Source organism: Fundulus heteroclitus, chromosome 3 (genome assembly GCF_011125445.2).
Source record: "Fundulus heteroclitus isolate FHET01 chromosome 3, MU-UCD_Fhet_4.1, whole genome shotgun sequence".
Taxonomy (NCBI): Eukaryota; Metazoa; Chordata; class Actinopteri; order Cyprinodontiformes; family Fundulidae; genus Fundulus; species Fundulus heteroclitus.
Window position 1 is genome coordinate 43,743,385 of NC_046363.1, and position 65,365 is coordinate 43,808,749.

At 41.0% G+C, this 65,365-nt stretch overlaps 1 protein-coding gene across 1 annotated transcript; it reads left to right on the forward strand.

The window, feature by feature from the left end:
• The first annotated feature begins 2,796 nt into the window (after positions 1 to 2,796).
• Positions 2,797 to 29,962, forward strand: nr2f5 (nuclear receptor subfamily 2, group F, member 5). The gene is made up of 4 exons (XM_012876705.3): positions 2,797 to 3,627; positions 15,228 to 15,508; positions 18,411 to 18,657; positions 25,834 to 29,962. The coding sequence occupies exons 1-4, from the start codon at positions 3,261 to 3,263 to the stop codon at positions 26,151 to 26,153; spliced, it is 1,215 nt and encodes a 404-aa protein (XP_012732159.1). The 5' UTR covers positions 2,797 to 3,260; the 3' UTR covers positions 26,154 to 29,962.
• The last annotated feature ends 35,403 nt before the right edge of the window (positions 29,963 to 65,365 follow it).

The following is a 65,365-nucleotide window of genomic DNA, read 5'->3' on the forward strand; positions in this document are numbered from 1 at the left end:
TGAACCTTTGTATTGGAGCCCTGGATGCTTAGGGTCACATACCTGCTGAAAGGTGAACCCCTGTTCCAGTCTCACATCTTTTGCAGCTTCTATCAGGCTTTCTTCCTGAGTTTTTCTATATTTAGTATCAAATTTAGCACCAAAATGCAAATTTTGGTCCTTTTCTGACCAGAATCCCTATTTTTCCCATTTGATGTGTCTCCACTTGGCTTGTGACCAAAGGGACTTCTCATGGTTTTCTTGTAACAGAGCATTCTTCTTGCCACGTATGACCTGATTTACGGATCTCTGGAGCTCCTCCAGAGCCACCATGGTCCTCCTGCTCCTGCTCTCCTGGTCCAGCCTGCCAGTCCAGGTGGACGTCCATGTCCTGGTAGGTCTGCAGGAGGTCCATCCTCTCTCCAGGTCCAGATGATGGACTGATCAGAGTTCTGGATGTTGTTATAGAACCTGACCCTGCTTCAAACTGGACCAGAACTTCCTCCCTGGCTCATCTGCTGGTGCTTTTGGTCTCCATGATGCTGGATGTTCTCTAATTTTCTCTAACAAACCTTTGATGACTGCATAGAACACCTGCATTAATGCTGAGATTAAAGTACACATAGCTGGACAGTATCTTATCATTAATGTGAGCTGAAAGGCAGTTCTTGCATTGGAATTTATTAGGGTATCAGAGTAAAGTTCAATTAACCAAATTTCATGAAACATTGGTATGAGTTTGGTATGTAAAAACCAAATAAAACAATGTATCTTTCTCTTTCCACCTCACAATCATGTACTGATCTAGTTTGTGTTGATTTATCACATAAAATCCTTCAAATTGTGCATTTCCTGACCTAAAAGACACATGCTGAAGACAAACATCTTCATTTGGAGATTAATGGGTGAACATTGCTGATCCTCTTTTAATTAGCCTCTTCTGGGTGAACTCCTGGTCAAATTGATCATAAGCCTCGGCTGGATTGAATTACACTCTAATTATAAGCGCCCCCCCCCCCCCCACCCCCACCCCCCCAAACCCTGAGGTGCCCTTGGTCACTGGGCCCATGCAGCTCACAGGGATCTCCTAAGAGCGAGGAGTGGGCTAATTGAGGAACAGGTAAGGTTACATGTGACAGCAATTAAGCCGAGCGCGGGGCCAACTTTATGGCCCCGGGCGAGAAAGGCGCTCCGCTCAGGTCCCCTGTGCGAGGTTTGGTGCTTTCAGCGCTTTGGAGAAGCAAAACTGAATATATTGTCGCCTAAAGTGCTAATCGTAATATTATTACTGTATTGCGATGGATGGATGGATGGATGGATGGATGGATGGAGGTCTTTCAGAGCCCGGGTCTCACGCGGTTCTGGGACGGGGGTGAGGGAGCGGGAGGGGGTGAGGGGTGTCCGCCTCCTCACATGACAAATCAGGAGCATATCTGGGAAAATAATCAGCCCCCGCTGCGCTCAGCGTTAAACCCCCGTTAGAACACAACAGTGTCGCCGTTAATTACCGCAGAGAGCCGTTTTCTGTAGAACCGTAAACTCACAGCATCAGACCTGCGAAGCGCCTTTTCCCCACCGCTCAACGCTTTGTGACGCACTTTTCACCGTAATCTTATCGCCCGGTGTCATTTATTCATGTAGGTTTTTATTTTTAATCACACAACAGGTTCCGTGGGCTTTAATTGTGGTTACGTGGGCAGAAGATTAAACATATAAATAAATGAATAGGCGATATAAATAAATTAACAATGAAGTATTAAAATAAATTCAAATGAGGAGAATAACTTTCATACCGTCGGAAACAAACATAATTTCTTCAATTTTCCACAAAGATCAGATGTGACTGAAAGAAATCAGACTCTCGGAGCAGTTCTCTCTGAAACTGTTTTTTTTTTATCTACTCCTCCTAAACATAGAAGTTTAAATATGAGATAAAGTCCATCTTCAGGGTGTTTCGTCTATTTAGTGTCAGATCCGCACTGAGCCGATGTTTCATTTAATAAAAACATTAAAAACCCTGAGCCGAATCCATCCATCCTTCCATCTTTGTTTTAATTCAGCCTCCTTTAATCTGATCCCTCTAAATAAATCAAACATTAAAAACAATCCTAGCATCATTCAACTTTTATCAAGCCCGCGTCTGAAGACAGGAGCAGGGCCGCATCGATGATCTCAGAGAGTTTTAACATTTATTAAAATAAACCCAGAAAAACTATTTTCTTTCCACCCCGCCATTCCCGGGGTATCCCACTAAAACACGCTTGTCGGTCAGATCCGACCCAGGCGCCCATCTCCCAATCAGAGAGCTTCGTACCCGTTTTACGAGACTTTTGTTGGCCAATCACGGCCGGCCTCTCACGCCCCTCTCCTCGAGCAGAGGGGAGGAGAAGCAGCCTTATTTGGCGTTTATTACCTTATATGGCGCACCGGCAGGGAGGGCATCCGTACGACGTCTCCTGCCGCTGACACTTTCCCCGAACTGGAGCTTTGACTCCGAAAGACAGGACACCCAGTCTGAGGGCCAACCGGCGCAGAGTGCTGGTGTTTGGATCTGTTATTTGACTTCGTGGACCACCTTCCTGGCCGCGCAGAGGAAACCCCGTCTGTCTCAAACACTTGCGCGCAAACTGAAACCATTTTTCCAATTCGCTCCGCTGCGCGCAGAACGAGGAGGAACCACGGATCCCCCCTCTGGACTTGCGCTCTGCGCTGCTGGGACCAAACAAATCCTTCGCTGAGAAATCCGGAACACGTGGTTAGAATTAGTTTATATTTGAGGTTAAAGAATCGATTGAACCCAAACAGGACCGAACCGAGGGCTGTGAGCTGTGGGATACTTGCCCCCCTGCGCTGTTTGTGCGGTTTGTTCCCAGTTCGGGGTAACACGGCTCTGCAGGATTCCTGACAGTATTCTCACTCTGACAGCCAACCTGCTCACTTGTTGGACTGACTTTCCCGAGAGGTTCCACTCTGAAGAACAACGTGTTTATGGATCGCTGCGCAGGGCAGACCTCCGGGAGTTGTCGGCTCTGCAGTTCTTCAACGATCATGTTGATTCCCCGCTGTTGCTTTGTGCTTTAATAGATGCTTTGACAAAGTACTGAGTAACATTTTGAAATCAACTTTGTTCAGCTCAGACCAGCTCACAGCTCTGAGGAAAGTGGGAAGCGCCTTTTCGCCCGTCCTCCTTTCTGCTTTCCTCCAAGACGTCAGGACGGATCTCTACCGCGCCCTCCGATTTCTTCTGTGATTTAAACAGAGGTAAAGTGTTTGGGGATAGCATGGCAATGGTAGTAAACCAGTGGTCAGAGAACATTTCCGCAGATCCGGGCTCCCAGTTGCAGATGTGCGGCCAGGAGCCCGGCGGAGGACCGGGGACTCCTAATGGTTCCACCCCGGGGAACGATGCGCTCTCCGGGGACAAGCTCCCCAACGTGGACTGCATGGTGTGCGGGGACAAGTCCAGCGGGAAGCACTACGGCCAGTTCACCTGCGAGGGATGCAAAAGCTTCTTTAAGCGCTCGGTGAGGCGGAACCTGACGTACACCTGCCGGGGTAACCGAGACTGCCCCATCGACCAGCACCACCGAAACCAGTGCCAGTACTGCCGGCTCAAGAAGTGTCTCAAAGTCGGCATGAGGAGAGAAGGTAAGCCGGTTATTCTCTTTATTTATTTTCTAGGATGAATTTTGGCACAGTGGGGGCATTTTTCTGTGCGTAAAATTGTGCGTAGTGCTTATTAGTCACAAGGGTCTGGAACATTCAAAGGTTTGACTTAAAAAAGAGAAACAAGTGGCGCATTCTTTGGTGTCGTTTTACGCATTTCCAGCAACGCTGGAAGACAGGTCTGACCTTTTCACATCTTTATTGCTGAAATCAGACATTTCTGGAGCGGCTGCCAAACCTCACTGATTCAGCTGCTCCTGTTGCAACATATCCTAACAGTTTTTTAGGAAGACACACGTCATGTTGGGAAAGCGCCAGTCACAACTCCAGCGTGTAAAAGGTGCGCAGCGCCTTCTAGGTCCTGTGCGTCCAAACGCCTCTTCTTTGCGACTACTGATGTGGCTAAATAATCAGTCCCCACCTGCGGCACCACACCGCTTCTTCCTCATACATTCATCAAATCCGAGGCATTCATGGGCGCTCAGAAAAATCCCCTCTTTGTTTCTGTGCGTTAATTATGCTGTTTGCTAAGCGACCCCGGGAGCCACTATAAGTGGATGCCGCTACATTTGTTGCATTGTGCTGGATTAACAACGGGTCAGTTGATGCCAAAGAGGTTCAGTGGAAACGTGTTGGTGAAGAGGAGCGCTTCGCCTTATTAATTATCATCAAGCAGCGACACCCAGTCCGCTAGGCGCGCGCGGGCGCGCATTTAACCAAAACGAGACACAACTGATCGCTGCTAATTGCTGTGGGGCGTTCGGTTGAATTTTTGGCGCATGTTGTGGACAGATTCTCATAATTCTAGTCTTTGAATTGACATTTTTTAGCTTAATGTGAGGGGGGGGGGGGGTTATGTTAAGGTAAACTCTACAATCTGAAGTAGAACTAATTGCGCGCACACAGTTGCGCACAGATCTAAGCAAAAACATAGGAACTGTGCGTAATGTGTCTGCACAGCACTGATTTTAAGTCTCAATTTACCAAATATCTCTGTGTTTAATGAAGATTTCACACTTCATTCTAACTCATGTCCCTGTCAGAAAACGGATTAAGGTCAACAGCAGCCAACCTTGAAGGGCACCTATAGGCTGAACGCTGTAGGGCAGATCCAGTGTCCCCTTCGCTCTTTGTTCTTTACTAAAGCAAAAAAAAAATAAAAAAAAAAATCTAATTACGTCCAGGTTGGGAACACCCGCTCTGCTCAGATCTGAGATGATGCCACAAGGCTTCCTGCGGGTGAACCGCTGCGCCTCTGTGCGTGTGTGTGGACTGCAGGCCGCACTCTTGCATGGAAAGAAACCCGCAAGCCACGCCGAGTCGGTCATGCTCCTTTCCGACTGGATGAACCCGAGGAAATCTCCTGATGCACTGCAGCGTGTTTACAGCTGAAAAAGCTGCCTATCCTCCTGATCTAGTTCAAAAAACGCGGGCGTGAAATCCAACGTTTTAGATCAGAAGAAGGAGTTCTATCAGAAGATGAGCTGTTTGTTCAGATCTTCCTTCTAAAATAAGCTGTGCTCATAGTTTTAGCTTTTCATGGTTATTTTCTGGGTCCTAAAAGGATCCGCTTTCTAAAATTCCTAGTAAGCCGATGACTTACTTATTTGATTTAAGCATGGGCTGTTGTGTGTGTGTGTGTGTGTGTTATGCTGTCCCAAAGTTTAAAAAAAATATGGTTTAAAGTGTCCTGTAATTGATTTGTACAGTTTGAAGTATCACAAGTAGTAAAAAGTGAGTGTCTGGAGTTTTCTCAAGCTGTTGGGAGTTTGGAGGAGGACGGTGCAGCCTCTCCCCAACCTGTTGCTGCAGGTTGGCTGAAAGAAGGTAACTTTGTTTTCCCCTTTCATGAAAGTATAGAATGCACAATAAACTTATGAAAATTACTTAATAAGCAGGAGTTCATTCAATATTATGTATTAGGTCTGTATTAGGTCAAAATCAAAATGCTAAATGTTGTGGATAATATATTTACCATAATCAACTAGCAGCGATAGGGACAGTTGTAGCGCTTCTGTTGTGAATAAAAATCCTCTCTATCCTGTTTAGACAGGATATCCAGCATCAACAGGTTTAACACGGCTGCTGCAAAGGACTGCTTGGACTAAATATTTTTAAGTTGTTATATTTCCAGTGCCACGCATTAACATTTGCATGTTTAGCCTGCTGGGTGGATTCTGGCTGCAGCTGACGCTCACACCTGAAACAGATTTCAGTGAATCCGAAATGCTGAATTTAACTAAAAGTTGTGGATTGTGATGATGGGAAGGAAACAGAAAAGTGTAGAAAATTTCCTCATCGATAATTTCTGATCTTACTTGTTCTGTGCAGCCCTGATCATGTTGTCCATGTTTTTGTAAATGTGAGACGGAGAGTCCTACCCATGCAACATCTGATCGTTGGAGACCTTTGAAAAGATGCAAACATGGTCAGGTTTCCTTCATGACTGAAGCACTTTTACACAACTGCATCTTAGCTGGTCGCTTCTCATGATACCCTCTGGTGTTATAAACAAATTGGTTTTCAGAGCCAAAAAAAAAAGATATGAATAAATAAGAAATGCTTCCAAAAAGCTGAGGTGAATATTTAATTACGGAATCTATTTCCTGGGATTTAAAGCTGAAATGTTTCAAAAGGTCTCAGGACCAACTTCGCCGGGGTCACCCATAGGTCCCATTCCTGCATTATTCACCAAGGTCACCCGGACATATCAACGGGGTATTCTATATGCGACAGATGTATGAATGTAGAAGTTTTAACATCCGAAACTTACGAGAATTTGCTGTGGTGTTGATGTCCGGCTTTAAACACACCTTCAGTCGTTCAGTTTAATTCAACATCTCCCGATTCAAAGGTTCTCCCAAGCAGAAAATCATGGAGTGAAATTTGTCTTTCTCTCTCTCCCTCCTCTGCACGACTCTGGTTCAGAGTAAATTAATATTTAGCTGCCCGAGAAAAGATTTTAAAGGTTTCACGAGTGGCAGATTTAAAAGTCGCTCTCTCCAGAGGGGACATCTGACCTCTTTTCTGCGTTGAACATAATATCATTTGTTGAAGACTTCGATGACGGCGAAACGTTTCAGCGCCGGCTTCAGTTGGAATCAGGCGTCTGAAGCGCTGGCAGCGATAGAGTCATTGTTTCGACAGGCAGCTACATGGAAGCTGCAGTTGTTCCTCTGTCGCTGCAGTTAGCGGGCCGACTGGGAAGCAAGGAGGCAAAGAGAATCAACATGACAGTTCCTTTGAACTGCAGCGAGGGGGGGGATGTTTTAATTCTGAAAGGACGAGTCACCGAAGACAGAACGACACGGACCGGAGCTCACTGAATGCGTTTATACACCATGATAAGGTCATATTGTCTGCTGTGTGTGCTGAATTAGCCGTGAGCCCCCACAGACGCTGCGTTTGTGGAATTAGTGGCGTGTTCTGATGATAAACAGACCCAACATCTGTTTATAGCTCAGAAATCTGTAATTCCTGCACCGAACACAATCTCCTGACCCACATTGCACCCTGACAGAACGTTGCAGCCACGGTAAATGTAGGTCAACCTAAACTACAACATTAGCAGCAGACGGGCTGAAGTCAAAGTCCAAATGTGTGACCCCTTTTGGGGGGGGGGGCGGGTGGAAATACCCCACCGGAGCGCTCAGATCCAACAGGGTGCACTGACTAGCCAGAAAAATAGGCAACTTCCCATCAAGCACTGCTGATTGGTCTGCTTTGGTCCGGAAACCGGCGCTTGTCCCAGCCCAGAAATTTGCTTTCTGTTATTTTCTAATGGTTAAACCTTGTGCACATTGTTGCAGAGTTAATGATTAAATTCCTCTCACCTGAAAACGCTTCTCGTTACAGAGAGGAAGCAACATGTGGGCAAAAAGATCTCTTGCTAATGGAAGAAACTGCATGCTGCAAAGTTCTGACCTTTTTATTTGGGTAGAAGCTGCTAATGTGACAAAAGTAAACTCTACGTGATGCCAAACTTCCCTCTGAACCCCTTCTGGACTGTTTTAGTTGCTCGGCCTGTTTTCATGCATCAGCTCGGTCACCGTTGAAAACACTCAGCCGAGGAAGAAGCACAGAACACGTGTGTTGTGACATTAGGGAATATTTTACATGGGGAAAAACAGGGTTGGGGTAAGTTTGGTGTAAATTAAAGGTGTCTAGCTGAGATTTGGTTGTGTAGAGGTGCAGGTTTTCTTTGCAGCTCTAATAAGGATCAGAAAGCGTCAACAAGCAGGTGTTAACAAGCTTGAGGGTGAGACTGTTTGCAGGTTATTTCAGAAGTCTCCCAAACGTCCTGATGTGAAGCCCCCCTCTGTCTCTGTCAGTCCGTGTCACTGCGTTTGGCTCTGCACCGCCTCAGGATCGCCTCCTCTCACGCTCTGCCGCGTCTCTGCCGGCCACCGCTCCATATTTTCCGCTCCTTCTTGTCTGACAGATAACTCGGGACGGTCCCTCTTTTATTGAGCAGGTGCTTTGTTTTAAAAAAAATGTCTTCAAATGACACAGAAGTGGACAGGGAGGTTGAACAAAAAAAAAACTGTCTGTAACTAAATATCGGTTTAGTCTCTGAAATATTAATCAGATAAGTTCACATCCTGCTGGTCAGCACAGCACCTGATTTTTATTCAAGCAGCCACAACATTCAGCCCTCTTTAAACCTCCTGGTAGGATTTGGACCATTTATTGGCTGTAAACGGAAAAGTCTTACACATTTGCAACAGTTTACTAATCCAGAAAGTGCTGAGCAACATTTGCATGTTTGGCTACTTTAAAGTTCAACGCTAATAGACCTTCAAACTTCTAAGGAATTAATCCAGTTCAGCCAGTATCAGATTTTCATAGCACGATATAACAGAAAATCTGAAACGGTTTTACAGGAGGGTTCAAAGTTTAAAGCTTAAAGTTTTTCGGGTCCCCCAAAAATGTCTCATTGGCACTACAGCATTAGCCTCTTCCTAAAGCTGCTTTTCAGGTTTTTGCATATTTCCTCTGGTTTAATAAAGATCTAATTTTGCCGATGCAGCTCCACGTCTATGAGGTTGCAAGGCTTCGTTTCCGTCACCCATCGTCAGAGTGATAGAAAAGGAGGCCTCTAAGGATTCTCTGTCAGATTTGGATCAGGACTCTAGTTTAGTCACTCAGAAATGTTTAAATTAAAACTGCGTTACACTACGAAGAGCAGTGGGTTGTGCTTTTTCCGTTTCTACACGATGACTTTCCACGGTTTTCTGATTTAGAAATAAAGGTGAAGTTGCCTTCTTTCAGCCAGCTGACTGGCAACGTGTAGCAAGAGGTGGGGGAGGGGCCGCACCGCGTAACTGTAAGCTGTATGTGGCGGATGAAGCCTCCACCCATTCTGCCATTTCTCTAGCAGTTACAAAAAACTGTGAAAACAGCTTTAAAGGCACAACTTTGTAGCTTTTCAGTTGTACTCTGGAGCTCCTGAAGGGGTCGTTTCCTGTTACAAGGCAGGTTAGAATTGAGTTTTTAAAGGACCAGCAACTCTTTTTAGTGTGTAAGGTGGTGGGAAATGTTTGTATAAAATAAACAGAAGAACCACACGAGAGGATGTTCCTGCACGTTGAAACTAGGGGTGGGTATTGCCAAAGAAGTCACGATTTGATTCGAATCACGATTCACATGCCACGATCCGATTCTATCACGATGCATCACGATACTTGAATTATTGCAATGTATCGCGATGCATTGCAATATTTTCACTGAACACTGTTAGGAAAAAAATACAGCCGTTACCAGTGGCTGACTGGCTGTGTATGGATAGTGTCTTCAATTGATACATAACTGAAAGCAACTGAATTCATACATAGCTGTATTTATTGAAATGACTTTTGGAGGTATTGCCATGAAAACAAATATTACTATTACTGGAGTGGATACACTGACAAAAAGTGCCTAGGATATATAAAACTTAAAATAACAAAATAAGGATAATCAGTGACGTTTACATGGCCTCAGTGGTCCTTTAAACCAATGAAGTTGTATTCCACTTGACTTTGGCTGATGTTCACCAACCATTCATGACATTTTATTTATTATTATTTTTAAATTAATAATCGATACTTGGCGTCAAGAATCGATGCAGTAGATCGCGAAAATTAGAATCGCGATGCATCGTCATGACGATTATTTTGCACACCCTTAGTTGAAAGGCTCGGTTTAATAGAGGTGAGTTTGCGCTGGGTTGCAGGTTAAACCCCCACCCCCACCCCCCCTGTCTCACAGTGACGTTCATCCTTTGGTAAAATTAGCGGCAATCCCAAAGGCAGAGGTTAATAACAACAGCTCACACACACACGTTTGCCAGAAAAATCCTCAAACTCACTGCAGAAAATGTCTCCATGAAAAGCCAAAGTGGGGTTATTTCTCCAGGCCTTTGGTGTTATGTGTCTGCGTCAGCCCTTTTGACACACTGGCTCCTTTCTGCTGCGCTCTGCCTCTCGTTGCCCCGCTGCTCTGACCCGCAGGTCAAAGTTCAGGGCCAAAATAAAACTATGGGAGCCGTGGGGATATCACCTCGGTGTCACATCACAGGCTGCCCTCTCAGCTGGATCACACATGTGCGTTCACACGCACTCCTAGCAGATGGAGTTACATTTCAGCCTTTTCCTACGGAAGCATTACTTTTTTAGGTCAGCGTGTTAAACGTATCCCGTATTCTTTCTCTTTGGATCCCGCAGTTACTGTATCTGATCCTCTAGCTTTAGTTTTGCTTCCAAACGGAGAGCTTAGAGCGGGGGGAAAAAAAGCCACTTTATTAAACCAAACTCTTAGAATAATCCAAATCCATAATGCGGCTGCTTTCCTCCCTCGGCGCTGACCTTTTGGACCAAATGTTGATAGGCCTTAATTGTATTTAGCTGCTGTAATTCCGCTGACTGACTGACCCAGAGGCTAACCCGGCAGCGCTCTGCCAGCTGCCGCTTGCTGTAGCGACGTTTTGAAAGTCACGGCTCATATCTGCATTTCCATGAACGTTCCCTCCTCTTCCCTCGCTCAGTCCACGTCCCAGCAACCGTCGCCGGATCAGACTAGCCATGCAAGTTTTGTCTAAATGGACAGAATTCAGCTGCAGTTCAGGTTTTTAGAAGCAGAATAATAGATTATGGCTCCCCGGTCTTTCTTCTACTCAGACATCTGCTTCCAATCCCGTTTCTGTCTCTATCTGCCCCCCCCTCCCTGTCATGTCAGGATACCACATCTTTCTCCCCTTTCTTTTAGAGCAGCTCTCCATCACCCCGTTTTCCTGCTTTCCTCCCCTCTTCCTGCCTTTTGGTCTATCTCCGTAGGCGAGGACTAACAGAGAGCGATGTGTTTCAGTCAGACGTACTCGAGTGCTCTGCCTCTCAGGCACGAGTGACCCCCACAATGAGGCTTTTGAAGAGTCAAGTGGCTCGGGCAGAAACACAGCCGTCCGCTGAATTCACCGCTTATTGATACCAGCACAGATAATTAGCTGTGAATGTTCGAACGAGGCAGACGAGGAGCATGAAGGCCTGGATGTGTTGTGCCAGGACTGCTTTAGTGTTAGGGGTTTAGGGGACGGCGCGATCAGACTTCTGGTGGAGTGGTCAGGAAAGAGTCCTTTCAGACTGTTTACGTTCCTTTAACAGCGCCCTCTAGCGGCGTGAGGACGTACGGTGACTGTGGGACACGACGTCCACCGGGTTTGTCCTTCTGGGGCTCGTCTCTCCCATGGCGACGTGATGGAGATGCATTCAAGGTGTCCTCCAGAATCAGTGCAGTGATGCTTGAGTCTCAGGCTCTTCGTCACGCTGCAGCAGAACAGGGGACGGACAGTCAGAGCGGACCTTCTTTAAAACGCAACACTAGATCATACTAATCCAAAGAGGCACAGAGACTGTGGAAAAGTTGTGGTTTTTATATGACAAAATGAAATATAGCACTCCAAAGGTATGTTTAATTTTTATTTTAGCTTTTTATCAGTATTTCAGAGTGGAAATCTTGAAATTTTAACAGCAAAACAACTTTCAAATAGATCAAAAATAAATACACCTACAGAGCAATCTTATTTAAATTTGAAGCTTATTTTCTTAATTATTTTGTTTTTGAGTATATTATGTTTTATGACTGAGACTTTATTCACAACAAAGGTATATTTTTAATCAATTTATATTTGAGTTATCAAATGGAGAGGCAGTCAATTAACAGCTCATAAGCAAGATAGCATGTATTTAATACTTCTGGTTCCAGTGAATATACATGTAAGACCTACTAGCTCGGATCAGTCAGAATCATATACTGTACACCTAATGAGGCGTAAGAGCATAAAAATGAGTTTTATGGCTGCAGAGGACTCTCTCTATCCGGAGAGAGACGTCTGCTGGGCTCGCCTTGGCAGCCGGATCAGGAACAACAGGCACCGCCATCTCTGCTTTCATGAACTCCTTCATGTTACAAAGAGACAAAAGGGAGCAATCAATGTTTTATTAAGGCATAAATTGCTATGTTTTTCCATGCGATCCCTGTTCTGACGGCCACAGCTGAGATTTACCATTTATCTGCAAAGGCTGCCTCTGGGTGAATATTCCCAACTCCACAATAAAGAAAGTTGCTATTGGGTGTCCTAAAAACTACTGAATAACATCATCACAGAATTTACGTGACTGACTTGTGTTGTGACAGTAATACAAAGAGAGTAAAGAATAACTTGAATATATTGCTCGAGGGGTCTGAATACTTCCTGCCTATAATGACAGAGTTAAATTGGTGACATTTGCTTCACGCTGAAGCAGCCCAACCTTAGTGTTTGGGTTGTAGCAAAACTAGCTAAAGCTGGACACACATTGTATTCAAATTTAAACCAATTTAATCTACTACACTTCTTATCACAGTTCCTATATAAGACAACCCTTAAAAACACGAGTCCAGCCGTTCAATTCTCGCTGCTGCACATTGAAAATATCCTGACTGAAACAACATTGCTTGTTAAATCCGTTAAACGAAACTTTTTTTTCCCTTATTACAGACCAAAAAGTAATCCTTTTACATTTTTGTAAAACTCCAGTTTTAATTACAACTATTAGAAGGCAACAAGTGTGTTTGTACACATGAGGCTTTCTGTCACCCAGCGGACTTTTAAACCAGCATCTGTCATTTGAACCGGAACTATAACATTTCTATTTAATTAGCATTCTTCTCCACATCTCAGCTGATCATTTCCTCACCACATCCGTGTTTGAGATTTTCTGGATACAGTTCATTTAACAGAAGCTTTATTGTTATTGTGGTTTACAAACAAAGTAGTAAATCAAGTTGGCACATATGAAATTAAATGACCTTAAAGTTAAACATGTGTTGCTTGACTCGTCTTAATCACTTCAAGACATTTAAATACTGAGACCACTTACAATAAAATATGCCACTTGTCTGAAAAATATCGATTTTTATTAAACATGGCACTGTGGTAGTTGTAGGGCGCCCCCTGCTGGTGTGAACCAGCCTGACGTAGGCTGGCCCAGCCTACAGATTGATATAGGTAACGGAAAACTTTTATCGACTAAAATTAAACGTATTTAGGCTGAAGTTGCTTTTTTCTGGCTAACAGGTGAACATAATGTCTGAAGAACGCAGCACAAGAAATCTGTCTCTAAAATATTTATTTCACTAAATGATATTCCTGCTATATCAACATTTTCAAATTTGTCCTTTAAACTGCCAAGTTTTGCAAACATTCACAGTTCAATTGCTTGCAACCAAGTTTTACCATTATCTTAAACAACCAGCATAAAAATTGCTCCTTTTTTTCATCTTGTCACTTAAATATTAATTTGCTGCGTTAGACATCTCCCAGCTTCAACAGGCACAATTAGTTCTGCAAAAACCTTCAGTAAACCACACGTCCCATAAGGTTCTGGAGATGTTGGCGTTAGATTTTACGCATTCAGTTCAATTCAGTTTATTTTCTTGGTTCACCAATTCACAAAATTTTTTATTTTAAGGTGTTTTCTGAGACAAACAGGTCCAATTCATGTCCAGCTGTGTAGATGTCCAGGACTTCCTACATAACTGTAGCTTTCAGTCAGCCTGAAGTTACTGAAAAGATCTGATCAGAGAACCGTTCCACACCTAAATTCAACCCTGTAACACGGATCCTTTAAACCCCTGGAGATCAGAGTTTTTTCCCCTAAAAGTCAGAAATCCAAAGGGCTGATCTGATAGCTGTGCTCTGTTGCTGTAAGGACAAACTGTGATAAATCTTTTTGTGACAACCAACAGCTTCTCATAGCTTACTTTGCAGAAGAAGAGTGCATTCTTCCCTGGGATCCCAGACTAAGCAGTTCACAGAGGAAAAGGTCAACACCTTTAGTGCAGAGGTATTTTCTGGCATTTTTAGCGCGCTCCACGGTGAGTTGACCTCACTGCGTCACGGTGCGTGTGATTGCCACAGCAGCTGTGGGTGCAGGTGATATTTATTTATTTTGGGCATTTAAATCTCATTCACTCAGGCCTGGAATCATTCACTCTCACATTTTCACATCCAGGACCTCTGGGTCAGTTGATAGGAAGATTAGCAGCTTAGGCATTGTACAAGTTGAGAAATGCCTTGTAAAGTATGAGCATGCATTTTTTGGAAAATACACCCTCAGGGCTTAAGAGGTTAAAAAGCATTTTCCAACCCCTCCTCCTGCCTGGTCTTTCACCCCCACCTCTCACCCTCCTGCCTCCACCTGTCTCCCTCTGTCCTCTCTCTATTCAGCGCCCCGTCTCAGCCACATTTCACCTTTTCTCTCTTTTTCCTCCAGCCCCCAAATCTGCCCTCAATCTCCTTTTTTTTTTCTTCGACTCATCACCTTTCCCTCTCCCTCTCTCTACTTTATCTCCCTCTTTCAGCCTTTTTACTTCATTTTTTTACCTCCCTGACACATGGCCCCTCTTTGCATTTTCATTGCCTTTCTGCCCTCGCACACTTGCTCTGTGTAACAGTAGATGGAGTTATTAGTCAGACAGTGGGGACGGCTGAACAGGTGTTTTCCAAATGGGCCTTTGAGCGCCCACCGCATCATCATCACTCCTCACCCGCGGGGGGTTGGGACGTGTGTGTTTGTTGGAGGGCTTGGCCTCTGTGTGCCCTTTTCGCTTCAGGCTCAGCCATTTGTCGGTACGGCGGGACTCTCTGTGTGTGTGTGTGTGTGTGTTACATGTATTCGTGTGCGAGTGCGTAACATATGTAGGTGTGAAGAAGTGTTATATCTTTAACAGCTGCTGCTCGTCATTACTCATTGATGCACAACAGCAGTGGGGAGCGGCCTTGGCCTGGCCGCTGAAAAGACGAGCGCTGACACTTTTAAATGTTGGAGAAATGTTTTTCGCCCCCTCGACCTCCCTCTGCAGCCCGACAAATATCGCATTCCCAATTTGATCCTTTTTTTTCCCCCTCTCTACCTTTAGTTGGGCTTTTCAGATACACTTTGCTTGGTCCCTTTCACACGTATTGCTCTTAAAAGTTTGATAAAGCCACTGAAGGGCACATTAAACAGTGGGAATCTGTTTTTAAAACTCACGCAGCGGCCTTTGTCTGTGTGTTTCTCTGACAGCTGTACAGAGAGGACGCACGTCTAACTCGCAGAGCAGCCCGGGACAGTACCTGACCAACGGCACCGACCCGTACAACAGCCAGCCTTACCTGTCGGGCTTCATCTCCCTGCTGCTGCGCGCCGAGCCCTACCCCACGTCCCGCTATGGGGCCCAATGCATGCAGGGAAACAACCTGATGGGCATCGAGAACATCTGCGAGCTGGCGGCTCGCCTGCTCTTCAGCGCCGTGGAGTGGGCCAAGAACATCCCCTTCTTCCCTGACCTGCAGCTCATGGACCAGGTGAGTTTGATGACTGACAGGAAGAAAAATGATCCGACCCAAACTGTTCTCGCTGCTGACCCGTTAACGCAGGAAACGGCACCTGAAGTGATTAGAGCTCCCCTTTCACATGAGTCAAAACCAAGAAGAACGCTAATATTTTCCTCTGTGTCTGTGTCGAGTGTCACTTAGCAGCGTGTAGAAAGGATTGTGTTTGGCAGGAACTCAGAGCAGCAGCGTTCAGCGTGGACCGACCTGAAATCGATCCTCCTCATGCAGATTTATGCTGCTGGCTCAGAGTTACTGTTGTACCTATAAATATTCACACGGACATTTGGCAGCCATGTTCATGACACATTCATCTTGCTGCAGCAGCATCCAAACATTAATGAAACCATTAAATATCATGTCAGTAACAGCGTTTTTTAAACTACTGACTCTGCTCTGCTCCTCAATCAATTAAATTCTCTTTATTTTCTCTTCACCAAAGACCTGATACCAGTTTAATTTGTAGTGCTGTGCTGCATAAATGCCACCTACATTATCCCTGGAACTTTTTATATTTCTCTTAGACATTGAGGAACATGCATCTCTGCCCTTTTCTGTAGGAAACTTTATTTTGCTGCTTAGATTATTTACATTTTAGCACATATTTAGCGCTTTATGAATTAACTCTTTTACATGTGTCAAATTATGCTGTTGTACAGTATTGTCAGCAACTTTTAAAGGTCAGTTATAATGGAAAGCCAAAGTTATACTTAGCACAATGTATAGCAAATATGTTGTCATTGCAATTTTCAAATCAATGAAATTTTATTTATATAGCGTTAATTGCCAACATGTCATCTCAAGGCTCTTTCCAAAGTCAGACTCCATCAGATCCTCCAGGTTGGTGAGAAAGTTTCCTCTCTAAGGAAACCCAGCAGGTTGCATCAAGTCTCTCCAAGCAGCATTCACTCCTCCTGAAAGAGCGTAGAGCCACAGTGGACAGTCGTCTGCATTGTTGATGGCTTTGCAGCAATCCCTCATACTGAGCATGCATGAAGCGACAGTGGAGAGGAAAACTTCCCTTTAACAGGGAGGAGAACCTCCATGAGGTTCCATGAACCTTAAATGAGCAAAAAGACCTGGAAGTATCTCAGTCAAAGGTATATAGCCGCGTAATATGCTTATAAAGGATATTAAAACCGTTTGATTATGATAAAATAAGGTTATATACACCAAGCCTACATCCTGATAACGTTTTATGGTCCTTTTTGTGGATATAAATATAGCCTCAGCACCAGGCGCAATGAACAAATATAAACAGAGGTGGCGCCATCTAGTGACAGTATCGCAGAACTATCATAATGCCAGTTTGCTTAATTAAAAAATCTAAATTAAATAATGCCGGACCGAGCCTGACCCTCTACAATGCCTTGCAGTAAAGCAGCAGCTCGGCGTGATCGAAGACCAAACGTCATTAATTAAATTAAATGATCTACAGCAACTTTAAGAGCCTCATATCAGAACATTTACTCACGTCAGTCAACTTTGCGTCACATCTGAGCCTCGGCAGGTTTAGCGTCTGATTCAGTGAACACCAATGTTCAGACTGGATTCCCAGAGACATTCCAGGCTTTTGCTTCTTGGAATCATATTTTTTGCACTTTTTTTCACTGGATCTTGGACCTTTCTTCACTGTTTCGCTGGGAGATGCTAATAGCCGTTAGCCGCTTCCTTGTTTTAACCCCTGCTGTGCATATGCAGTACGTACTTCTGTTAAAATCGAAAATAAACATGAAATGGCTTTATTTATTAACAAACTAAGCAAAAACAAAGCAGAAAACACCAAAATAACAACTAATATGCCAGCAGGATGTGATGATCTTTCATAAAAACATTGTATTTGACCAGAGTGAGCTACTAATTATGTGGCTATGCACCTTTAAAGCCATGATTAGAGCTGATTAAACTCCCAAATGCTACAGAAAGACGGTTCAGTTCGTTCTTCATTTTGCATCATTAAGAAACATGAGAACCTCCTTCATGAAAGGAACAAGCATCTTTCAGAGTAACTTTCATTGAGTATTGATCACGGTTCATGGAAATAAATAAAGATTAAGTCAGGATTGTGAACGGTGTATTAGAGTAACCTGTTAAACATGTCTTAGTGTTGTGCCTTTAATTTTGACTTTCATTTAGATTAGCAGTCTTTCTATTCCCTTTTTGGGTTGACAACGCATCTGAAATAGATACACATGGTGACTAAAATGTAGTTGAATTTTTTTTAAGCAAGAAAAAGAAAAAATAACTACATTTCTTCTGCTTAGTTTGAGTCAGTGTTGAGGCCTTTGCGTGTCGAGCCCTTTTCACATGCTCCTGATGTTATTTTGAGTTCAGATACCAGCACCACAGTCACGGGTCAGAACGCAGTTATTAATTGACGCTAAAGCGATTTTTAACCAATTTAGATTAAACTCCAGTTTAGTGTTTCTCTGCCACATGGAATGAGCTTAATGCAGTGTTTCTATCTCTACTCATCCATACTGTATCCTTTTAAACATGCAGCTGAACAACGTGAATTATTTTTGGCTTACTGAGGTTCTCAGTGGGTTTAAAATGTTTGCTCTCTTATATTTTACCACAAGTTACAGATTTAGATTTAAATTATGTCCATTTTATAATAATAAAGGAATAAGGTCTGCCCAGGTTGGACTCAATGTGACTAGATTTTACATCCCACCTTGGAGCCAGTGAGATCGGATGTTTTTTGGAGCATTTTCCCACCTTCCCAGTTTCATATTTTCTGGGTAACTGGCTAGGAGTTCGCTCCTTTTGTGCAGATATTCTGACATTTTCAAAAAACAGAAATGTAGCAGGTCTGTTTCCCTCCTCTTACCCCCTCTCATTTAAATTTCTAACATGTCTACCTGTGTTCCAGGTGGCGCTGCTGCGCATGTCGTGGAGTGAGCTCTTCGTCCTGAACGCGGCCCAGTGCTCCATGCCGCTCCATGTGGCACCTCTGCTGGCAGCAGCCGGCCTGCACGCTTCGCCCATGTCCGCCGAGCGCGTCGTGGCCTTCATGGACCACATCCGGGTCTTCCAGGAGCAGGTGGAGAAGCTGAAGGCCCTGCAGGTCGACACGGCTGAATATTCCTGCCTCAAATCCATCGTGCTCTTCACGTCAGGTGAGCCTTATAGAAGTTCCAAAGTCTAAAAAAAAAAAAAACCCACAGTGGTCTTAAAAACCTAATCCTCTTCAAAAACATGAAACGTCTTGTTTTGGAGTGAAAGAAACTAAGCGTTGTCTGCTTTGGTCACATTTAATGATCAACAGTAATCAACAGTTACAAAGGTTTTACATCCAGAATCTTTATTTTCGTTAATGTAACCAATCATAATGACATTTTGGTGAGACACCGGCTCAGAAAGCTCACATAACACGCAGACACAGATCAAGACGCATCGCCCAAGTTGAACGCAGCGATAATCCTTCCTGAGAAGCTAAAGGGTATGCAAACAGTCCATAACGTCTGAGAAGATTTAAATGTTCACGTCAAAAAAGACATCTAGGAGTTACTTTACAGTATGATATGAATTAATGTGAATTACTGTGTAATTGCCTGAATATAAGGAATTTACTCCAGCATCCTTGAGTTGCTTAAACATGTAAGTTTGAAGTCCTGCTTCATCCTCCTTAAGGACAGAGAGAAAAACGGGCGTCTGTAGACCTGATAGAAAGACAGGTTCAGCAGAAACAGGTTGATTTCTGTCATTAATGACTATAATATTTGTCTCTTAGCTTTCTATGTATGGGTCGGTATTTTCATGATTTTTACAGACTAGATGTAGATAAAGGAATTGTTACTTTCTACTCCTGGGTCTCCTTACCGTCCAATTCAACACAACTCAGCACAGTTTATTAAAATAAAATGCAGACAAATTAGCACTAAGGTGAAAATGAATCCACTCAATGCTAATTTGATAATTTTTTTTCAACCTAAAAATAAATCGATTGGATCTGTTTATCAACTAAGCAGCTGTGCAAGTAACAATAACACACATGCTTAAAAGAAAACACAATCAAGGGAGAGGGTGGAAGTCTAAAATTATAGACTCAAACAGACTTTATTGTCATTCAACTGCATGTTTACGCTGTACATTTGAGCAAATTTATTATATTAACCCCGCCTCTTCCTGCCTCATCTACACCCTACCTTTTTGTTTACTGTGTTAATTATAATCATAATTTCATAAATTAGACTCAGATTTAGACTCAGCCATACTTTAATGACCCCTGCAAATTATGTAGGCGTCCATTATATAATTTGAATATTAAACTTATAATATATAAATATTATTATATATTTAACATTACCTAATAAACTTGTAGATGCATGGAGATGCTCCAACATACATATGAAGATTTAATGACTCAAAAAATTTGTTTTCATTTGAGAAAGAAATAATTTCAGTACGTATTTATAAAAAAATGGAATACATAATTACATGTAACATGTGATTAGATGGTGTTTCAACACTTGGATAAAGTTTATCTGGTTTTAACAACAATGATTCTACACGCAGTAAATCATTGCATATTTAAATGTTCTGCTGAGCTGAGAGTTAAAAGTTCACCACCGTGACATTTGGTTGTGATTAAACGTCCAAATGGTGTCCGCTGAAAAGCAAAGATGACCGTCCATCGTCTAAATAAAATGCCAAGTGTCGTCTTTACATGCAACCCGTTATTTTAATATTACATCACTGACATTTCTCAACCCAAATGTTTAATTTACACAGAGCTTAACTACTAGGTTTGATAAATGCAGGCGGCATCCCGTTCACAAAAGCAGTCCCCAGGCCAGAAGAAGGTGATCCATGCTTTAATTTAATCCTTTACAGATGGCTGACCCCACGCCACGTACCGTGCATCTTTCATGGTTGTGAACATATGGCTCGGATTTGTATGTGGCTCACAAACTCATGGAGGGTTATAGGTTGATTCCGATGTCAACAAAAACACAACCTTTCTGCTGTGAGCAAGTTTAAGGTGGCTCTGACGGAAAACAGGGAATTAGCGGGCGGCTAATTGGAATTGTTCGTTCTGTTGATTGGTTTATTCGTGTCTTAATCACAGCAACGTGACCTTTTGGGAAACGGCCAATCTGGAGCCTTTCTCGCGTGAATAAATGTAGCAAAGGGAGGTGTTCTATTTTAAACCTACAGTTTGTTATAACCTTATTATGATTTTAAAGGCTCAAAAATCCTTCTACGAATCCTTCCATGTTTTTGTCACCTAACTACTGCAAACCTCACTGAGTTTTACTGGGATTTTATGAGTTAGACCAACATGAGGCGCAGCGCGAGAGCAAGAATACATTACTCCAAATATATTTTTACAAAGAATAATCTGTATGGTGTGGAATACAGTTGCAGGTCAGTCCTTTTCACTCCGATGATAAATAAAATCCACTGAAACAATTTGCCTTGACAGCTCATTTTAGTATAAATGCAGGTGTTCTATGAAGTCCTCAAAGGTTTGTTAGAGAATATTAGAGAATAAACAACATCTTGAAGACCAAGGAACCCAGCAGGCAGGTCAGGGAGAAAGTTCTGGTCCAGTTTAAAGCAGGGTCTGGTTCTACAACAACATCCCAGGTTTGAGCATCTCTGATCAACCCACCATCATGACCTGGAGAGAGGATGGACCACCTGCAGACCTACCAGGACATGGATGTCCACCTAGAATTACTGTTTGGGAAATGAGACCATTAATCAGAAAAGCAGCCAGTTGGGCCATTAGCTCAAAGTTTCACTCCATAGTTATTCAAATACATTGAAGTTTCCAATTCTAACATGCAAAAGTTCAAGTTGCACGTATCCATTTGCAGGACCTCATAAAAGTAGATACATTTATTAAATTACAAGCTGATCATTTTAGTGCTATGATGTATTCAATATGCAGCACATTATTGACAATGACATTATTAACTGCAACTTGGATCTAGAAATAACATTAAACTGAGAAACCACTGGGATTTACTAATTAATGTTGGTTCTAAATGCTTTGACAGTGCCTGTAGGGTTCCCTAGCTAGTGGTGCTCTAAATAAATTATAAACAACCTTGCTGTTAAGCGCTTAATAACTACTAGAGAAGCCATGGTGTGTCATAAATGTGACGATGTCAACATGTCCTCCATGTATTAGCTACTGCTATTAGCTAGTAGCTACAGTCATCGTGTTGCCAATTCCGCTTATTATAACCACCCTTTTTACTAAAATTGCTTTTAAATTCCATGATACAAATTTTCTTTGGCTCATTCCGAACTTGAAGTCACTTAGTTGGGCTGTAAAGTAAGCGAATTTAAACATGAGTAAAGAGAGCGGCTGGCGCTGCAACGCTACAGCCGTGAAGCCTCCATCCCTCCACGTACGCACATACTCCCTGAGTGGGAGACAATATGAACAAACTATCCGTCTCTGCCGGGAGGACAGAGTAGCTGCTGGACTACACTCTCCTGTTTATGACATAACGGCAAAAATAAACTTCACTGTTATATTGAATTAACTTACCTGACCAACAGAAAGCTGCAACTTTTGCATTTGTTTTAAATCTCCGCTCCCTCATGAATTATCTCCACCTGGTAATAATAGCTGCGCCAATATAGACTCTAGTTTTCTCCTGGTTATTCTTTTTCTTCCTAGTGAAAAAGAATACATGTATTTATATGTATTTATAAAATGCACATTTATGCATATGGATATATGTATTTATAAAAGCAATACTTGATTTTTGCTAATTAGAAGCCAAATTTGTTACACGCTGCTCCTTTAAATTCATCCATGAAATAAAAAATAAAAAATTCTCAGACACTATTTCAGAGAAACCAATTTAAATGATTCCCAAAATGTGGCATCTTTGTGAAAATGTAAAGAATGAGCTTTCCAAGCTAGGCCTTCAAACATTTCTGCAACATTACATAATGCACCACAGCATATTTGTTGACTGTGAATGTGTTTACATGTCGTTTTCCCTGTATCCCTGAAAGTTATTCCTTAACTTATGCACAGATATGCGTTGGAGAGTCACAACAAAACAAACCATCAAATCTTATTATGAACTACAGTGGACAGTGGAAACTGTTGTAACAAAAAGAGGGAAATGCGGTCAGAAACACAATTAGAAAATGGACAGCGGTGTTTGAATGGTGGGGGGGAAAAAGCTCCTCTTAATCCACAACCTTTTCACCTCCATGTTAGCTGGCCGAGAGGTGACCTCCAATGCTGCAGCACATATCGTCTTATTGGCTCCATATGTAAATGCAGCTGGTACAGTCGTGTAATTTGATCGCGATGTTAAACATTAAAGCTGCATCTGTGGAGTACGTTCAGCCCCGTTTTACTTGCTGCCATAAAAGTGCAACATAAAAGTAATGTAAAATTCCTATTTAAATTGAACTAAAAGGGCCATGTTTAACATATTTTTTATTTAATTGTAAGATTGGAAACAGGATTTATTTCCCAGATTGCCCCAATTTCTTTTCTGACTTCTCCCCTGGGCTACTGACGAAATACAACAGCTTTGTGTCTTGACAAAGATGTTCATTGTTTTGATGGTGCTTATATACAAAGCCTGTTGAGGTTTATCCCTGCAGTCACAGGGATCCAGTGCAAGCCAAAATACTGTCACATCTGGGATTCTTCACCAGGGGATCACACTTTTTGACCCAGGAGGAAGCGGATGGTGAAGGAGCCAACGCTGAGATGTTTCTCTTTTCCGATTTTTAATTGCGTTTTCCCTCCTTTCTCTCTCGCACGGCTTGTCAAATCCACTCCCGATGTGTGCGCCGTCTCCTCCGAACCTTGGAACCGTTGCATGGACGTGGGTGGCTAGAGATCCACCTCTTCGATATCTTCCCTGCTTTCATCAGTTTCTCTCCTTTATGATCCCATTTATTATTGAAAACAGCCATCCCCCCCCCTTCCCTCCCCCTTGTTTCCAAAACTCCAAGCTGAGTCCAAGCCCCAAGACCCCTGCCCCCACCGCAGGACTTGAATTATGCATGGCGTGTTTCAGTTAGAAGGAGGATTCGCCGTGACCTACATAACCCCTATAGCCTTGAGCATCTCATGCGACTTTCCTGCACTGGCAGATGCAAGTGCACACACGTTTTGGTAAAAAAAAACAAAAAAAAAACTGTTAAAATATTCCTGAGACTGATGCATTCGTTGAATGATTTGCAAAACATGAATGTAACTGCAGCATGTATGCCCGTATTAAATACCTACTAATAAACCAGACTCCCAGTGTAGCCTAACAAGACAAAGATAATTTGTCTGTTCGTTCCCATTGAGACGACCCCCTCCACTCCACCCTGTGGAGACCTGGTCCATCAAGTCACATCAGAGAGTGGGCATTTTATTCCTGCCGCTCTGATCCCTCGTCCCCTCGAATCCGCTGCATGGCCAAGGAGGAGACAAAAGAACAAGGTAGTGCTTGGCGTGGAAGGGTGCCCACAGTGCTGTCGGTTTAGCACGCCAAGTGGTCTGAGTCACGCAGACAGCTCTGCTAATCCTGACCAGGCAGTGACCGCTTTGTCACGCAGGACCCCGAATAATAAAAAAAAAAAAACCCTGACTACAACGCTGTCCAGCAGCCTCCCGTGTGGAGGGAAATATAGCCAAAGAGGGAGCAATTATTCTCCCAGAATGATAAGAATAGAGTCAGCTGGGGGTAGGGAGGGATTGACACGCTTGATTAAAACGTGGAGTAAATTAAATACTTTCCAGAGTGGAACTGAGGCCCAGCAGGACAGGGTTTACACGGGGGACAGATCAAAGAGTGTGATGACGGAGCGGACCTGTGATGCAAGGCGACGGGTTAAAGCTTACAGGCCAACGCTTTCACGTAGAAAGCTTGAGAATAAATTGCCCTCATCGAGTACCTGTCTATGGAATGTGGGTTCACGCAGGGGCCAAATGCACCAAATGTAGGCCTACAGTATGCGGCGGAGTACAGTAAAAGGTGTCTTTGTTTAGACTTCACACTTTTCTGACCTCCTTTGCTTTAATCCCCTTGCTCTACTCTCCACGCTGAGAGTGCAAAAAAGAAAAAAAATCACACGGTGTTACGCACTCTCCGTCTGTGTGAGATTCTGGTGAAGGCGGGGCTGAATTAGAGCGAAGGTGTGGTGAGTTTGGAAGCAGAGCATGAGCCCGATCTGAGGGGAACGTGAAGTCTGACCACAGGGTAGGAAGGAAAACAAGTTATGAGAAGGAATAATCTGCTTTCTAACGGCAACTAAGACCAGAAGGGAGTTGAAGAAATCAGAATAGAAAGATCCAACACAAAAAATAGACCTCTATTTTCTATTCTACAACTCGCACTGATGTTGTCTGGTGGGCCAACTCTCCGAGGTGAAGCTTGCAGCATTAAAACTTTTTTTTAACTTGTCCTTTCTGGCAGTGTAGCATTAAGAATGAATGTCTTAATGCCAAAGAGAGCCCAACACATTTACTTTCACAGGTGGAGCATTATTGCTTTCGCCATAGTGCTCTGCTTGATATATATGCAAAAAACTTTATTGGAGGATATTTTGGGATTATTTTAAATTCAGTGGACACACAGAAACAAAAATGTAAAAGAGAAAGAATGGAAGAGAGAAAGGCGATGCAAAATGTTAAAAAGGAAAAAAGGTGACGATATTAAAGGAAAAAGAGTGCAAGATAACATCCTTGGAGTCTGCTCCTACACCTGCAGAAAAAGATGTAAAAAGAACAACAGAAAAAGTATCAGAGGTACAAACAACCATCATCTATGATAACATCGCTGAAATATACCCAGTATCATTTAATACAAGATGTTTTAATGGCTGCAAAAGATAACTGTATGGTTTATCTGTATGAATGTTTAAATCTAACCAGCTGGATCCAAACACCTGTGGCTGTTTGTGAGAATGTGCTTTTATATGTAATGTTTGTGCATCAGAAAAATGCTGAGAAGCAGTGAAACTTCTGATAGAACTGTCCGTATCTCCAGTAATCTCCTTTGTCTCGTTGCACTTTGGTCCAACATGTTTAATATGTGCCAAAAAGACACCAGCTGATGTGAGATAAGTGACCGGTGCTTTCTCCCATGGGTTTCAGTTTTTGTCCTCAAAATGACGAGTGCCTTTAATTGTTCATGTTTTATATTCTGCTCTTTGGTCAAAGCATTTAAGACACTATATTGAACTTTTTTGGTAGGATGTTTGAAATGCTGCACCCTGCACATCACTATCATGTGTCTAACTTCCATGAACATTTGGTTCAGTCTCTCTCTCTAACCAAAACACCCTGAAATGTCGCTTCATTCCTCTAGATGCCATGGGGTTGTCGGATGTCGCCCATGTGGAGAGCATCCAGGAGAAGTCCCAGTGTGCTCTGGAGGAATATGTGAGGAACCAGTATCCGAGCCAGCCGAACCGGTTCGGGCGCCTCCTCCTGCGCCTGCCCTCTCTGCGTATTGTCTCCTCACCGGTCATCGAGCAGCTGTTTTTCGTGCGCCTGGTGGGCAAGACGCCTATTGAGACATTGCTCCGAGACATGCTGCTGTCCGGCTCCAGCTACAACTGGCCCTACATGCCCACAGTGCAACGCGAGCGGCCCCTCTCCCTCCACTACAATGAGAACGGACCCTGAGGCCCAGTTACAAAGGAGACGCTCCAAGAGAAACATCCCACTTTCTTTCTTTCCCTTCATTGTCTGCAGTCCACTTTTCAGCTTTCCCCTCAGGAAGCGTCTTCCTCACCATTCCATCCATGAGACTCTTGAAACGTTGCCATCCCGGTTACACAAGCCAGCCAGTCAGTCAGTCTTCGTTGCCGATTCAAAGACTCAATGGCCTCTCGAAGTCCCTGAACTGATAGCATGCGGTCTTCTTTTTGAGAGGTGGCATGAGCTGGACAGGTTGCTGCACAGTTCACCAGCAGGTCTGTTGGACTCTCTTCAGATGTCGGTCTCTAAACTGTGCAAATTTGCCTAAATCTTGGTGCAATGCCTACACTTACACAGCATGGCTGAATCTGAGCAGGGACTTTGCTATTTGAACTCTACAGCCAAGAGCACGAGGTCTGAGTATATGTATATGTATATATATATACACACTACATTTTGAAAGCAAACCAGAAGCCATTAAGAGAAGACAAATGCCAAAATGTCTTGAATTTTTGCAGATGACATGTTATATTGTGTGTTGTTTTAGCACTGTTTATATGGAGAGATAACTCATGATTGTGTCCATATGTATAGTATATCATTGATTCATTGGCATCTAAGGCATCTTTGGGTTCACTGAATTAAAAAGCTCAGGTTTCTTGGGAGGGGGGAGGTGACAGACTAACAGCCTTGTCAGTATTGGGTGCTGGTTGTGCTGCTCCTTTGTCACTTTGATGGTTTGTAGTTTTGGTCACTTTTTGCACCCAGATCTTAATGGGGAAGAAAGGAAGCCATCTGCCATGGGCCTCGTCATCCATGTCTTTAGGTCTTTTGGTGCCTGCTTTGACATTCACCGATTTAAAATAATCTTCAATATCTTTATATTTACTGGAGTTATGTGACTCCTGTATTAATTGGTTAGACGTCATATCCTTTCACATGTTTTTAGATAAGAACCACAATGGAAATTTTCCCTAAATAATTGAAATTATGAAAATAATAATTTAAACTTAAAACTATTAGATTGTGTCACCAGAAATCTCATCATAAAAAATTTGAACAGGATTATCATTTATTTTCATATTTCCCTCATAAAATGCTATCCAGTTGCAGTCAGGTTTAGTTTATTCAGTGAAATAAACATTCAAGAAGCTCTTACCAATTATTAGTTTTATGTGTGGTAGGATTCTTGGTAACTGGTGGAAACTATAAATGGCAAAAAAAACATGGCTGGTCATAAGTGCTGTAATTAAATATTAAAAAACTGTTGCGTAGTTGGATCCCAGTTAGCTGGAAACTGGTTTGTTCAGTCAAGACAGCCATATTTAAATGAATTAGATTGTATTTGATTATTTGTAGTTAAAAACCTTACATACTTAGACTGGTCAAACATGACCCGGATATTTCTACACTGGACAGAGAGTCTGTAAACCTAAAGTTGTCAGTTTGTAAAACCTTTATTTTGTTTGTGTAAACAAAACAGAACAGCATTTATTGTTTTTTGGCTTTAAAACCACTTGTCAGAGTTGAGCGTGAAATGCGCTTTATAAACTGAATTATTTTACACATCACAGATTTTTTAAATCAGTTTGTCATCTGCAAAACTTTTACTATATTAACATGCAAATAGATCAATTACACAGCTATTTATTGGCATCCTTCAGTAGGTTCCTACTTGAAAACTGCACTCATACGTTCCTGTGATCCAGATTTGGCGTATTTTCTGTCTGTGGTGTCAAACCCAAATCACAGTACTATGTGATGCCGTGGCATGGCATGGTACTTTGAGTTAGATAAATAATATTTCAACATTGCCTTCTTTAGCATATATAGTTTGATCACCACTTAACCTAGACTGCCATAAATTTTTTGGACATGACAAAAAAAAAAGATTATGCACCATGAGGACCATATTTCTGAGCCAGCCACATATATTGCACATATGTACAACCGGTACCAAAAGTATGCTCCTGCTTCTCTAGTTTTGCATCAACGAATGGACAAGATGTACCGGATAACTATTTTTTATCTGATTTTACACTATGCAGGTGCACTGATGATTCACTCACCTGGCATGGTGAACGCTTGAAGTGACTCCAACTGATTGAAGCCTGACCTAGTTTTTGATTTATTTAGCTTATACATTTTTCACAACTTGGGGGCACTCATAAAAGCATGAAATATAATTCTCAGATGGTCAGTTGATCGCTAAATATGGAAAAATATTGAGATTACACGGTATCCGCGCAGAAAAAGTAATATACCCCATCCTGATGCTGGAGAACACCGTGAATCTACACTCTTGGTCCTGATTCTTAAACATTATACAAAGTAAATACCCATTAAAAGCAGCACATAAACTTCAATTATATACATTTTTGCAAATTTAGACGCATGTTTAGTATATGTTTAACACCTACATGGTAAGATAAAATCAGCATGATAGCAAGTTTAAATTTACGTAAGCTTGTTTCATACATACCACATAATTCTTATAAATTCAAAACTACCAAGAGCAACAGGAAGACGGTAGGTAGATAGGAAAAGGAAGTAGACATGGATGCAAAGGGTAACACCGGGAGAGGACTTGGCAGCAGGAAGTGGCAAAGGAGCAAAGTACCCAGAGCCGTCAGTATTAGCTCAGAGCAAAAATACAAACCCAACAAATTTTACACTTATGTGCAACCTGTGCCAAAGCTGACATACATGTACTTTTGAATTTATCCATAGCAGTGTTGGAAAATAAAGTTTTGGTTTGTCTTTAATTTGACTGCATTTGTTTGGACTCTCAGGTTAAGCGAATAAATGTGTAAAATAAAATAAAAAGTAAGTAAAGAACACAAATGAAAGCTTTGGCACTTGCACTGTGATCTCGTTAGACCTGACACTTATTCACGCTTGTAAAATCTCAGCACTGGTGGAATATTTCTACCGTTACCCCCATTTGATGAAAATACATATTTAGGTATTCAGAAGGCTCACTAGAACTCCCTTAATGTTGCTGTCCCAGGAGGCAGCCACATCACTGTTCATCTTTGTTGTATTTTTTTGTAATGATTGTCAGTATTGGACCTTTTAGACTTTAGGTGGGAAGTGTCTTGGGGGGGCAATTTACAGAACTAGCTGTATTTGCCTTAGAATAAAGATTTGTCACTGAGCATTTATCTTATGACTGTGCCATAATCTCTCGTTACCTGTTATAACAGGTATTATCTTCTGTCAGGAGTGGAAAGAAGCTCACATGATGTTGAAATGGAACGTGCGTTTGCAAAGGACATAATTGTGGAGTATCTTTATGCAATAATTAGACATTAGAAGAAAAATAAAAAGGAACTATTCTCTGCTTTAACATCAAGAGCACTTTTAGTTTTTAGACATCATGGAAGTTGTTTTTTCCACTTCTGGGTGATATTGTTGTGTAGGGAAAAACCCCTAAACTCATGTCATTTGAGCTTATCATGTGGAGTAATGTATCACTAACCTCTGAAAACCTCAGTCTGTGTTGCAACACTTTTCCTGTTGGACTTAGGACTGTGTTTTAATGTAGGAATACTTTAAGTTTTTTTTTCCTTTGTTCTCTTGTTGGAAAAAGTTTGTTTATGTCATATTTCCAACATGACACCGTAGGATCAACGTCAAATATCAGTATTGAAAAAGCCATCAGGGACCTGAGAAAGTTGTGTGTCGGTAAATAAATTCACAGAAAGTTTCTAAGAGTTTGTTTTTATCCCTTTTGCTTTTGTTTGGAAATATTGATTATCCATTAATTAAAATAAAGTTTTGTTCACACTGTATGTTTCCATAATCTCTTTTTCTGTCACTTTCCAGCCAGGGAAAGAAAGTACATTCAATTTCAGCTTTGGGGTTTTATCAGGACATAAATTAAATAAACTGATCTTTAAATTGTTTCTTTTCAGCTACAATTTTACAACCTTGGAGTGTTTGTGATGCCCTTTCTAAACAATTTGAAGTTAATCTACTGACCAGAAAGATTATTTGAAGTTAGCTGCCAATCCTCCCAGGGGGCTGGTGCCTATCTCCTTCGTTCATTGGGCAAGAGGTGAGATTCTCCCTGGACAGCTAGTCCATCACATGATTACACAGACACACATGGGACAAGAAAAAACACTTTGAGGACAATCAAGGCGTCTTCTCAAAATCACCAGGTGTACTGCTCTGGTAATTTAGCATGAAATAGCACTCAGAAACACACTAATGATATTCTCACATTCTCTATGTTTTATTCTTGCTCTGAGCACAGAATCTGTTTCCTGTATTTACATTCAGTAGTCCCGCCTGGGCACATCGGACCAATGAACAGACTGAATGTTCTAGCGTGGTTTGTAGTGATTTTGGGTTGTTTTGGGTTGCTTGGAGTTTCTCTGTGTGAAAAGAAACTGAACCACCTAGGTGGTTAACAACAAACTAAAGGTGTGAAAACGCCTTAATAAACCTTTGAGGCCTTCACAGAACATTAAAATGACCCGCAGGTGAACTCAACAAATAATGGCTTTTGGAGGTTTTTGATTGCAATCACTTTTATTTATTAGAGTAAAAGTGTGCCAATGATCGGAACAGGAAGCTGAAAACTAGAATAACTAACAATATTTACTTAGTGACTAATGAAGTAAATTATTCAAAACTTTCCAGAGAAATACAGACACTCAAGAAAACTGAACAAAAACAGAACAAGTTGGCAATTTGTAATTTATCAAAACGGCCATTTTTTCACCTTGTGTAGAAATCATATTCTAGATGAGGGCTTGTTCACATGGCTTCCTTTCAGCGCTGTATAAAGTATTATCCGCCCTTCTACTATAACTCATTGAAAGCTAGTTAAGAAGCATAATCCTGTAAACCAAAAGATACAAACTGTCCAACTAATGTCTTAGCATCTGCTTAAGAAGTACAACATCATATTTCCCCTGAGATATAATCCTTTTCTACAGCGTGTGCGTAAAAACCTGAAAAAGGCTAAAACTCTGCGTGCATCTCTTTTTTTTGTGAATATCTGCAACGTGTCTCAGTGTCTGTATTGGTCTCCAAACATAACTGCTGTCAAAAATTTGCTAGATAATGTTTATATCCTTGGTTAACGGTTAACCTCCGTCACTGGCTGCTCTATGCTCACAGCTGCTTCTCTTACTTGCAGCGCAAAGGAGCGTGTAGTTTCCAACCACTTTGTAAACCTTTCAGAATAAATCATTTTATTGCACCTCGGAGATTGAAAAACTCTTTAATCAAACGGGGAAAGAGAGAAAAAAAATCAATACTGCGGATCGATACGTTTTATTGAATCAAAAATAGGATTACCGGTGCTCTCGTTGTGACGCGGCCTAAATGTTGATTCAGCCGTTGCGGAGAGCAAACAAACACGACGACATGTTGCTGCTTTAAAGCGGAGATGCAGGAGAGAAAGAACACACATGGTCGTTGTCCTCTGGGTCTGAGGGGTGTCAATACATGTGAGCTAGTCCGAGTCAGTCTAGCTGCTGGTAGCTCATGATGCTCATAGTCTGAGAAAAACTAAAGATGACAGAAAAAAAACTGTGAGAGACGTTACTTCGCACATGTAGTGAGCACCAACTAACCAGACTTGATCTTTAACCTTGTTTAACTGATCTTCTCAAGGTCACTTGAAATTGTCCTCGTCAGATCTTTTAGATCTAAGTCACAGTTTTGCGTCTGGGGTCCCCAAATCTCAAGATTAGTATCTCTGGATGTCTGTCAGAAGATCAACATGTGATCCATGCATTATTAACAGTAAATTTTAAATGTTGATTGATGTGTTAAACTCTAAAATGTGAGGCTGTCTTTTAAATAAATAGAACGGGTAGGTGTTAGGTACCTTATGTGTGAAAGCAGCCTCAGTCCTGAGACAGTCTGTTCATATTTCTGGTTTAAAGAAAGAGTTTTAGAATAAAATACTAAAATCCATTTTTCCTCTGGTGTATGATGTGATATAGGCTTCAGTACTGATCAGTCCCTCCTGTAGACTCCATTTCTGTGAGCTTCAGTGGCTGAGGAGGTGTGCAGCGTTCAGACGGACCGAACCAGACAAGCCTGGGAAAAGTCCTGCACAACCGGGTCAAAGAGAGGCCTGATCACCCCTTCGGATTCAGTGCGTCCGTATCACTTAGTAACTTTCTTCAAGAGAAATTCTCAGAGCAGTTAATTCAGCTCCATTAAGACCTCCAACGAACTGAACCAGAACCAAAAACGTTCCGGTCTCACTGACCTTTCGGTCAGAACCCACAGCTGGAGGCGTCAACGTTCCCCCGTCAACGGAGCTGAGAGATAGGACTGTGGGAAGAACACCGAGGGGGATCCAAACGGGTTCCATGATTGAGCAACCAGTCCGATTGGGACCAGAGTTGGTATTTCTTCTCTGTGCTGGCTGATGGATTACAGGTGGTCCCAAGAGTCTGAATTCCTGCCTCTCTTTTCCCCTTTAACTATCTTTCTGCTTTATTTGAAATGTGAACCCTTTAGGATTTATCCTGAATGCTGAGAAATATTCAAAGCTTAAATCTGTGATGAAATCTGCTCACTGAACGATCAAGGAACAGTTTTGATAGATTGTGGGACTGATGGTATTTCTGAACATTAATATAGTCTAACGTTTTATGCCCACGCTGCGCACACATGCAAGAACAAACAAAAGCCACTCTCCCCCTCCCGGTAACCTTGCGCCCTTTAAACTCAGCCTTCCCCACCCCCTATTTGTCCCAGCCACCCACGGCCGTCTCGCCCCCTCCGCGGCACACCACACGTGTGCGTATGAAGAGTAGCCGACTGACTTACACCTTCATTTCAGAGCTGTCACTCCTGGCCAAACACCATGACCTCTCAACCTCCATTTTGGAGTCGCACATTTCTCTTTTTTTCTCTTCCTGGCCCTCACCGCATGAATATAAAAAACACATGTGGCCCAAAGGAGTGTGTGCCTGCCTGTGTGTGTGCGTGTGGATGTTTATATGCACAGGTAAATCAAACTGACACGGCTCCTTTGAATGGCAGCAGCTGAATTACTTTTGCACTTCAATTTTGCACACCTGCCATTTACGGCAAACACCGGGCTCAGCACAAACTATAAAAGCAAAATACACCGTGTCAGGGTACAAATGAGAGCCTGTAAATATCCCAACCTACAAAGCCTCGCGAAGCAATTGCAGGTTTTCCCTTTGAAGGTTAATTACTTGCCTTCTCGTTGGCGGTTCATCCACAGTAATCTAACTGATATGTTAGATATTGCGTTGCTTTATTGTGAAGTTTTATCATATGAGAATCCCCTCGTTCAATGAAAACTTAGTAGTTGAACATGCAGGAGCAATTTTTTGATTATTTTATCCAGGAAGACGCATGTCTGTATATTCACACGTGAGCAGCAGAAACAATGCATCTGGACCATTGTGCAGGTAGGCGGTCGTACCAATCAGGTCCGGTCCAAAGGTCGAAATGACAAACACAATGAGGCTGCAGATTCATCAACCCGGGCACTCTGACAGTAATTGTCCTGGGTCCCTGTTACAGTCTCCTCCCGTCCTGTTAAAAATACAAGGGACGGCCCTTTGACAGAGACGACACAGGCGTTAGTCACATGCGTTTAAGCCAGACACCTGCACTATTTGTTATGACACACTTTCAATTTACCCCACCCCCATCGGCACAGTTAGAGGAGGAGGGCTTAGAAAAAGTGGAGCACGGTGTTTGCAATTTTGTCTCGGGAAGGTAAGGCAACGCATGGGAGGGATTTTTGGTTAATAGAAGGCGCTTTTTATCCTGTCGCTAAATGTGAACGGTGGCAGCACAAGGGCATGCCATAGATGTCCGTCTCAGGGGGGAGCGAGATCGATAGGTGGGATGTCAGAATGAATTGAGGTCACTCTTTGTCTCCCCAAAGAGGTCCCACTTACTAGTCGCCATCTAAATAAAGAGTGGTATTAAGTGAAGGGCTGGGGGGGTTACTTGTATCTGTGACCCAGAAGAGCGAGGCTTGTTGCTCTGTAATGTGTTCGTTCTGAGTGACGCTGACAGAGTTGCTTAGATAAAAAAAATAAAAATTTAATGGTTATTTTAACACTTCCTGTAAACCAGGGGTCCCCAACATGGTGGGACCCCATGTGGCGCCATCAAGCCCGTTCTAAAACTAGCTAAACCTTCCAGTGAGCTGCATCTAAAATCTTAGATTCTGAGTCTGTAATCACGTTTGCATTTATATACATTTAAAAATGACAATATCTAAATAATAATAATAGTAATAATAAAAAGTATTGGTAATATGTTTACTGGTGAGTTCTGACTCTTCTAGTTCAATGGTCAGTACTGGTAGTCATTCGTGTGACACAGTACCGCTTTTTTCTCCGACATACTGTACAAAATGGGAAAAACGTGTGAACATGCCTAGCACACAAGGGAGACACATGTTAAACTTCATTAGTCAGGGAAACAGTGAAGAATAAAAAGCATCTGGTCTAAACTTGTCCTTATCTGCAGTAGGTGCAATAATTTCAAACATTTCAAACAGTAAACTACCTGCATTATTAAGAAGCACCAGGAGATTTAAAACAGTGCTGTAACAAACAGGGCTGGATGAAGACCCACGTTTATCCCTTCAACAATGATCCGGATTGATAGGGACTTAAAAAGATCTCTGAGGCTCACAGTTGGAGAACTGAAGCAAAGAGATGCATCTTGGGGTCTCCATTTCAACAATTAGACTTTTATTCTGAAGTATTCTGGAGGATCTGTGATGCTGCACTGCAAAAACGGATCTAAAAATAAGTAAAACATTCCTAAAGTGGTTTTGTCCTAGATTTGAGCAGGTAAATAAGATTATCTGCCAATGGAATGAGTATTTTGACCCCTAAAATAAGATAACTAGATATACTGCACTTGAAATAAGATGATGGAGATGAATTGTTCCTATTTTAACTGCAAAAATCTTATTCTATTGGCACATGATCTTATTTACCTGCTCAAATCAAGGAAAAATACACACATTTTAAGAACATTTTACTCATTTTTAGTTCCATTTTTGCAGTGTGTGGTCCTTGTTCTCCTTCAAAGGCCACGGGAACCTTGTTAGAGTTTCATGGCATTTTTTAAATACCAGAGTATCTGCTGGACTGGAGCTAGGTCCGTATTGGGTCTGTATGCACAATACTGATCCAAACATTTGATCGAATCAACGCAGAAAGAAACAGTTCTGTGGGCATCCTGGTCCACAATCCAATATCAAAGTAAAGATCTCACCTGCGGGATGAGCAGACATGAAGAGAGCATCAGAGGAGATCCGGGGTTCTTCACAATCTGTGAACAACACATCAGCAGCAGAGGCGCCAAAAGGTGCCGTATGTGCGTATTACGCTGGTCCTCCACATCAAAATTAGCCGGCATGGTTCAGGGATCTGATCAGGATACCTCCTGGGAACCTCCTTTAAGAGGCTTCCTGGGTGCTTCCAGCTGGGAGCGGAACCAGAACTCCCCGCAGGGACCACGTTTATATTCTTTGTGTCGAGGGAACGCTGTGGGATCCCCACAGAGGGGTTTATAGCCAGTTGGAGGGACGTCTGAGTTTCTCTTCTGGAATTTATATCCCCATGACCCAATAACAGATATGTGAGGTTCTGGCCCGGCTGGCTGTGTGGCCTGCATCAGTAATCAGACTCATTAGCTGCACCTGTGCTCCCCTGCCATAGCTAATCTGTCTCCGTTCCTTTTCTTTTACTACACACTGGCCTTCTACACTCTACTGGTGCCAAATTATTGAAAGCTTAGCTGAGGAGATGTCCAGCCCTGCTTTGCCTGATCCAGTTCCAGTTTCTGGGTTTCCTCGTCTCGCCTTGTTCGGACACCTCATCGGCTTCCGTTTTTTCTGGACATTGACCTGGACAGTTTCCTGGCCGTGAACTTTGCCAAGCCCATCGGATCAGTCAGCCTGTCTGCTATCAAGCCTGCCTCAGGAACTGCTCTCAACTCTCAGCTCCTGTAAGAGGTTTTGCCTGCCTGCTTGATTTATTAGTTTTAATAAACCTTTTTAAAGCCCAACAGTACGTCTGGCTCCAATATCGGGTTCCCTGATTATCGCCGCCTTACAGGATAAGTAGAAGACAATGGGTGAATGAAAAATATGTAACGTTGAACCATGTGAGCCATGTTTGGTACCAATTATAGTAAAAAATAAACATGAAATATTGTAATTACCACCCTGAACTGGCTGTAGGATATAAAGTAAAACTTCATTAATCTCAGGTTTTTGGATTTTGGCTGACGTTGTCTCCCGTGATCCCAGGGTTAACTGCTGGTGATGTATTAAAACCTTCCAGCTGAAATAAATCAGAACGTTTGCAGATAACCTCACCACCCATGGACTTTTTTTTTAGGTTGTTCTTTGGGCTTTTTTTCTTTGTTACAAAATCCTCAGACTCCTCTGCGGGCTTTTTTAACCCGCGCTCTTTAATATAAAATGACAAATGAAGCAGAAAACCCGAACCACCAGTGGCGACTGTGCAAATTGTTTATGGGAAGGAGACAAAGTCAAAGTTGATTCTAAGATTCATTTATTTCCCTTTTGCTTTTCTTTTTCTTTCTATGATTTATGTTTAAATGAAGCGGACCTAAAACTTCATGAAGCACACCCTCTTGACACTTGATATCTTGAGCAATGAATCTCCAGAACTAATATAATGGATTGGATCTGTATGGTCCGTGTGTGTGGTCCTGCATTGGACTGTTTGTGAAGATGTCCTAAAAGCAATACCCCCATCCTCCGTATCAACAGGCTCCCATTTAACATTCCCAGATCCCCTGAAATGAAACGTCCCCCCCCCCCACCCTCACAACTATCATCTCCGGCAAAGCATTTCAGGGGAATTGGATATGTCTCAGATCTCATCAAGCGTGGGTAGGAGTCCCCCCTTTCAAACGGAAATTGCTCTGGACAGCCAGCAAAATGTACATCATTGAGGCACCAACCAAAAATGGCTTTGGCCCCTTCGTATAAAGATCCCCCCCCCCCCCCCCCACTGGCGTTCCTCTTATAAATCCTTAAAAAGAGCCACCAACCCCAATGTATGGCAACACCATCAATATTGATGTGGGAGAAAGTTCTTTCAAAGCCTCCCCAGTCACAGAACATTAATATTGATAGTGTTGTGCAGCAGCCGGGACGCTTGGTGTGTCTCTAAAATGGTAATTGCATCTGGACGGAGGTTACAGGGCAATATCATCGCTGAATATGGACACAGCTGTTTAGCTGCAATAAGGACTCAGGGCCAGGGCATTTATGGAGGCCTCCTTCCCAATATGACCAACAGAAGAAGGGCATTTCTGGAGTTGTTGAGGGACTTTAATGTTTGTTTATTCAGTTTTACTCAACTTTTACTTGTGGTTGTGATTTAAATAACAGTAAAGTAGCTGTTTTGGCTGCATTATAGCTAAATTAGTGGACTATACAGCGATCAGGTAAAACACAAAGCTATCTCCGTGAATCCCATTTTCTAGAAAAATGAGATTAGGGTTAGTCTGCCTCTTCCTCCTCCCCCTTAGCACTTTATTAGGGTAGCTGGTAAAACATTTCCCTGTAAAATGGGATACTGCTTAAAAAATAGTAAGACATCATTAGTTCCTACTGTTTTCTAATATGTCAAGACAAATGACTTAGGCTGGTTGATATAAATCAAAGAACAAAAGCTGCTGCTGTGCTGCAAACTGTGAAACAACAAATAAAGGTTTAACAAATCACGAGCTGTGTTTTAAAGAACCTGTAATTTCCCAAGCCCAAATTTCACCAGGGTTACTGCACTTTTCCCACTTCTCAGTCGATGAACCAAAGGGACATGAAAATATTCTCTATACAAGTACAGTAACTATTTCATAAATCTTATAAAGTGTATTACATAATTACTGTTTATTGTAACCATTTCCATCTTATTTTGACCAATCAAAATTATTTTTCCAAGGATGACTAAATGAAGTCAAGATTAATAACCTGATCTCACCACTATGCTTTTTTAAAATGTTTTGTATATTTCTTACCAAAGAAAAAGAACATTTCAACACTTGCTATGCAGTCAGTGTACTGGTTAAAAACAAAGAACAAATATGTAATAACAAGGAAATGGATGCAGCTGAACACTCACCTAGATTTGCTGATAGGAGGCAGTTTAGCTGGAGGAATATAACGGTTTTATGCTCAGATGATAGGAACGAGAACAGGAAACCAAAGGGACACAGACCAGAACTGTTGTCTGTGTCCATGCGTGGCTGAAGCAGTGGAAGTGTGAGACCCAAAACCAGGAAGAGCTGACTGAGCAGCCAACCCCCATGCTGGTATTTTTTTACTATTTATAGTTATTTTGGTTACTATGGGAGATGAGATGAGCGCTTTGCAGTTGTCTAGCATATATATATATATATATATATATATATATATATATATATATATATATATATATATATATATATAAATGCTGGGAATCACTATTGGATGTAATTTATTATAAGACTGAATGAAACAATGCTAATAACAGTCGTAACTAATATTTCCATCAATCCATCCATCCAGATATGCTTTTTCCTGCTAAAGTTGCTCTGTGTCAACTTACTTTTTGTCTTTTTCTGCTTAATGTTCTTTCACAGGATAACAGGACACGTTATTTACGTCTGCTAGCACGCTCAGGCTGTGGTTGTTTGCTTATCATGGATTGCTTTGCACGTCTTTTAGCTAAATCTAGAGAAACATTGGAAGCTTAGAGGAGCTGCTTTGGCCACTATGAAATCTGACAGTTAATGTTCGATTTGTGGGTTAGGGTGATATTCAAACTATTCCTACAAAACTCACAACCAACCGGAATGTTTATTTGCAACAACTAAAAAAAAAAAAGAAAAAGAAAAAAAAAAAAAAATCACACTTTTGTGGATTTAAACAAAAACAAATGCAACTGCTGCACACATCTCACTGGGCTAGCAAATGTAGGTTTTGTCCTCCTCAGAAGTAATGATTTAGGTTAGATAGCAAAGATCCTTGGAAAACACAAAAATAGGCTGAGACATATTTGTAAACTGGAAACTGCATCAGATACCAACCTCGGCATCAGTACCCAGTCATGGTGCACACCTTTTTGTCTTCATGTGAGTGGGGTGCTCATGCCCTGTTAGCTAGAGATGCAAGATAGTGCAACTAAAGTTTTTGGGGGGCAAATTTGTTGAGTCTAGTGCTGCCACAAAGTTGAGCCACATCACTGGCATCACATCAAAAACTGCCAAAAACGGTCTTTATATTTATAGAAACTTAATTGAAATGAACTTTGAATTTTTATATCTGTCTAAATTCAAGTGTGATTAAAAGAGGAAAACAACAAGATGAAATCCAAATTTTGATGCAGCTCACTGGTTGGTTGTGCTACAGGTCCGAGGGCAACACATGTGGTACTTGGGGGCTACCCAAGTACCACATGTTGGTGACCCTTGCTATAATTTATTCTAGTTCTTAGATGTTTTTTGACCAGTTTTACCTTGTTTCAGTACGTTTCACTCATACATTTGAAGGCTTATTCACTCCTAGAGTAACACCAAGTAAATGTGTTGAGATAAATAAGTCACTCAAGGAGGTAGGTTACAAATTAAGGCTCCTAGAAAGAAGATATTACATGCAACATAAATACATTTTGAGTTTTAGCGACTTAAAGCACCGCTAAGTAACATTTTTACCTTATAATGTTATGTCTGTCTGTGTATATATATATATATATATATATATATATATATATATATATATATATATATATATATATATATAAAAATAATTTAAAATTCCAGCTCTACAGTTTGGATTTTGTTTTTTAATGAGAGGCTACAGAATGAAATCTATTGTGCCAAGAGTAAAAGAGATGACTACAGGACATCCAGGCAAAAAGGTTTTCTATTCTGAGTTGTAACCCAGCCTGGTGTTTCGAATAGCGGAGGAGAATAATACAAAATCCCTTCAGTGCCTTTTAAGAACACTAGATGCCAAACGACCTGCTTTAATTTGCATTATTTTATCCATCCTACATAACAACAAAGAAACCTGCTCTGTGTTTCAGCATGAGCTCAATGCATCAACCTGTGATAGCGCACAGAATGCCTCTTATCAAGTGTAACAGCCCATCGACTGGAATGATATCATTGCTCCATCGCCATGGTGTCCTCGGCTTGTTCAAACATTAGATGATGCCGAGGTTGTTTTCTGGGTCACTTGGTTAAATATTTCAGATGCTTTTTATTTTTAGCTCTGTCTGTTTCCACTGTGCGTAGGCTCTGCATGTGTGTGTGGCACATTAGTGCATCTCATACCCTGTCTGGAGGCGGCATTTGACCCACTAAGTCATCTTTATGTGCCCCCTGGGATTTATCAATTGAATGTAGCATGCAGACGGGGCCATCCCAAATGGTCACAACTAATGTTCACACAAAAGGTGTACAGGGCTGTAGCTATCTCTGGTTTTAAACAGCTTTTTTATATTAGATGCAAAGGTAAGCAAAAACCTTTTACTTGCTTTAATTTTTAACCTTTGGGGCCGTCTGAACGCCACGTAAATTCATTCAGAGCTGCTCAAAATTTCACTTGCCTCTTGCACTTCTCAGTTAACCTTTGTTCACCTAATTAGTGCACCGCAATCAGAGAGTCCATGGGGCTTAAAGCGCTGTGCGATCCAAATGGCATTGTATCAGTTGTCCAGCTTATCGAACTGTCAGAGAGAAAAGAGGACAGTCTAATTGCTGCAGAGATGAGTGGTCATTGAGCTGGAAAAAGCAGACAAGTTTTCCACAGATTATGAGAAACAAAGCGATTGGAAACCGCCCAGGGCTGAAGCTCCCACAATGGTTTCTGACCCTACCACATGTGTGGAATCAATGCGGGCCTCTGTTTTTGACCTCAGCTGTTCTCTCCAGCATCTGTACGGCTGCTCTCTGCCTATCTTCACATCTGCATTTTCAGACAAACTTCAGTGGCTTTGATGCGTAGAGTCACAGAAAACCCTTTGAAGACTGAGGAATCTATAACTGAATCTGCATTAAGTCTCTCTTTTCTTCTACTTTTTCCAGATGTGGACCATTTTACTTATTCTGTAAGGAATTATTTTCAATGTAATCCAATTTGTGAGTAATTTAAAGCTAATGTAAATGAGCAAAATGGACAGACGTTTTCATGTATTGACCAAATCTGTTGTTTCTTTGCACGTCTACAGAATTAAATATTTGTACATTCTTCCCAGAATAGTTCAAGCTCTGTCAGATGGGATCGAGAGCATCTGTGAACATCTGGGCTTTGGCTAGGCCGTTGGACGACATGAATATTCTTTGATTTAAACCGTTTCATATTAGCTTTGGCTGTATGTGAACCTCGGCTGGAATATAATCTCCAGTCTCAAATCTTTTGCACCCTCTATCAGACCAGCTTCCCCATTCCTGGTGAGGAACAGTACCCCCTCAGGATGATGCTGCCACCACCATGTTTCAACATTTGGACAGTGCGCCACACAAAAGGTTTTATTCTTGATTTATTTGACCAGAGCACCTTGTTTTGCATGTCCATGTCTTGGTAGGTCTGCTGTTGGTCCTTCCTCTCTCCATGTTCAGATGATGAATTGAAGCTCTTGTAGACGTTCAAAGCTCTTTTCAGAACCCAAACCTGCTTTAAGCTGAACCACAACTTTCTCCCTGAACTGCCTGCTGTGTTCTTGGTCTTCGTAATGCCGGTTGATCTCTAATCTTTTCTAGCAAACCTCACAACACAGCTGGATTTCTCGTGGGGTTGAATTTCAGGCAGAATGACTATTTACTGGTGAGATGACTTCTGAAGGTTGCTGGTTTTACTGAATTCTGTGTTTGGGGTAACAGAATAAACAGGATTTTCAAAGTTTTTTGTAAAGATTGTTATTATTAACTCAATATGCCTCAAAACTATTGAGGTTCTGCCTCATTTTTAACATAATAGGGCGATTCTAATATGGTGTTGAGGGTGCCTTAACACCAAAACATTTTCTGCATACTCAACAAGAACAGAGAATTCTGTTCTTTTTTTTTTCAAGGTTGGAAGAACAAAATAATGTAATTCTGTTCTTGCAGCTTGTTGTTGATTCATATTCTGGGCAGAACGTTTACTTGCGTTGTGTCCAAGACATAAAAAAGTAGCTGCAGTGGGACAGACCTATGAAGCCTTTCCAGGAGTGCTGCAACTTTAGTCCTTGTGCACATTGCAAAAAGGGAACTAAAAGTAAGTAAAATCTTCTTGAAATTAATGTATCTGTCCTTCATTTGAGCAGGTAAATAAGACTATCTGACAAGGGAATAAGTGTTTTGACCCCTAACATAAGATAATTAGGTAAACTCCACTTGAAATATGATGAAAGGGATGAGTTGTTCGTATTTTAAGTGCAAACATTTTATTCCACTGGCAGACCATTTAAACTTTCTTGCTCAAATCAAGGACAAATACACTCATTTCAAGAAGATTTTACTTACGTTTACTTCCCTTTTTGCAGAGCAGTATAAAATGTTCTTGTCAGATAAAAAGCCATTGTTAAAAGAACAGATCTCTCTGCTCTCTCTAAGCATCTATTGCTTCCCTTAGAATGAGGTGATGGAGTCTTCTGCATCGTCTCACCTGCAGTATTTTCCTCCCAGGATGCCCAGTTATGTGTACCTGTCAGCCTGGATTCCAGGACGGGTTCTTTTGTTGCCACATTTGTGGAGATGACTGACCCGGACACATAAATTCACAGCTGTGGCGGTTTGCTGGTGCAGCTGTGTGTATGTGGCACAGCGTGCACAGTGTTAGGAATGCGAATAATGTAATAGATATTTATGTTTGTGTTCCACTTAAAGATCTCTCAGAGTTAACAGTGATCTCAAAGAGCTGCTTCTTCCATCCCTAAGCAACAAACTTAGCCTGGTTGTGCGGCTCATTAAACTTTTAATAAAAAGGAATAAATTAATTTATTCAACTGAAGAGGGTTTTGTGCACCGCAGCCATTGATTTAACTCTCCAGAAGGTTAAAAGTGTAAGAACTGCAGAATTTGAAATGTCTTCTTCTGTACAAAATGGTACATTTTGCGTTTTGCATCATCCTGCAAGGAAATAAAGACATTGGCTATAAATAAACACAAATTCTTCATCACATCTCGCTGGAATATTATGGCAGTTAGGGAGCGAAGTGGACAAACATAAAAAAATCTCTGACAACTCTGACTATGTTTCTGAAATATGCAGCAAACGACTCCTTCACGCAGGTGGAAACTGTTACCCACAAAGCAGGAAGAAGACCGACAGATTGATTTGAAATTTACTTGACAAGAAAAATATTTATAAAACTAAAAATGCGAATGGTTGAACTGCAATCACCTCCCTGTCTTCTCCCTGGCATCGGGACCCGAGTGCACAAGTGCGCCGGACGTAAACGTGACGCGTTTCTGTGTTGGTGAGTGGCGGAAATACGTCTGGAAGAAAAACTGTCAGGCTTCCTGATACAACCTTTCTATTAGTAAAAATAAAAGAGCTCAAAATTGTTGCTCACTCAGTAACGTTTCAACTGTAAATAGAACGTTGTACAAGTCTATGCTGGGCACTCGGAAGAAAACAAACTCGTATAAAACTGCTTTATTTGCCATTTTTGTAGTTTAGCAAAGACGGAAGTACTTCTGTTTTTTTAGGGGAATTTGATAACTGCGCATGTCAGAGTCGTTATATTCTGAATAAAGCCAGGTGCATATATACACACATTATGATCTGATTAATTGATTGTATGCCCATATAAATGGTACAATCTGATTATTTAATCCATTTTTAATCTGATTGTGTCAAATTCTTTTTTAATCTGTGCAGATTCCCCGCTTGAAAAGGGATGGATAAATTTATGTAGACTTTTATCAACAGGGTTTTTACTCAAAGGACCATGCAGTTTTCCTTCTTTTATCCTCCACTTATTTGGTGAATGTCAGGAAATGTGCAAAAATTGTCCAGGAGCAGGTAAAAACTTTTAAACAAGCCCAAAAGAAGAAAAAATAAAACAATTACTAATCCATGTAAATTTACTTAAATTAATTCCACTTAAACTATAAAGGAAATGGTAAACTATATAAACAATACAAAGCAAACCACTGTGAATCAAACCCACAAAGTAATCAAAGTTAAATGAACAAGTAACTAAACTTAAGTTCTTTAACTTTAAAATACATTTCAAATAAATATTTACAATTACACAATTACATTTATTTGAATATACAAACATCTACTTTTCAATATTAGTCATAAATATTCATTTTATAAATATAAATAGCTTCCAGTTGTAACTCTTTCTCATATGATGCTAAGTTAATTAATAGTTAAACTTAGCATCTAAATCCACTATTCAACAACACAACAATCAGTTCAATCATAAAATCAATCAATGCCAAACTTCTCCACCACAATCCACCTCTTCAGTTCAGGTTTTGCTGTTAATGGGCTGGTAAGATCTGGAGGCCCTGCTGGAGGAACATGGGTAACCTTGCAGTCTGATTTCATAAACATTACAGCTTGTCTTACCGGCTGCCTCTATGCTCGTCTACAGATTTGTCCTCTTCTGCACAAATTGACCAGGATCTCTGATCACAAGAGTCCCCCAAACTTCCGTCCTCTTTGTCTAGCTTGCTTTCTCTTCCTTGTTGTCCGTCCCTCTTTTAAGACCGTGTGAAACACAGTGGTTTTATTTTTTTTCCCCTCATTTGACTTCACAGATTGGGAAATGCTGTGCATGTAAACCTAGCTACTGACAAGCACCAGAGAGGCAGCCGGTAAGGAAGCCAACTTTTCAAACAGTGCTGTTCTGGACCTAACATCTTCTGAGGTGGTGCTGCAGCTAATGCAGTCACAAGCTAAATGCTTAGTAGGGTGTGGCCCAAACATTCTGATTAGTAACTATTGACATGCATTGTTCGGTTCTGAAAAATTGTTAAGAGAGTTTGTTTTATTTTTGCTAAACGTTTTAAAGAGCAGAGCAGAAGTTCCAGGATGTTAGCAGACGTCTGCCCCCTCTGGCGACATAAAGAAATGACACTAGGTTGTGCCTGTGCATGACAGAAGAGGAAAGGTATATGCTGCTCCAACTGCACAGGACTTTTGTTTGGAGGTGTAATGTCTTCAGAGGTAAGGAATGCCATGAATATTGAAGTTAAAACGTCTTCTCTTGCTAATGCATCAATGCAGAGACTCAACAAAGTAACAGAGTAAACGGGAGCACGTCTCACCCACGCACAGAGGATTCAGACCTAATCGCTCTCTCATAAACTGACTAATCCAGTCTACAGAGACAACACCGGTAAATAGAGGAATATTAATTTTACACGTTTGTAAGAGCATGTATGGTAAAGAAAATAAATAACATTTAACTTCAAAACATGCACTATGCACCTTTAAAGTAAACTACATGTTGCTTTTGAAGTGAATTTCTTCTGTGCAAAAAGAAGACCTATGAAATACTTGACTACTTCACACTTTAAAAATAAGCCAGTATCCGTTTGTTTAGTGTGTATTTATGACATGAAATGAGTGAATTTCTTCTGTGAAAAACACTTATGAAATACTCCACTACTTGACATACTTTAAAAATTAGCCATAAAAACTGGTAAAAACGGATTGATTCAAGGTAATGGGTTTTCTTATTTAACCAACAAACATAAGTATTATTTACTCCATTCCAGAACTGATTCTGTGTTTTCTTTGTATTGCGTGTTTAAGGGTTTTCAGCTGAAAAATGCCTTTTATCTCCTTTTCCAAAAATAAATGAAGAAAGAAAGAAAGAAAGAAAGAAAGAAAGAAAGAAAGAAAGAAGAAAGAAAGAAAGAAAGAAAGTTGGTCATTCAGCTGAAGTAACTGTGTGTGGTTTTCTGTCCCTTTGAATTGGGGAAGCACAGTTGAAATAACCTGACATTATGTGTGTCTTCTCAAGGACTTCTACAAGAACAACAGACTCAACTCATTCATCCTTCTGTCTGTCCAGTGGTCTGGTCTGGCTAGTAATCCTGGTTTATCAGAAACAGGCACAAACAGGAATCTGTCAGAGAAATATAATCTAAACCAGCCTAGTGCTGCCTCCTAGATCCCTGCAGCATGTTTGATCCTCTGTAAGTGAATGCTGGGATTTACTGCTTCAAATGCCGCACTGAGACATGACAAGGATAGACACAAGCCTGAGGTCATAGTGAAATTAATAGTGACTTTAACAGTTACCGTTACAGTGCTTTGATAAGTTTTAAAACCTGATATAAACGCTTCAAACTGTTCAATCCCCCTCCTGTCACTAGGTAACCCACCGTGTGTGCACTCCTCAGTCCTCCCTGGTAGCTGGAACTGTCCCCTACCTTAATATTTATATATTTTCCAATTCTACAAGGTCCCCTTGAATGCAGAAAACAGAATCTCTCTGGAGCAATCTGAACCAAAAAAGCTCAAATCTGCACAAAAAGCTGTCATTGAGATATTGACACATGATTTGCTACAGATAAACTAATCCTCTTTACGTTAGGGGACCAGGGTTTAGCGTGGGCTTTTAAACAGGCTCTGACCCATGTGGGGGTCAATTTATACTGCGCAGTTAATAAGAAGTCAGACGGGTAAAAACATCCCAGACAGGCAACTCTGACCTGGAAACTGGGAAGTTAAACAATATATACTGTGTTCAAAAAAATGTCCCCTTTGTCAGGATTAATGAAAAATAAAACATCAGATTTTCACAGAAAGTGAATATTTCCACCCCGATGTAATCCTTATATGGTTGTATCGAAGCAAACTTTGAATTTATCTTTTGCTGTTTTGTTGAGTTTGAACAACAATCTGTCTGAATGATTTGACAGAATTGACTTTGTGCCGTAAGATGACATGTTGTGAATTAGAGCCATATAGATAAAATGAACCCTTAAAAGCTGACATGGAAAAAATACCTAATTTTAATTAGATTAATTCAATTCAATTAAATTTTATTTATATAGCGCCAAATCATGAAACATGTCATCTCAAGGCACTTTACAAAGTCAAGTTCAATCATATTATACAGATTGGGTCAGATTTTAGATTGGTCAAAAATGTCCTATATAAGGAAACCAGTTGATTGCATCAAAGTCCCGACAAGCAGCATTCACTCCTGGGGAAGCGTAGTGCCACAGGGAGAGTCGTCTGCATTGTACATGGCTTTGCTGCAATCCCTCATACTGAGCAAGCATGAAGGGACAGTGGGAAGGAAAAACTCCCCATTAACGAGAAGGAAAACCTCCGGCAGAACCGGGCTCAGTATGAACGGTCATCTGCCTCGACCGTGAATCGTTTACAGGAAATGTCCGCTAATATATGTTTGTGTTCCAACATCGCTTTTATGTAATGACACCGCTGGGTCTTATGAAAGAAAATATTCTCTTAACAGAACAATGTGACACAGAAAAATAGTTTAATTTTTATTTATTTTTATTCACAGTGCTTTACCTTATCTTTCATCATTAAAAATGTAAAGATGGCTGTTTTTTTAGCTCTCTGTCACACAACTCATACCTTTGAATAATAGACCTACAAGCATGGAGCAAAAACCTAGTGGACAATAAAACATTCTGTTTTTTGTATTTAATATTTTCTGCACAATTAGTCACACTTTCTGAAATGTGTACAGAACAGATATTTTCTAGCGTTAATAAGCACCAATCTCAAAATCCGCATTTCAAAATGATGGGAAGTAAATCAGGTAAAAGCCTGAAAATGAAACAATTTAAGCCAAACTTGAAACAACCTAAGAGATGTTGTGGACCTCACATGTTCACTTTTCTGCCTCCTAACATCAACACTTCAAGCAGGAAAGCAGAGAGATGGCTCTTTAAAAAGGTTTCTTTAACCATCTCTGTGAGAGAAATAAAAAAGCAACTTGTAAAACGTTATCTTCCATTTAAAACAAAACTGCTAATGTAAATTTCCACTACTCTGCATTAAGTTGAAATTAATCTGGAAGGTCTTGGTTGTTTACATAGAGACAAAGGGGGTTTTAGACCGAGGGGTACGCTTCATGGTCATCTTCTTGCTCATGGATCTCTGTTTTTACCTTTTGATTATCCTGACGATTACTGGTTAAGGCCTTGTTTACACATAGCCGGGGCTTTATAAGAACAAATATCTCCCCCACATTATTTTTCAAAATAATATTGTACACACAGGATCGTTTTCATTCACACAAACCCACGTAAATTTGTCACTGACCGTTGGTTTAAACATGCCAGAGGCATAGGGGGCAGTGTACTGCAAAGCTAAAACCCATATCAGCCAGTCAGAGTCCTTCAAAATAAAAGCACTGTTGAACAGCGTTGTGTCTTTGCAGAACATCTGACCTTCAAGCACTTTTTCTCCTTTGCATCTCAACATATTTGAGCAGCTGGAATTTTAACAAACAAAAGCAAACTGTAATGTTTATAATGTTCCATGTATGCTTTTACTTTGAAGTCTCATTTATGTTGGGGAGAAGACAGGAAATAGGGGCACCATTGTGCTTACATATGAATCAATACTGTGAGCTTTTAAGCACTAACTTCTTCTCTGTTTCTGATCTGAATAAGGAAAATAGTTTGGGGTCTGAGTGAATTGTGAAAAAGAGGTTATGAATTTTGTTTAAATGGAATGAGCAACTCTAGTGATAAATTAATGAAGAAATATTTCTCCAGTCTGGTATGTACAAAAGGTCAGAATTAGGGATGGGTACCGAATTCTGTACTTTTATAAGTACCGGCAAATCCCATCAGTACTACGGGGTACTGACTCACATAAAATCAAACGGTACCATGTTTCGGTACGTAAACGCTTCACTGTGACGCTGAGGGAGTAGAAGAGTGGCTGATTTTCCGTGCCGTACCTGAACACAGCATTGAAAGCACAAGAGCGTGATGACCTCAGCAGCCTCTGTTCCAGTCAACAAAGTAAAAATGGCTGACAGAAAACGGCCAAAAGTCTATCTCCACTTTCCAAAATGTGCTGCAGATTTCGCTCTAGCAGAAAAACCAGCGACATTCTTCTGTTATCTGTGATTTCCTGTGAGCACTAATCATTCTGCAGTTATTGTCTTGGAGGAGCAGCGAGTGCTGCTGTGAGCCTCTTCCCAACTTCTCTGAGCGCTGTCTCCCAGACAGCTGCTGCCTCGTCCTGAAACCCCTGCAGTCAGAGCAAAGAGAGCAGAGGAGAGCCTGATTTACAAAGCAAGATAAAATATAATGTTTTTAATATAGTTGTTTCTCTGAAATCTGCACTAAAATAATTGCCAGAATTGTATTCACACATAGCTTAATCTCTTATTCACCTTGTTCACTCTGTGCCTCTAATAACTCCTGTATTGGTAAAAAAAAAAAAAATAGTTTATGTGCTCTGGATTCTGGTAATGTATTAAAATTCATAAATTATTTAATAAGGTTAATTTCTAGATCCAAATAAGTTTATATATTGAGACATGAATATGTTAAATTGAAATATTTAGAGATTTTATTAATAAACAAACATTACAACATAAACACACAAAAGGGCCGAAAATGGGTACTGGTAAGTACTGGTATCGATTCCCGGGCACCATCCCTAGTCAGAATCATGTGCAAAGAGGTATTTTTGCTTGATTCTTGCATGTCTGAGTAATCCCCTCCCTGTCTTACATAAAGTGGCCATTACCCACCCCCACCAGGAAGTACCTACCCTGACCGCGCCGCCCCAGCCCAGTAAACAACACCAGCACGCAGTGATCTGAGGCAGAGCGCATCCTTTTCTGCTCAAAGTTGAGACAAAGTGGCTCTTTTAGCACCTAATCTACACAGCAAGAGCGCTGATCTCCTTTAATGCAGTGCTGCAGTGGCTCTAGAGCACCCCCACATGGCGAGAGGTGTTGTTGCAGTGAAGGAAAGTATTTTTCCTCCATGTTGGAAAAATAGCACCAGAAAAATTAATACTCTATAGTGCCATAGGCAATAGTTCCTCATTTGCCCTATAGTTGACTTTTGAAGGCTTAAATAATCATGATATTGAACCTTTAAATGATGTCAGTGACTTTGTTTCTCATCTATTCTCCCGTTTCTTCAGATCAAGGGATTGATTTTGCTGCATGGTGTGTTGTTTATGGAGATATTTCAGAAATCTTCCATTTAATTTTCTTGATTCTGTGTGTCAGACAGTGATCAGGCCTGGGTCTGGCTAGTGACACTGAACTCTGTAGCCAAGGTGACCTCCCACTGACCTCCCAAGATACACTGCCTGTTTTACTTACGGCTCTGCACAGGGAGTGGAGCAGTTACTGAGAGACATGTTAGTGAACACAATCCAAAATGCATCCAAATGACGCCAGACGGCACATTTTAACTGCAGATGTCCTCCAGTCTGGCTTAGACACGGTGTTTTCAAAGTTGCACACATCTAATTTAAATGTATGGCTAATGACTTTAATAAGTTGTTTTTTTAACACAATCTGTCAACTGAAATACTGAAGTTCAACATTGGCTTAAGTGCTGATAAAGACTCTTCTTGTTCTTGATGATAGTTAGCCACAGAGCAGATGGTGAATTCTTGCCGCCTTGTGGCAGCAGCAAAACACAACCAGTTGTTGCTGAAAACAAAACAAATTGGTTCCTTTTCTTGGAAAGCATGACCTGAAATTTTCCCCCAAACACACACACACTCCCTCTTAATGTGCCTGCAGTTGGTTATACTGATTTACAAAAAGGATGGTTTAACTGATGCAGAAACAAAAAAAACTTACTAACATGGAACTTAAACTTGATCGAAGTTGAATCAAACACTTTTTTTTTCTAATTGTTGATTCCATTATGCTCTCTTTACAATGCATAACATCAAATGGTGATGGCAAATAGCTGTTCTCAGGATAAGACATTAGCTAAATCTTTCACCAAACATCTGAGGGACCACAGAAAAATGTGTACAAACACATGCCAGAGAAATTCTTATTCTTAACCTGAAATTCATTCTATTATACCCATTTGTTTTATGTCAAATCTTCAAAGACATTTTCTCTTTATGGATCAGAGACCCAGAGTCAGTCCATCAACAACACAGGGTCTCCCGGCCATTCCTGCAGGGATACTTCTCTGACCTTTTCACATACAATGTGCGTAGTACTACAGCACCAGTAACACAACTTGTTCTGGCAGAACTCTGCAATGCCCTGTGGGCTGGACACCAGCATGTGGTCCAAGTGTGACACACACACACACACACACACACACACACACACACACACACACACACACACACACACACACACACACACACACACACACACACACGCACGCCTGTTGTCACCATCATCTGTGCATGTCTGGCTGACACAAACTGTGACCTTAGAGGAGAGCAGAGTAAACGGAGAGTTACGAAACAACAAGGGATCAATGGGAAATCCTCTTTTCACTCCGCACAGCTGTTTCAGTGACCAGCACCAAATATCCGTCTGTTTGGCATTACCAGTAATAGATTTAACACTGTCTCACACCGGAGGACCAACTGACCTTTCAATAACCTTTCTTATCAGCTTAAAATATGTTGCTGTCGTGTTTTGTGAGGCTTGAAAAGAGGATTTCATGATGATAAAGACTAAACTTACAAGAAGGCACAGGTATCAGAGTTAAGGCATGTAAGTTGAATGGACAAGACATAGGCATGGCGAAGCAAGAATACAACAACTGAACAAATACAACTGGACAGCTTATATACAGAAGTAGTGGGGGGAAATCCTGACAACACAGGTGGGAGTAATTAGGTGGGACAGCTGAGATCAATGATGGCAGAGGGGCTGAGGGGAGGAGAGTAATGAGCAGACGGAAACACAGGGAGAAAGACTAGAACGAGCTAATCTGGCTACAACTAGGCAATATAAAAGGAAGGCAAAAAGCCAAACACCTCAGGATCATGAAAGCTGCTGGTGAAGACGTGTTGAGCAAGATGAAATCACGCCACACACTCAGAGATCCTTCTTCAACATTTTATTTGCAGCCCGATGTTTGATTTTTCTTATCTGCTTGTCATGAAGAGAATTGAATGGCAGGAGTCACAGATCAATGATTACAAAAAAGATTTTTTTTTTGTATTAACGCAAGAGTTATTTTTACCTAAATTAAATGCCGAGTTCATAAAACATGTCAAAGAAACAAACTTTAACTCCAGCAAACAAATGTGAACTTAACAAACTTAACAAACCAAATGGCTGCACAAACAAAGCATGGTTGATGTAATAAAGCAATAACACACAAGGGTGCATATTTAATGCATGATCAGACTATTACAACACCACATAGGTAACTAAACCCAATTCAACCCATAATCACAAGAAAAACACAGAACAGTAAAGTTTGTTGATAAAGTAAGCGCCAAAGAAGGAAATAAAAAAATATTAAACTTTAAATACAGATCTTCAGTTTAATACAAAAAGCTACTTGAACTAATGAAGATACGAATTCCCTCTCTCCAACAGGAGCTGGTGGTGCTGCCCAGTTATCTCCCTCCATGAATTTAGGAACTCTGAGCCATCATCTTTTATTTGGCCAGACTCCTGGGGCTCATAGAAGGTTTAGATACTGGCAAAATAATTGGTAATAATCACAAACCAAAGTTGAGGAATGAGGGGATGAAAATACATATATTAATTTGTGCACCAATGCTGCCCTACCCACGAAAATAATCACAATGTTTCCTAACCAGAAACCATGGATTAACAGCACGGTGCGGTTCCTGCTGAAAGCCCAGGATGCAGCATTCAGTTGAGGAGACAGACCGAACTACAGGTGAAAAAGGGTGTCCAGAAGCCAAAGTACGTGTAGAAGGAACGCTTCAACAGTAATAATCCTTGATTAGCATGTGGAGTGGCATCAGGACCATCAAAGGATACAAGCACAGTGACCAACAACTGTGACATTGTGTCAGGTTGGACGCTGAAATCATGTGCTGGCCAACTCGTAGAGTCACCTGCCTCCATGACTGTCGTCCTGTTGATCTGACCGCTGTCATCATGAAGTGCTTTGGGAGGATCCTCCTAAAGTACATCAAAGACAGTTCATCTGAGACTCGTCCTGCAGAGGATCAGAATCAACTTTATTCACCAAGCTTGAGGACACAAACAAGGAATTTGAATTCAGATTTCAACGCTTGCATTATGTAAGCAAACAGGCAGACAAGTACAGCAAGCAGAACAGCAAAGTACAATCTATAATAATATAATATATTATTCACAGAAAAAAGGTGAGAACGGAGGCAGTGTGTAACCAAAAAAGAGTAGAGGAGTACTCTGACTATAAAGCGTTCATCAGAATCACAGCCTGGGGTTAGAAACTGGCCATAAGAGTTCGGTACTGCCGACCTGAAGGTAAAAGTCTGAATAACCCGTGACCATGGTAAGTTTTGTTGAAAGCTCTGTCAGCCGCCCTTCTACTGGCCCTGCACCTGTACAGGTCGTGAATGGATTTTTTTGGTCATCTTGCGGTCCGTGCAAACAAAAACAAAACAACAAAATGTCACCCTTCAGATTTTCAGAATAAAAATATATTTCATTTAAACAGGCAGTGTGTATCTTATATATATGCGTGTAGAAAAATAAATAAGTAAATATATTCTTAGCATAATTGTGTCGTTCAACCTGCAGTAACACTGACATATTTTAAGCATTGAGTTTGGGACATATTGATAAAACCTAAATAATGAAGACAAAAAACAAAATTTTACGGTTGGGCAGCCTGCTGAGGGGAGGGTACATTAAAACTTAGATTTTTTTTTTCCTCTCTGATCTCACGTGATTTTAAAAAGCTCAGCATGTCTCTGCTTCGATTTTCTCCACAGTGAGCTGTACCACATGGGACACCCAAGCTGGGCGGGTATTGGAGGCCTAACTAAAGTGTAATCCATCTTCTTGGATGTTGGACACAGCTTACTCTATTTTTAAGAAGAAAACACAAATCAACTACTACATAAATCTGCTGGACCATAATGTGATCACATAATAATGCCCCCTTAACATCTCTGCCTGGCCCCTCGTATATGTGGGCCTAGATCCGGTCCTGCTGGCCACCGCTGGTAATTTGGGTGTTTTCTGTTTCCACTGTTCTAAAAGGCCACAGAAAATGTATTTAAATCACTCCAATGATGAATGGGGAAGTTGTATAGAAGACTGCACTACACCTCCAGTCCAGCAGATGGCGGTAATAAGTAAACAAAAATGTCAAACCTGGAAAAGTTTGACCGAGAAGCCCATATTCTGCCATTTCTTTAAAAAATAAGATAGAGAACACATAACTGCAGTGTATCCTTATCCTTTGGTCCATTACTGATCACAAAAATACATTTAGACGTGATTCTCATATTAAGTAGAAAACAACAACATGCAGGTCTAAAATATGGCAAAAGTGAGAACACCGAAACAAGGGGGCACTGCTCAGTGTTGCTCAGCAAGGAAATGCAACCCCACCCATCAACAAAACTAGGGTGTCTGAAAGTCCTACCTATCATCAGGGAGAGTTTGCGCTGGATGAATTAAAGATATTTGAATAAAATTGAGTTTGGAGGGGAGTGGGGTGGGGTAGGGGAATGCCTATCTCCAGCCATCATTGGGTGACAGGCAAGGTGGTTATTCTGTGATTGCTTTTAATGTTCTGCTCCATAGTTATTTAAAATTTAAAATTACATTAAATTTAAAATTACATAAAAAAAATTATGATAAATATTTTCAAATAATGCTATTATGGGGTCTGATTAGACTGGACGTTTCCTGCGTTTATCCTTCTGCAGTTTTTTAGGTCTTTCTTTAGGCATTTTCACGCCTGGATGTGATTGGTTGGACATGCAGACCTACTTCCTGTTTAAGATCAATTCTAATTGTTGGGATTTGTTGCAATGCTGAATGAAGGTCTGAGCTTGAAATGCTGCAAAAAAATAAATAAATGGCAAGCTTAGGAGCATCTCACAAAACCTTCTATAAGAACGTTGTCAACGTGCCATATACATCAACATCTAATATTAGAGTGTTAATAAAACTGAAGTTGGCATGATTCAGCATCTGGTTTGACATAGTAAGGTTTAATTTACAGTTTTTAGATCTCTGGATTTCATTTGTCTCTAGTTCACATACTTAGAGTGGTCATACCTTGACTGAATACTTTTAAATTTAATACTGATAGTTTTAAACACTCTTTGTGGAATGGGAAAGCGCAATTATTCTTACCAATACCATTTAAAGTTAGCTGATAGTGGTCTGAATATTAAAGGTGAACTACCTCACAGACATCTCCATATCAGCCGATCTAGAATCTGGTGAAGTAGTGAGACATTAGAAGGGAGATGAATAGCGTGACACACCGGTTTCTTTTTGGCCACTGGACTGATTTTTATTTTTTAGCCCCGACTGGAACTCCAGACTGATGCAAATTTGACCCTCCTGCACAGAGGTGATTAATGCAGATGGAGTCTTTTTTTTATCTTTAAATAAGCTAAAATCTAGTTTACATAAAATTATTAAACTTGGCTGAATACATGAGATGTTTGCAAAGACAGAGTGATCCACTTCCAGCTTTTTTTTCTATTTGTTCAAATGAAGTCAAACAAAACGTTTTTATATTAACAACACAAACATTCAAAACAATTTAGAAGTTTTTTGATCAACAATGATTTACTTGTCCCTTTCCTACACAAATATCAGTTTACCTTATGTCTTTGATTACATCATTGCATGTTTTGGTTATTTTGTAGCAGGTAAAAAACTGTATAATAATTGTGTAATTATATATATATATATATATATATATATATATATATATATATATATATATATATATATATATATATATATATATATTTATTATTATTATTATTATTATTATTATTATTATTATTATTATTATTATTATTATTATTATTATTGTTGTTGTTGTTGTTGTTATTATATTTTTTGGCCAATGAGTACTTTTGACTTGACAGATTTGATCCATGTGGCAAACAGTGTGGACATCACTGGCTTATTGTATGCACAATAATTACTGTGTTCCTTGAATTAAATTTAATTGTTCTGCATGTTGTAAATTAGCAAGAATTTGCTGCATTTTTGTAGAAATACACATTGGTATTATTATTTTTTTTAAAGTCTCCACTAAAATGTTACATATTTTGATTAAAAGTAAATAAGTTGTCTCCTTTTTAATTATTGTTACTTTAGACTAAATTGTTACTGTATCAACACTACCCATAGCTCCTGTGTGCCAGACCAGGAAAACTGTTTTCTGCAACAAAAACTGATATTAGAAGCAGATTTTTTTTTACTTATTTGGCTTATGTTTTGCAGACTTCTTTCATGAATAAGTTCCAAAACAAAATTAACAAAGTACCCAAATGTAGCTAAACCCAAAGTGAGACAAAAAACATGCAAAAGAAAAGGGTTTATTCACAATTATTCTGTCACACAAAGAAACATACACCATAACTGTAGGCTGTATAATTGAGATATTGTAGCTTTTACAAAACACAATTCTTTTGTTTTGAAATGGAGAGACAAAAATCAATTGAATAAGTGAAATGTCCACTTTTTGCAGCAATAACTAAAAAGTCTGTTTACAGCTAGTTTTACATTACTTAAAAAGGTTTGATATGTTTGTGCATAGCAGCAAAAATGCACGAAAACACTTTCTACAGATAGTGATATGTTTTTTTTATGTTTTACACTTTAAAATTTAATGTTTGTTACTGGTCTCTCACAACCAGTGACTGTTTTTATGTTTTCATGATGTAAAGCACTTGGAACCGTCTTGCTGCTGAAATGTGCTACAGAAAAACTTGATTTGAAACTTGTCTTAAATTTTCTGTCTAAAGGGGGGAAAAAACTTAATTTACACGTATCAGCGCTTTTTTCTGTCAATTTAGCAAATAAATCATGCAAACACACAAAAACCAAAGTTTCGGGTGAAATATTTCACTGTCAAAGTCAATACATGTCACATGGGGGGAAAAAAAGAATTTTTAGCAAAAATCTGCAAAAATTCAAAGATGCTTTCATTGATGCAGTTTGTAGTTTTGATGACCACTGACCTCTTTACAGAGATATTTCCTAAGACTGTGATTTATTTAATAATATGTATATGTTTTGTACTCTTTAAATTCTTTCATTATGTGGAAGACATATTTAAAAAATTAGATATACTCATTCAGAAAAGACACAAAGTTTTAATTAATTCAACCATGTATGTATTAACACACACGTTTGTAGTCATGTTGCCAAGGTTTTAAATTTTTAATTACTGGGAATGAATTTTTTATAAACACTAAAGCAATGAATAAAAATAGTACAGAAACAAAATAAATAAACGGTGTGATATAGATCATTCTCAACTCTATTTAAGTAGCTTACAGTTAATGATTCAGAAATAAACTGGCAGAACTGGCTAACTAATTCCATAAATTAAAGCTACTAATTTAATTTAATTTAATTAATTATCCTCCATTCACATGGAGGATAATTCAGTTTTATTTATTTATTTGCTTACATGAAAATGTTATCTTCCTGCTAATGTTTTGCATATATTTATATTTATCAAATGATTAATTCCCAGATGATGACTTTATTTTTTAAGTAATTACTTAGCTTTGTTTATTAATAAAAAATATAAAAAAAACATTTGTTTACTTATATTTTGCAGAAACTACAAATATATCACTGATACATCATAAGACAGTTGAAAAATAATCTATTACATTAGAGCTAAAATTAACATGTAGAGAAAATCTAATTAAGCAGAAGATAAGTTTTTATCCAAAAAGTAGCTCCTTTTTTTTCTTCTTCACAGTCTTTATGAATCTCTGAAATTCATCACTAGCACAAGTTTGTAATTCAGGGTTTCTGGCCGGGTTGTTTCATGTTGCACGTTTAAAAAGTGCAATATCATTTTTGGAAACATTGTTCAAATCTCTGCACCATAAAAGATAAAAAAATATGAATATTATATCTACCAAATCATAATTAATAGAACTTTGAAAAGTTCATAAACTCACAAAAAAAAAAAATCTAAATGGACTCTAAGCTTCAACTAATAAAGCCTTTTTATGGCTTATGTTGATTCATAATTTGGTTTATTTTTCTCAAATCTCTCTAGTAGTTTTGATCTTTACGCCTTTTTCACCTCTAAATCTGTTGAACGTCTACGCTGCTGAAAGTCACTGAACAAATCCGTTTGCCCTCTGTCTGCACTCTGAGGTTTAACTAAACCAGGCACATTATTTCTGCCTCCAGAGCAGCTCTACTCCTGCAAAGTGTTTGCGTAACCACGCCGAACTGCATCTCAGCAGCCTCTGCAGCTGAGACGCCCTTGACCCCCGGCCGCTCGGCCGCTGCCTGCTGCCTGCTGCCTGCTGCCGGTGGTTGTAGCAAACAAGTCCCCGGAGTGATGGTGTGTAAATGTCCAACAGACATGTTGGCTGCTGGAAACCAGCGTGCACGTTTGAGAAAAGTTGCTCACAGGTTAAAGCTTTGGAAAAAAATGTCTTTTTATTTATATATATGTTCCTGTTGTCTGGTCGCTGGCTTACCTTTTCCTTTTAACGTCCATTTGTATAAGTACAAGCCTCCACTTTCTTTCCCCACGTTGACCATGTAGGATATAAATAAATCAGCCAGCAGCTGAAAATAAAAAAAAGGTTGCTTCTTATTCCCAAAAGGAAGTTGGATGTTTTGTTTTATCTTGTAATTCTGGTGTCATTTTGTTAAAGTATCCTTCATTGTTTTATGTAGGTGTATTGTATGGAGCAGAATAGTTGATGTCATTACGGTGCAACAGAGATTTTTTTTTATCTTCAGGGAGCTGCAAACACTGAGCTGTGACTCAATGCTTTTCCTCTGGCATTCCTGCATTTTTAACGACGAGCCTCATCAGCAGATTTAATCCAACCGAAAAAATCCCACAGCATTATTTTATTTATTTATTTTATTTTCTGTAACAGGTGATGGAAATAACAGAAATGTGAGCAAATACCTGGAAGGACAGAGCGGCTCTTTTTGCGTAATTGTTGTTGGGGCGTTTTGTCAGCTCAGCCGGTCCTAAACGGGACCTCACAGTGAAGGGATTGCTCGTTAAACCAGCTTTAAAACAAGCGAGATCCATTTAAATGCGACCAACAGGTTTTAAAGCTTTAACCTCAGCCATCGTCACCCCCCACAGCTGTCTGTCTGTCTGTCTGTCTGTCTGTCTGTCTGTCTGTCTGCTGAGCACAAGACAGAACCAGGACATTAGATGCTGTGGTGAACTGTCCATGACCCCAGAGTGCATTCAGCGGTGCCCTCGTGGGTGTGCCACAGGGGGGGTGTTTAAAGAGCTATCGCAACCTCCAACATGTCGAGTGGAGTGTTGTGCTGTATTCACAGAAGTGTGTGTGTGTGTGTGTGTTTTTTTATATGCGTGCACACCTTCAGGTTGTTACTTCTCTACATGGTTTCAAAGCTCGGTGGATTAGCCTGTTTCTGCTAAAAGAGCAAAAAAAAAACAAAAAAAAAACAAAGGCGGAGTGGGAAGGTTAGCATCCGTGTTCAAAGGATCGATGTGCGTGTGTGCGAGTGGGGGAGTGTGTGTGAATTTCACACCAGTGGAATTGTTTTAAGTGGATTTGTTTACGCTACAGTGATGATGATGGAATTATGTTTGTGTAACGTTGGCAAAGTGTGTGTGCAGATTGTTAGCCTGGACTGTGTGTGTGTGTGTGTGTGTGTGTGTGTGTGTGTGTGTGTGTGTGTGTGTGTGTGTGTGTGTGTGTGTGTGTGAGCATCATTCTGTGGCTAGCTGCCACAGTTTGTAGCTCCCAGGGAGATCCGTGACCGTGATCCTCAAGTTTAGGGTTCATCTTCAGTTCAGCGAGAGGTTCAACCGGCGGTCAGCAGGCCACTGTTAGAGCAGCTTCATTCTCTCCCTCTCTGCAGTCTGATTCTCTAATACCTCCTCCTCCTCCTCCTCCCCCCCTCCTCCACACAAACTCACACACTCTATTTCACCCTTCCTGCCTTTACATACAGCTCTCTATTTTATTCAAATTCTTCCCCTCTCTTTCCCTCAGCTGATCTTTTGCCCTCGGCTTGACCCGGGTTATGGAACAATAAGCTGAAAAGCGGAAAACAAGATGCTCTCCTCTCTCCGACAGTCTTACCGTGCCTCTTATTACTGCTCCTGCTAAGGATGTGCAAAAAGCCTTTAAATGAAATTGCCTTTTTGTTGGAGTAGCGCAGTCCAACATTTCATTTGAAAACATTTTACCATCATGGAGACAAACCCCTATATGTAGACATAAACATTTTTAAATAAAATCATACAGTATGCACGTTTATTGCCTCCCTGTTATTAATACGTCGTTTCAACCTTTTCACATATAACTCAGCACTAGGTCACCTAAAACACGGTTGGAGCAAACAGAGAGTGAGCCTTTCTATCGGGTTTAGTTCTGCAGGCTGAGGCGGCCATGTTAGTCAGGGGAACCATTTCTGGGTTGAGTTGGTCATGCATGATGGACCATTAACCTGCTGAAAGACCCAACCATGACCCATTTGGAGTTTCCTGGTAGAGATCATCACATTAAAGAGCTCTCGATGCACTCTGACTTGGTTCCCAGGTCCTTTGTACGAGAAAGAGTCCCACAGCCTGACGGATCCTACACTGTACTCGACACTGGGCTGTATTCCAAAGTCTTATTTCATTTTATCAAATTTTAACAGGACAGAAAACACTTTTTGCTGGCATTACTCCCAGGGAACCGAGCAGCGTCTAAACATCGTCTAATAGTTGTTTTATGAACACGGTGACCCCAAGTTGGCAGTAATTGCTTCATTTTTCTCACCATTAGCGGTGGAGATGTTTTTCACCTTCATTATTATCCTTCCTGCTGTCCGTGGAGGAAAGATAAATTCGGATTCTGGTCCAGCCTTGGTTCTCACAGTTCCAGCTGCTTTGAAACCAAATCTCCAATCGCTCTGATATTATGGAGATATGGGAAAGTTCAGACCTGTAAGCATTTTTGTAGAATGTTTCTGACTTGTGACTCTTTCCTACATTAAATGCGTTGTCCTCACCCATAGGCACTGTTCTGAAGAAGGCTCAGCAGAGACTGTGCCAACCCTAAGCCTTCACTGGGAGCTGCTGGCATCTTCTCCACGGCCATCTTTCAGTCTGTCCATCACCGGGTGCTTTGTCTCAGCCACAAAACAGGACCGGTCCAAGCTGCAAGGAACGATTAGAGGACTCATCTTCCTGTCATCCAGGACCTGTACGAGTCTAATGTCAGGAAGAAGGTTACCAACATCTCTGCAGACCCCACACACGCTGGACACAAACTGTTCAGACTTTTACTTTCAGGTGGTGGTAAAACCAGCCGCCAAAGAGACAGTTTCTTCCCCCCAGGCTCTCTGACGGATTTAGAGGACCCAGATCGATGCCAGGTTTAGTTGTACCAATCCAACAATGTCTTCCAACATGGAACCGAAGTCAATTTCCTTGTATGAAGCAACTTGGTGACTAAAAGTTATTAAACCTTTTGCTTTTCCTGTTTAAAGAGTGTCAAAGTGAAATTGTCCTCTATGCCACATCCTGTTCAAGTTATAAATTATATTTACCTTAAAGTGACTGTCGGGGGTGTAAATGATGGTGGTAGTGAGCATTTTGATAAAAAGCAACATGGGATGTCTCCCCACTAAATATATTTACTGAAACAGAGATTCTCTAATTTTTTCAGTGAGATTATGCTGCAGCACTGAAACATTTTATTTTTAAGGCTTTTTTTAAAAACATTTTCACCAGGGTGTGTCTCATCTGCGTTTGTGTGTGAGCCTCCTGTGTCATGAAATAAAATAAAGAAATTATTTAAAAAAAAGATTAAAAGTTGCAGAGTGCAGTGAGTTGAATGCTTGCAGATACCCTTTCTGAAAGTTTGCTCGCTCCTGTCCGTGTCGTCAGCAGTTCATGCGGCTGTTAGCTTGAATTGACTCGGCATTGATCCTGTTTTTCTCGGGTCATTTATCCACACCGTTTTAATGAACCTGAAAGCTTTTGTTTTTGCTTTTATGATTGGAATTTTGATGAGGACGTCCAACACTTCCCTGCTTCAGCAGAGTGCGCCGTGAGCCCGAAGGCTGTTACGTCTCCGAAAACATTGAATCGGAAACTCTCTTTGTCCCACGATGCCGAAGCTGACCTCGGACAAAGTGCTGCAGAGGACCGGTGGGACTCCACTGTGGACAGGGACACACGTAAAGCCACAGCAGCAGACCTGAGCTGGATAGACAGTTTGAAACCAAATGGAAAAGAATTGTTCCGATCTGTCCAAATTCACATTTAATGTGTCAAGAGCCCCAGCAGCAGACAAAAGGTTTCCCCTTCATGTGAACAGAGGGGTGACTCCTCTTTCCTACTTGTTTGGACGTATCCACTGAGCAGAAATTGAAATATCCTATAAACGTTGACGCTTCCCAACCTTATGTCCAGCAAACGCTTCAAATTCATTAATATTTAGTTGCCGTTTCCTGTTTGACCTCAAATCCAATTTTCTAAGAACAAAAACCCTGAGTGAAGGTAAAGCTTTGTTGTGGATATGAAAAAAAGAGGCCAAAAGGTGATGGAGAGGATCCAGTTCAATCGCTTTAATTGACCAGATAAATGAATTAACTCCACATGGATGCAACGCCATTTGGAGATTAACTGTTAATTTCGTGACATTTAATACGTCATCGGCTCTCTCCTCGTGGACACCCAGCCCTCTGTATTTTGCTCTTCGAACACTCTCCACAACAAAGCCTCTCTATCTGAGGAGCAGTTTATTAAAGAACAAACTAATTCCTGTCTGTCTCTCTGCAGGAAGTTCACCAAATCCCTGCCAGCATCACAGTGAGCGGTGCCGCGCTCGCTGGGCTCCGTGCTCACCCCTCGCCTCACCTCCTCGCTGCCCTGCCCGTCGGCGCTGATGTAGCCCAGCTTGTTAAGCCACTCCATTGGCTCTGATCCAACAGGGATAATGCCAGATTGAAGGGGTGAGAGGCAGGGTAAGAGTTTACCGCATGATACAGCCAGGACGCGACAACGGACAAAACAAACCACTCCAACATTATTGGCTTAGTTAAGGCGAGACGCCTTTTCTCACAACATGTTTCTCTGCTGAAAGTATGGCTTAAAATGTGAAGACGGATTCCTTTGCACTGTTCAACAATATTTCAATGCTGCAGCAAGATGATTTGAAAGCATTTATGAACAGAGCGAATCATAAGGAGATTAAAATCAATCAATTGTTTACTTGATTTGCTCTGATCTGTCATCATCAGGTCAGGTACAACCCTAAAATATTTTCTTATCCACCCTAGTCATAAATTGCATCAAAACTAAGGATTCCCATCATTTTTGTTCCATGAATGCATTGACTCATTTTATGAGTTCAGTATATATGCTTCCACACGTGGCTAATCTCCTAGTTCCTTTATTTTCTGTTGGAATCAAAACTACAAGCTGCAGCAAACGGCCAGCGGCACGTTTTGTGTTATTTTCATGTATCGTAGACTTCAACGATAACATAAATTGGTTAAAATCAGAATCGTCAGGTCAGACCTCAGAGAAAACGGGAGATCCGTCAGGAAAGGCCGTTAATCGTGAACACGAGGTCACGCTTCTGGGGACGGTCGTTTTCAGACGTCGTTTTCAGACGTCGTTTTCAGACGTCGTTTTCAGACGTCGTTTTCAGGCATGGCCGTTTGGGTGGCTTGCTGTAAAATGAAACTAAAGGTCTCAGCTATAACACCGCGGGACGCGGATGAAACCAACTTATCAGACCACCAGCTCTGCTGCCTCTGCTCTTTGGCTCCTGCCGCGATATCGTATTGCTGAGTCTCACTTTGCATGAGAAATCGAAGCGCCGTCCTCTTCTTTATGGCCGCAGACGGCGACCTCTGTGAGCCGGTCGAATTAACCTAGAGCCGTATCAGCTGCGCTGGCCCTTTCCTCCTACAGCCTGTCCTATTAACCGAGTGAGCAGCACAGAGAGGGTCACACTTAAGTAACCTTATCTTGTAATTGGGTTCAAGGTTAAGTGACCCTGGAGCGCGGGGGTCCGGGGGTTAAGGTCACAATGTCAGGCAGACGGGGGAGCTTTTAATCACTGATGAAGCTCCGAATCAAGGCCCGGATTTCTGCCGTGTCGGACCCGCCCATCCCCACCACCTCCAGCCTCGCCCTCATTCACCCGCATCCCACACCAAGCGCTAAATGTGAACGCAAACAGCATGGCTGGGGTCAGACGGAGCCGTTGCCAGGCAACCCATATTCAAGACAAGGTCTCACAGGCTTTTAACCTTAGCGCGAATCGATACAGACTGCAATTGGGCTAATATTCATCGAGCAGATGGGAAAATTAGGCACAAGTCTGCCCGCAGGAGACAGGAGAGGCTGAAAGACGCGCTGCTGGCCTTACGGTCGCAGCATCACTCAGACGGCTCTAATTGGACGCGTGCACAGCAAGGAGAAAGGAGAAACTGTGGCGACAAGTGTGGAAACATCTTGTCACGTCCTGGTGCATCATGTGCCTCCTGTAATATTTTTCTCCTTGTCACCAGGAACAATTTCTTCTGTTATTTTTTTCCCCCTTGTTTCCCTCTTGCAGCTGTGTTTTATTATCTTATTGTTTCACTGCTTTGGTTTTCCACCCTCGTATTAGGTTATAACAATCCGAGTGTAATGACGCCGGCCACGAGACAAGATAATACACATTACTGGGTTCAGGAAAATTTTAGATTTTAAGAATAGGAATTCCTTTATTGTCCCACAGAGGGGAAATTCAGGTGTGACTGAGGCAACACGCAGACAGTTACACACAATTATTAGCAATGGGAAAAAAGAGAAGAAGAAAAAAGAGCAGACTGGTCTTAACTTTAGTAGAAGATAAGGTTAAATACTGAACGAAGGGAAAAACTAATTTGACAGTGTAAAAACACTCCAGCCTATTTACACAACACACAATAATAAAATATGTCATATTCACATAACGTACGATAACACAACATGCAATATGCATAGTAGTGCAGCAACTTCCCAGCTAAGGCAAGTTACCTTAGCTTTTGGGAACGCTGTAAACACTTAATGATTGGATCAGAACCTGTGCAACGATTAGCATGATGTGAACA

Bases quoted from the DNA above. Each gene is read 5' to 3' on its own strand.
- nr2f5 (XM_012876705.3), top strand. From the start codon at position 3,261: ATGGCAATGGTAGTAAACCAGTGGTCAGAGAACATTTCCGCAGATCCG. The intron at 3,628-15,227 runs GTAAGCCGGTTA...TTTCTCTGACAG, and splicing joins AGTCGGCATGAGGAGAGAAG to CTGTACAGAGAGGACGCACG. The intron at 18,658-25,833 runs GTGAGCCTTATA...TCATTCCTCTAG, and splicing joins CATCGTGCTCTTCACGTCAG to ATGCCATGGGGTTGTCGGAT.